Source organism: Hetaerina americana, unplaced genomic scaffold, assembly GCF_022747635.1.
Source record: "Hetaerina americana unplaced genomic scaffold, ioHetAmer1.1.p SCAF_58, whole genome shotgun sequence".
NCBI classification, from domain to species: domain Eukaryota; kingdom Metazoa; phylum Arthropoda; class Insecta; order Odonata; family Calopterygidae; genus Hetaerina; species Hetaerina americana.
Window position 1 is genome coordinate 1108019 of NW_027287183.1, and position 72089 is coordinate 1180107.

At 39.5% G+C, this 72089-nt stretch overlaps 1 long non-coding RNA gene across 1 annotated transcript; it reads left to right on the top strand.

Moving 5' to 3' along the window:
* Positions 1 to 10584: 10584 nt before the first annotated feature.
* Positions 10585 to 40656, top strand: LOC139694858 (uncharacterized). Its single transcript, XR_011702216.1, has 3 exons — positions 10585 to 10824; positions 11275 to 11630; positions 39571 to 40656. It is a non-coding gene; the product is annotated as an uncharacterized lncRNA (long non-coding RNA).
* The last annotated feature ends 31433 nt before the right edge of the window (positions 40657 to 72089 follow it).

A 72089-nucleotide genomic window follows, 5' to 3' on the forward strand; every position in this document is an offset into this window, starting at 1 on the left:
ATCCATGGCAGTCCCTCTCCCTACGAATACGGGGTTTCCGAGTGGCTCCCTCATGACCACGGAGAACTCTTCTACCGTCAAGGGCCACCGATGCGCCTTCTTTGATTCAGCACTAAACCATAAACAACACAGCGGCACCCCAAGAAGTGGGTAATCGAGAAGAACCTGGTCGAGGTCAACGAAAACGGACCCCGAAACGATTAAGCAGTTTTCAATTAATAACGCGGCAGGAAATACACACTTCCTTATGTTTGCTCCTTCGATCATTGAAAAATGGCTAAAAAATGCGCTTAAAGTATCGACTCATCATACTTCAGGTAGAATACGAATTCAAATTCTGCAAGTACGCAAATAATCAGGGCTATGATGATGGTATTCTGCAACTATTGTGAAATTACCAATAAAAATGGCAGCTGCGAATATTACGTGGCTACTACACCATGACACGGGATAGTGCGGTGGCTAACGTGCTTGCTTCTCACCCAGAGGGCCTGGGTTCGAATTCCGGTGGCGGCAGATATTATTCCGTGGTATCCCTATTTGAGGTGCTTTGTGGAGAGGACTTCAAATGAGTACGTCGTCCGTCGGATGGGACGTTAAACTGTGTGACTTCTTGGCACCTTCCGTTATTAGAGTAGACTAATGCTGACGCCGGGTTTCTCTCCACCATTCATCCCCTATGGTGCAAATGACCTCGGCTGTCGGCCGCCTCCCCTAAAAACTACTACTAATCCCAATAAGCATCTAATCCTTTCTTGTCAAGGAAACAAACTAAACCCGATGTGTGCTATAATCAGTAGCTCGTCAATTGAAGTCACCACGTCAAAGCTCAAGTGAAGTTATTTAAGAAGCTGCGAAGTTATTGCAAATCGATTAAAATAGCATCCCGCGACATTTAGAATTTAATCGTCACGAAACAGTCACTTAAGTTCTTGTAAAATAACTTGTAAATTGTTCTTGTAACTAAAATAACTTGTAAATTGACTTGTTGATTTGTCAAAAAATCCTAACTTAGTCAAAATAAAGTGAAATATAATAATCGTATAAAATACTGTTTACATGCGTAGTGCTGCATGGTCGAAACGTTTATATTTTTAATCCTTAACAATATAATTTTGCGCCTGGATTGGAAAACAATTTAATAAACCTGCTCTCTTAAGAGCGATGCAATACCCAACAAATCTTCTAACTTCATTGCACGCTTGTGATGTCCATGCAAGGCGGTCAGCAGTAAATAATATCGATTGCAAGGTAGCTAAACCTTGACGTGCATACCTACCCCAGGTGCGGCTTGACACACGTGTAGTCACTCGAACTCTTCTCCACATGCAATTTGAAAGAAATGACGCAGAAGAAAAAGTGTTCCCGTAATGTATCAGACGAAATCTTGATATCCAGACGCCAACGAACACAGATCAAAACACTTTTCCGCCTATTATTTTTTCCATTCCCCATCCTTCAAAATGCCCCCCACCACACTGCACACAACTTCTACCAACAAAGAACTTTGAATAACATAAAAATAAACTCGATATATTCTTAGGGATATTAATAAAGTTCTAAATGCTAAATCTACTCGAAAAATCATATCATAAATGAAACAAAAACATGAATTCCTACTGCAATATCTTTATTGTAGGATTGGGTCGTTTCAAACTCGAGTTCTTGCTCCTTGCATTATGTAATGTCAAAGGAACATTCATTTAGACTGGGTATAAAATGGAATAGCCAAACTCCTAAAAAGCCTTACTTTCGCTTTGACGTACTTTCAATACTGGATCAAGGAAGTTAGAAACGCTTATTTGAACTAAAATAAATTTTCAGGGACTGAAAAACTTAAACAGAGTGGCGTTAAAAAAGGAGAGCTTCAATCTTGAAATCCTCTCCTCTACATTATTACCAAGTAGAATAATACAATTTTTCATCAAAATCCCCTCAACCACGATCTGCCGTCATCCACTTTTCACCATTATGTCATTTCAATGCAAACATTTCACTGTAAAAATCATTCGCCTTGACCGGGATTCGAACCCGGATCCCTCAATGTCCGGTCGAGTACTTTAGCCAGTTAAGCTATCGAGGTGTCCCCTTAAACTCTTGATTTCAAAATTGACTCAAAGGTTCAGAATTTAAGAGGACGCCTCGATAGCTTAACTGGCTAAAGCATTCGAACGGACATTGAGGGATCCAGGTTCGAATCCCGGTCAAGGCGAATGATTTTTATACTCTGAATTTGTTGCATTGAAATGCACATTTGCGAATGACTCCGTCAAAAGTTACTGTGGCGGCATCTCTCGCAGTTTCTTTGGAATTATGCCATTTGGCTGGAGGAATAAGGGAAACACGTTCCCAGCACATAGCCGGCCAGCTACGAGGTGTCGGAAAAATTACTTACTTCTTCCAAAGAATGGAATCACGGCCCCTCGAACAAACATACAGGTACCTTTGATTTGTATTAGGCCGAAAGGAGAAATACATCACATAGCATGGGTAGCTATTTGGTGTAATCGTAAAACCTTTCGAGGTTTCTAATAACTGACACAAAAATTAGAGACGATAATGATTATCCCTCCCCTAAATACGAGTATAACGCTCGATAATAGAATGGAAGCAGGTGATTCATGTTCTCATGGAGAAATACAAGTCGTCAAACATGGAATCGGACGCCAGGTAAATGAGTTTTCTCCACAGAAAACTGCCACCCTGCGATTCATTACGCTATATTTCGAGCTAAACTACTTTCAGATCAGGTAAATTAAAAACCCAATAGCCTACGCGGTCTTAGCATAGTCACAAAAAGCAATTGTACATCTATCCCAATTACGAGCATTATTAATTATTTCTCATCTAGTTCGCGCAAGGCTAAGAAAGCACATTCTCTGAATAACGGTAGTCAATTAATTTTTACTTGAATTTCAAAGGATATATTACTAAATGTTTATTGTTTAAACCAGTTATGCGTTGAATTAATCATCAAATCACTTGCAAATTGGACAATATATTACATTCTTAGTTAAAAGATTATGCAGGCAAATCATGTGGGTGAATTTTATTTCAGCAACAGGCAAAACTGTCTTCGAGTTAGGCTGAACTCATACATAACAGATGAAATGGCGTGTGAACTGTTTCAAATGGACCACGATACTTCCACGATGTAATAGTCTGTCAATAAGATGCCCGAGAAAATTCTTTCCGCGTGGAGTATTAACTGCGGCAAGCAAAACCACGGAAAAAATCTTCCCAGGTTTGCACACCTAATTATTTCCTCCTACAAATGTTATCCGTTTCAACGAGATTCAATTCTTGACTCGTGCCAACACTACTGCAAGCCAGTATTTGGTTCATTTGATATGCCCTATGAAATTTGCATTTTGAAAACTTTCACAAGTCAAAAAATACATCAAAACAAGTTCATTCGCCAAAATAAGACTCATATCCATATAATTAAAAATATGACGAAATGACAGGAAACATCACTAAAAGAATATTAGCAAACCAAATAACTTCGACAAACACGTGGTAAAAACGCCGGCGGCACCAAAAACATTCTGTAACTATTATATAAAATTACTAATGATAAGTAGAAACCTACCTTAAGAGAATCTCCGCCCGAATCTAGCTGCAATCGGCGTGATATATTCCAGCATACAGATGAGTTCTAATTACGCATGTTCTAGATTTGCCAATGCCTTACCATGTCAGCTGTCGAAACCCACGATGATCACGAACACTAGGACTTACTTGTTTTTAATTTCCGGCCTGGTTACATACACTTCTGAGATTAACTATTAAGATAAACGAGTTTTTAATAGCCATTATTTAATTTATGCATAAGATTATTCCCATATGAAATTAGTAGAAACATGTTCAGACTATTACAGCTTTCAAGCAGTCCGTGCATTATCACCCACTGAAACAGTTTCGACGGTTACGTAGTTTTGATACCATCTCTATAAAAATTCTTTGATGCATGGTATTCTATTTAATGTAAATCCACCGTAACAATCTAACACTACTGAGAGGCTCTAGACATTCTTTGTGGCCTACATAACCACCTCTCGGGATTTAATGGCAACAGTTTGGCCCAAATTTATTTCAACCCTTGGTCTTAAGATTGAAATATATTGATCCAATTGCTTATTTCGTGTTTTTGCATTAAATACATATAGTATCTACACCTAACCCGTTAAATTTTATATTAACCTTAATTTTGCATTAATTATGTGTACGCGGTAGTCCATGGGTAGAGCGTTGGACCACTGACCCTACGGCCCGAGTTCCATTCCCGGGCGAGCCTCTGGGCACTTTCAGCTCCACGCAAACTGTGTGATTATCCGGGGACCAGATCTTCCTGAGAAACCTTTGCCGGCACAGGAAGTTAACACGCCGTCGGGCTAGTGGGTGAACTAACTCGACGGGCCAATCAATAGGTCTGTTTATGCTGTGTTAATCCTCAGAGCAAGGCACTCATAAATTTACTCTTTTATTGAAATGTGAGTTGGTATGTGGAGATACAATTGAGAGTAATCATAAAGTATTTTAATGTGCTTTTACTTTTTCACTACGCACGTTTTCGATGCCACTTTGTGGAAACATTAAACCTCAACATAACTAGAAACAAGCAAGTACCTTAAGAGGAATTACTCAAAGCGGAAACCTTGATGTTATTTTACGTTTTATGACATTTTTCCAAGTCAAATCAAAGGCCAAGAACCAATTTTCAAAGAGTTCAAGAACATGTTGAGCGTGGTGTCATTGCAACCAATATTTTATATTTTCAACAGAGTTGTATCATTAATGTTTCAATCAGTGCCCTATCATTATATTTAAACAATATTAATGTTCCAAGGTTGGTGAAAGGTAATAAACTCTGCAGGCACAAAACAATCAAAATTATAGGACTAAGCAAAATAAAAACTGTGGCCAATATCAATCAAAAAATTGGTATTATAGTTTTGGGGTGAGCATTCACATTACACCAAATCCTATCGCATGGAAAAATTACTCATTTTAAGCAAGAAGGCTTAGTTTCAGTCACTCTGTATCAAAGGTTTCCAAAATTTCACACAACTTGGGAATGCCAACAGGGGGAACTTGTGCATGGGCCCAATCACAGTCAGTTGAGCATCTAAGGGCTATTTGACCTAGTAGTCTGCCAAATTTTTTGACATTATGTTGTCACGTCTGGGTTGGCATTCAAAATTTGTTGTTCTAATGATTTAGTATGTGTTAAAATTTTCACTAAGGGTTTTAGTCAGCTTCTTTTTACTTCCAAAATATTTGTGGAAACCTTCATAATTCTACATTGACCCAACAAATCCTCAACAAATTTCATTCCATTACATTTCAACAGCATTTAAACCTAGCAATTAATGAATAAATTCATTATAATTTATCTTCATCCTTCCTCCTTTTCTCTAGGATGAGGTAGTCCAAGCATGATTTTATGATGGATTAGATCAACACTAATCCAAAATCCTCTGATATGGTCATTAAATGAAGGTGTGGAAATTCTGACATTAATTCTAACTAGAAGTTTTAAGCATATTTTGTGACAACTATGTAGTGCATTTATTTAAATAAAAGCTAATGGTATTAAGCAATTTGTTGGTATTAGGTGTATCTTTGCATATTTCAATGAAAAATTGTTAATTTAAATATATTTGCAAACAAATTCACCAACCGTAGACGGATAAACACATATCATAGAGCAAACAGTACTCTAATAATTGAGGTTAAGAGGATATCATACACTCTGATATCCTTCATTCCATGATAATCTATTTGAAAGGTTACCTACATTCAATGATTGACATTGATAATATCAAAGTCTACCAATAAATCCACATGATTTTCTAGGCCAGTTATTACACACTCTTTTACAGATAACATCCCTTTATGTTTTCATTGCTAATACTAGGTCTTTAGGTTAAGACAAGCTGTAACACCTTCAGCTCAATTATCACATTAGTGTTAGGCTCTGAAAATAATTTCTACTCCTAGGGCTCCACAATTTGACATTGCAAACCTTTTCCAAAATTCTTAAGAAATTTCAAATTGTACGCTTTGGTATTTCAGCATGTGTCGATAAAAACGGCTGGGTTATACATCACTGATTTGCTTTAATGAGAATATTAGCCACATTAAACTTTAATTGTTCCCATCACTATACACTTGTACACTATTTCAGTATACTTACCAAAGTTTCAGTTTCAAAGGGCGATGAGTCAATTATTTCAAAGAAAACGAGGATTGTTTCAACAAAATTTTAGTTTCAGACTTCCTCATTCCTTTCAAACATAAATCACACATTATGCAGAAAGGCGAATGCCATGGGTGGTGCTTTGATAAGGCAGGCCACTGCCAAGGGAACTGTAATTGATGAATGCCTTATGCTCACATTCTAACGTTGTTACCCATTCTTAGCTTCAACATAAAATGAAATTCCCAGATAAGCAGATACAACAACAAATGTTACATAAACAAAATGTTAATTATTGCCATAATCTAGCAATATTCATTAAATTATATTTATGATATAATAAGGTGATATGAAACCATTAAAACTTTCAATCAGGGGCCATCTCATTATTTTCTTATATTTGTAGCATGGTTTTTTTCATAAAACAATTTCAGACATTTATTGATAATAAGTACTATCAATAAATTTGCATTGACTTGATTATTAATAACATTATAAATAAACTAACATTGCCTTGATAATGTACAATTGACAATTCAATGACTTAATTTTCCTGACGCATAAAACAGCATTAAAGCCATATAAAATACAAGTAAACTTAACTTAATCCTTTTCCCTTAGAATGTCAACAATTAAATCAAATAGTTAATAGCAATACATACTCTTAGTATCACAAAACAAATCATCTGACATACATGCTTGGCAGTATACTGCCATCTTCCAAGTACAAGGGCCTTTTATACATGAATGTAGAAATATTAAAATTAGCTGCCAAATATACAATAAAAAACTCATACATTTTGCAGCCTTCTGTATAACTAGGTTTATGACACAATTTTCCCTAGCCTGGCCTAAGACACCTGATTGACCAACCTGACTACCCACACTACAATTAACCGTTACTCTATTCCACACACACTCTACCTCCCTTCATTCTGCTCCAAATATGCCATTACTCCCTTCTCCTGCCTCTTCCTCACTGGCCCCCTCCATCACAGTCCTCAATATTCCAACTGCCAATCATAATGCTCAGCATCCATCATTTCTGCCTCCTTTGAATTACTCCCAACAATGAATGAATGAATTTCTCACACATCTAATCAAACTTTTCTATCCTTCCTTACACTTTAATTCCAAAGGCCTCCAAACCAGACCAATATCTTGCTTCAATAACCATGTAACCCATGCTGAAAAAAACCATACTCTATACCAAAAGTTTTACTACTTTTTGATTAAAATCCTTGAGGTCCCTGTTATCAATTCCTCCCCCTTCTCCTGAACGCTTCATTGCCTCCTTACACTACAACCACTTCTGATACCCCTACTACTATGACCATCTTGGTCCAAGACACTTCCAAGATACTTGCGAGCATTACTCCACCTTACCCTCGTTTTTACCCTCTTATTTTAATGCATTACTTTGGCTTTCTCTTTCCCAAAAACCTCCCAACCTTTCCTTTTTTTTTAGAAAAAATTTGTTTCCGGCATAACTTAAAGAGGACCACCTGATGATGAAATTCAAAATAAAAACCTGGGTTGTGTTTTTAAATAAAGTACGTGGAATTATTAAGTCAATAATTTCATTTCACTCCCAACCTTTGTTTTGCTCACAATGATTCTAATTCCATATCTAACATCCAGATTTCCTTATGTACTCAGGAGTGAGAGTTAACGTCTAAGCTCGCTGGCTAACTAAATCTTGATCATTGACAAACCTGATTTTATGAATCCCCTGCAGACTTTCAATTTCAACCCCAGCCACGTCCTACCCAGCTGCTCTTACCATTGTCGCCAGCATGTCAATTGAAAGGAATGAATAATAATGGACATTCCCTTTCAAACACTGCCTATTTCGTCTCTCTATCCATTGCAAACACCTGAGCAGTTTGATGAACATACAGATTACGGCTAAGCCACTTATTTCATTCCTAGCAACACCTATCTTCTGCAAACCATGCCATTCATTCTACCAAATTTACAATTTCAAGCCCCTTTATTAGTGCCCTCATTACTGCTATGGCATCATTAAAGACCTATTGTCCTATTTTTTTCTAACCTACTTCCTTATGCACACATTTATTTTCATATGAATAACTCCCCCGCTATTTTTTACCATCGTTTAAAGTCACTCCCACTAAACACCCACCGTTTTATTCTTGGTATTTCCCAGACTAACAGAACTTGGTTTCATTGATAACAATGAAATAATAGTCGAATAATTTTGGAATGTACATGAAATATTTTTCTCGGACCTTTTCATCATAATTGCAAAAACAACTGGTTAAACTGCACTTTCATTGAAAGAACTTTACAATAATTGCATTGAACACTAGGACTGCAATTACTTTATAACAAAATATTTGGTGAAATTGTTTCCTGCCTCAAGTTAGACACTTAATATTATCTAATACCAAAACATAGGCACATTGATAATGGCTATCAATTTTGGTTCCTTTGGTTTGAAATTCCTTTGTTTTTCCTTTGGTTGGAAATTTCCTTAATCTTATTGGAAAATATTAATTAACAACCAAATTGAGCCATGTGTTTAAAATCAAAATATATTGGTACTCAAACATAAGGTTAAAATGAGAAGTTATTTAACGGCAAAACTAAAACCACAGCAACTTGTGAACTCATTCTTTTCAGTTTAAATTTTTGATTTAAACTATCAATAAGAGTGATTTTTACTCAGTTGAGTATATTTTGCTGAATAGAATTTTTTATTTTGCAGTGCTGAGTGGGTCAAGGAAAAGTTCTTGAAATGATAGGGCTGAATACATATTAACCAGCAAAAATAGTTGCTCAGAAAGTTCTAGGATGAATGAGAGGCATTTGCATTGTAAGCCAGGGTACTTGGCCACTAAGCATAATCACAGCCAAGTGGGGAAGGAAGGAGGGGGTGGGGCAGCCCCAGCCCCCCCTCAACACATGGAAGGGTAAAAAAAAATAATTCTGCATGTTTGATACAACCAATGGGCCACCCTTGCATTTAATGGCAGTCCTTGAGGAGTATTTATGCTCCCAACACTTCCTGCCTAGACCCATGCTGCTTGCTAACTATTAGAAATAAACTTAATGAAATCCCTAACTTTTCCATAAAATCAAATCAATGTATTTCCCACAATATTCAACCAATTATTAAAATGCAGTGGCAAATACTTTCCAGATCGTACATTTTCTCAACCATAGTGAATATCTGAAAGAAATGAAACTAGGGCACACATTTTGGTGATACATAAAAAGTAAAACAAAATAAATAATTATTTATGTTGAAATTGATTTCGCCTTACAGCAGTTGCCTACATTAAGTTGACATACATTATTAATAACTCAATACAGTATGAATAATAGCTTAATTAAAATAATAACTACTTGAAATGAGTTGCGAAATGTGACTACTTCACATGAGTTTTTTTATGGTGAAGAAGAGTATTTCCCTGGTCACTTCAAAATCAATACTAATAAGAGTTTACAATAAATAATAATTCTGTATGAAATAATACCCTGACGTAGTATAGCTACCCCTGCTATCGATTTCCAGGGATAAATAATTTGCACTTAACAAATCGTCTTCTGCTACGGATTAATCTTTCCGGTTTCTTTGACAAAAGGATATTAAATTTCCCTACTGACAAGTAATAAGCTCACAGTAGTTACAAAATAATCTTAAAATTACAATCTGGAAAGATGATTTCTTTTACCGCGGCCGATAAAATTTGGTAGGGAATTTCGAAGGAAATTGTGGTCTTTTAATTCACTTTCATTGCTGAAAAATACCGAAAAACCCATTGTACGTCAGCCTGGTACTTGAAGTTACAACTGAATGATGCCATTAGTACAAAACAGCCATCTAAAAAAACAACACTTCCCCACAGACACACTAACTTTTTACAATAATATGGTTGTATGTAAATGAATGAACGACCGGCCATCAAATGCCATACAGAAATTACATGCGTAGAATAAACTTAGGCAAGTCAATTATTTACTCTTTTGTTCACAATCAGGCCATAGAGGTGAGTTGTGATTGCGTGACCTATGAATATGGCACATTTCGCCCGAGGCATACATATTAAGTACAACCTTTAAAACATTAAATACATGGTGAAAACGTAACCAAACTTTACCCTAAGACTGGAGAAGTAAATTAATACAACCATATTTACATCTCCAAGCACAGCTCATTTCTATATTTCAGCATATAATACATTTCAACAATAATATTAACGCCAGAGAACATTTCCCATTGCCTCATGCATTCAACGACGCTGATTTACGAAAATTAAACAGACAAAACAAAATACTTACCTAGGCGCGAGTAAAACGCATAAGGGAGCATTCTGCGCATGTTAATTACCTTCTAAGCTTCCCTCCCTTGCCACAAAATTACGGCCTTCACACGAAAAAAACTACCATGAACATAGCAAGACGTTACATTGAGCTCTACATTTAACACACATCCTCACATTTGCAAAGCACTTTCTATATTACAATGTAAAGAAAACAGAGTAAAGCAAGAATGGTGACATGCACGAACTTTGATAGAAATGCGGAATACATTCAAAACCCACGGCTGACTTTAATGAAAGATTCACATTTACAATCATTGGATCAACGCCAACGTAAGTAACGTGAGCAATAGCTGGCTTTATTTGGTAATGAATGTATATGTGTATTCGTTTGAACCAACCTTGCACGGCCACCGACGATATTTGTAATTAACTGCTGCATGAGAAAAGATATTCTGCTTCTTTCAGTTTGACCGAAAAAGCATTCAAAACTGTATTAGGGCATTTAAAAGCTTCATCCCAGACATCTAACGTATTATGAAGCATGAATAAAGACCTAAAAATTGGAAAACTGTAACCATTCCCCTTGCCTTTCCTTTCCACTGCTCGTCTAGCGAATATTGATCAACGGTATCCTATGAACGCAGCCATATTGTTCTCCCATGATCCTTTTCGAGAGGTGTGACATGCGCAACCCGCTCACACTCGAATACATGAATAAGTAATGAGAAACAAAACTTTAAACAACACTAACCAACCTTATCTTTCTACGTCTAACGATAGTGGGGACAAGCGAGATATTCTTCGCCACGATCGAAGCCGTCAGCTCTCCCGAGCAACCGAGGCGAAATGCTCTCGGCCTGAGCACCTCCGAGTCAGCTGAGCGAGGATTCAGGGGGGAAGAGCTCCTTCGGCCGGCGGGCGTGTGGTGGCGGGACCGCGGCGGCGAGGCCGACGATGAAGGGAGGACTGGCACACGGGGAGGATAGGTCTCGCTCGTCGTCAACATGCATGCAGCCATTTTTAATAGTACGTGCCTTGTGTCGTCTAGTGACAGCTAGTGAAGGAAGGAAACTACCAGTGGGGACGCAGCAGGAGGGTCGTCGACGGAGCTGCCCTGCATCCACATTTTACCCAAGGTAAGAATCATTGCCAACTGCGCTCGGAAACCTCTTGCAAAAAAACAGTGCGCATCCCCTTAAGTTAGCCTTTTCCCGCCGAGTCGGAAATGCCACCGGAGTGGAGGCGATGGCTCAACGCTCGGAGAGGGGGAGGGTGGTGAAAAAAATCGATTCGTCCTAGAGGGGAGGGGATGGCATAACAAAGGAACAGATGTGACACAGGAAGAGGGGTGGGGGGTAGTCCTAACACATTGCTAGGGGGGAAGGGCAGACGGACAGCCGCGGACCAAAACCAAACAAACGTAAACACTTAGGGCCTCTCATTGCGCTGCGTTGTATTACTGTGAAGGTTACGTTTTGGACTGGTTACCAACTTAAATGGTGGAACATATCGTGAATGTATGACGAATAATGTAGTATGCCACGGGAAAATTTCAATTACATGGGTTTCCTTACACTAAATCATATTCACGTGATGATCATCATCAACGCCATGAAATAATCATTATGTAGTGCTTGACTCGTGTATCGAAATCCATCCTCATGATCAAGAAAAATTACCGTGCGGAAATTTATATTTTTTGCCTACTTTGCCGGCTCCTCAAATTAACATCCTATTTTTTAAAAAATTAAACAATGATAAAATCAACCGCTAATTCCCGAGAAGAATCCTTGTTTGGAAGTATAGTTCGATTTTGAAATCTTCTCAAAGACTTCACTTTCGTCAAGAAGGAAATAATAGTTTAAAAAGAAATCATGAGTGTCTTCGTACGATGAGATTTGCAGACCTTTTCTTCCCATCGCATCCACTTCGACTCCTGCGCGCGGCAGCCAAGTCCCTGTGATTAATGACAACCCCTCGGACCTCCCCGCCACTGCATCCCCTATCCTCTTCGCCGCCATTGAAAGTTAAAAAGTTTGGGATAACGGCACGCAAGGGTTCTGCTCAGTGAGTAAAGGATTTCGGAGAAATTTCTAAATTTGGCCTCCAGCCACATCTTTCCCTTCTCTTAGTTGAGTGCGGGTGTCTTAACGAAGGGGGTTGGAGGTAGTGGGAGTAAAATTTGGTATGTGACTGGAGAGAGTGTGGTTGGGTTTGTGTATGGACGTATGTGATTTCACATTCTGCCTGTGGTCCGATAAACATTTCTATTTTTTCCCCGCCGTACCAACCGCGTGCCCTAACTATCTTATGGAGAGGGGAAGCAGGTCCGTAAATGTAATCCTGCTGGCATCTCTGAAGGAGTGAACCGTATGCTCGGCACGACAAATTAAATCCGTGAAGTAAACAGGGGAAGGGAAACAAGAAAAGGGAAGGGAAAGGGAAGAAAAAAAATCCAGTGGCGAGTGATGATGTAAATATGAGCGGGAAGTCGGGAGTCCTCTTTCCCGCTTCCTTCTGCCCTCTCTCGCACGCTCACACACACACTCCCTCACGCCGCCCAATTTCGTTCTTCTTTTTTCTCCCCTCTCCCCCCCCCCTCCTTTGATGGCTTATCCTAATAAACACTAGTGGGGGTGGTGTGTGGTGTGGGCTAGAAGGGTGGATGTGAGACGGTTGAAGAGGGTCTAAAAGTCCAATCTGTGGTCTGGAAACTCGTTTTTACTCCGTCGTAGGTATATTCGCTGTGGTTTTAAAAGTTAGACTTTGTTCCAGGAGAAAATTTGTCCTCCACGTGCCCCTGTAATAATAAAAAGATCTTAATGTGAGCGTGATAGTGAGTTCTGCACGTAGTGAATACGGAAAATCCTCTCCATGTGTGGGTGCTCTTGTGGCTAAAAATTTCTTCCTTTCTGTTTACTCTGTGATTCGGGTGTCTGATAGTGTGCTCCCTTCAAACAGGCTGCTTTCTTAAACTATCGATAATCCCACGACCGTATTTCATGAACTCCCTTAGGCCGCAGTTTACCACTTGATTCAATTAAACCCAGCGGGTATTAATTGTGATGCTGTAGTTACGAAAGGTACAGATTTTGTTCTTGTTAAATAGTGAACAACCATTCATTAAACAGTCGTTGAACTTAGAAAAAACTCAAAAACGATTGCCCATTTTTCCTCAAGCATCAATAATTGGCTTGTGCAAAATGAATTTTCCTAATGCCATTCGAATGCGGCGCTAACTTTTATTATGCCTGTGTAACTTCTAAATTTTTATTCCACTCCATCTTATGCAGAATATTTTAACATTAGAAAATAATTCCGGTGTTTTATGGTTATTAAGAGTATGATGTTAGTTTACGCATTATATATTCTTTTGGGGTTCGAAACTAAACATTTGCTCTAGAAAACTATTTACTGGCACTATGGGGTGAAACTCACTCACGCTGGCTGTGGACTGGCAAATAATATTCATGTACCTCAGATTAGTGGGTCTTTCAATTAGTCCTTTGGAAAATATAGATAAACAAATTATTTTGGGTAGATTTGTTTTAACTGTCGACATAATCTCATTTTAGCTCGATACACCTTTCCCACCGTTTTTCTAACTTTTTTGAGCTGCCCAAATAGCCTTAGGATTTCGGAAGGTCTTCAAAATAGACTTCTTTGTCGACAATGACCTCGTCGTTCGACGTGAATCGTTTTCCACCGAGCCATTTTTTCAAATCTAGAAATAAACTAAAGTCACTGGGAGCGTAATCTGGTGAATACGGTGGATTTTGTAACGATGCAAACTTTAATTCCATAATTTTCGCCAACGAAACTCTGTAGGTTTGCATCCATGCATTATCTTGACGAAGATAATATTTTTCTTTGGCGAGTGAGGACGCAATGAATTGTTTCAAAATAAAATTTTGTAATTCCACGTATAAGTTTATTTAAAAAAGTTTTATTTTGACATTATTCATCAATTGAACAATTCCAGGAAAGTCACGCATGAAACTTTTAGTTATATCAAGTGAGGAAATTTTTCTTAATTTCTTCGTTCAGCCAGTCCAATGGCGACACACAATATTCTCCATGTATCGTTTGTTTTTTTTTGTAAGTAATCAATGTAGATGATGGCTCCGTATACTTCCCAAAATAACATGGTCATCACCTTGCGAGTCGATTACACAGTCTTCGCCTTCTTCGGTGCCAGATCGCCTTTAGAAACCCACTGGTACGACTGTTCCTTTGTCTCTGGAGTGAAGTAGTGTATCCATGTTTCGTCGACGCTCTATTCATCGCTGCACAAACTCGTCATCGCCAAACTAGCCTCCGAATCGACCTCAAGATTGCGTTTAATCTCCACTGAGCGCTTACTTGCAAACTATCTTGCTCAGATTTTTTTACAATCATTTCTTCGTGAAAAATGAAATTACTGTACGTTCTTTGTGATTGTACCCTATGGCTTCAACTATTTCACAAAATTTGATTTGTCGATCACTCAAAAGCATATCGTGAATTTCGTCAATCATTTCTTAGGAAGTCACTTTCGCTGGACGTCCAGAACGATGTTCATCATTTGTAGATGTACGGCTACGTTCAAACTCATTTACCTAATTGTAAACAGTTGCAAACACAGGAGGTGGTGTGCCATGAACTCCATCCAACTGGGCTTTGCTCTCTTTCGGTGTTTAGCCTTTTAAATTGATGTCTTTAAATACCGCACGAAACTCATTTTTTCCATATTTCTAAATAAACATAAGCTTGTTACTTCAATGGACTATGAAAATGAAACCACGTGATGGATATAGCTGAAACTTTAAGAGGAGTCTAGTGAGAGATGAGGCTCACTAAGAGCAAATCTTTTCCGATACTACCCGCGCCAGCTCTTGGATTTTCCAACTTCCATTATTGAACTACCCACGTACGTATATTTTGTGTACAATGAAGGTTTAAATATACTCGTATATAGTCATTCTGAATGCTACAAAATATTAGTGGTATTTTAAAAATGTGGTATTTTTGTATAATTTTGATAGCTTTACAAATGTAGTTGGCACTCTCGAAATGTTATTTCATAGCTGCTTAATTCTGTTTTTTTTTTGTAGACGATTCCCAGAAAATTCATCATAATTGCCCTAAAACTATCGACTGTTAGAGACCATAATCAATGAACCTATTGTAGAAACCATTGATTGAACGATATATATAATAGTTGTGTCCAGTCATAATCCCACCTTAACCGGTAGATTACCTTATAATAATAATAATTATAATGACAGCATATTTTTTTCTTTTTTGAACATATTTTCAAAATAAATAAAGAATTAAATTACATCCTTCGTCAAGGAAGGTTGCTAGTTTTGTAAGTTTGAATGTCATCATGATAGTGTATTTTGCACTGGTTAAGAGTATTGTAAGATATAGTATAACCGTCTGGGGATCCACTGGTTCTCTAAAAATTAATATACTGAAAAATAAACAGAAAAACATCCTAGAGAAAACGTCTGAGGCTAGATCAAAAAATACAAATATTCTAGACGGAATAAATATATTTTTAAAATCAGAAATTCTGCCTGTAGACGGGCTGTAGAGATATGCCATCATCATAGCGAACTATGATTATGTCAAATATAAAATACCTGATTTAAATAAAAAGGAATTACCATTAAGGAACAATATTAAGTGCATAATAAAAAAATTCAAGGTAGAAGATAATTGGAGGTTACTGTACCTCTAATTTTTAATGGAATACCTAAATATTTAAGAACATTACAGTCAGTAAATGCAATACAATGGAGAATAAATGACTGACTGTTATACAGAATAGATTATAGGGTATGGAACAAAACGTGACACACTATATGTATGCAGCTTTATAAATGCATACACTTTTAAGCTCACATTTTTGTTTACGTGGCACCTGCTGTCAAGCCAGAACTGACTGGATTAGCAGGACCAGAGAGAGAGAGAGAGAGTATTCCACGTATTAATTTTTAATTCATACTACCAATGTGTATTATGAAGATCATATCATTATGTCATACGATAAAGATTGTCTGTAATTGTACGTTGTATTGATTGTCTTAATTCTTTGTCAATCGTATATGATGAAGATTATACTACAATTGTAAATTATACATAAATAAATAAATAATATTTGGAAAAAAGAGAGACAAGCATAACCTGTGCTCGCAATTTTTAATTCAGTACAAAGGCACATGGAACAAACATTTGATAAGCATCGACGTCGGTGTAGGGGGTGGGGAGGCGGATAGTTCGCATCGTTTTTGTCGAAATGGAAATAATTTTCCAGAAAGGATTTTTAAGTCATGGAATTTTTTATTTAACAAAATAAGGTATGACTGTTTTGTTTTATTATTTTAACCGATAAGGTTTAAGCTCGTAAATTGTTTTTAAATTGAGGCAGTGGGAACAAGCAATTGAATTCAAAAACCAACCTTAATTTCCCTAGGCATCCATCGTTAGTTGCTCTCCGGATCACCTTAGAGCTAGCTCTCTGTCATGGCGCCTAATTGTGCGGTGCACCCCTTATCTGCACCCGTTTCACCCCACACACGGGGATAGTCCAAAAGCTTGTGTGGTACTCTTGTTGTATTATTTTCCGTCTTCCCTCATACGCCATGCATTCCCCCTGCCCGTCTTTTGTTCTTCTCCCACACAACGTGTTTTCCTCTCTGACACCTCGTTTATTCCATCTGCTGATTGTTTTCCTCCATTCCAGTGACGGAGGAAGCGCTCATAAAACGGGATTGACTGCTGTTTTGATTGTAAATCGCGTTTAAATATAGGCCATGGCTCTGACGCGTATTTTAAGAAATTGGCCTATATTTGTAGTTTGATGGTTCGGGCTTATTTATTTACCTTCGATGTATGACAGCTCCGGACGAAGGAATATTCCGATTTTATATTTTGTCAAAGTGCCATCTCCCGTGCAATTGTAATATTTTTACCATCGCGGCAAAGGCAATTTTCTACTGGAAATAAATTAAATAGTATCAGTTTACTTTGTGTTTTCTTATGAAATATGAAATCATCGTCTCATTGTTCGAAGATATACTTGTAATTCATGAAAGATGATATGGCATCATTTAAAGAAGGATAAGTTGTTTTTTTATTAAAATACATTGCATTTAAAATGATCGTCAGCGATGGGCGCATGCGTGGAGGAGAAACGGGAAATATGATCGAGGATGTATATTTTGAATTTTCAAAGGAAAAACACAATGGTACTGAAGCAACGAAAATACATAGTTTTCTTAATCCATTTGGCAAAAATATTTTCACCTTTTCAACTTCGTCATTACCTGCGTTAATTTCGGGGAAATTTGCTAAGTTATACATACCTATTTGCCGCGATCAGCAAGTTCACTCTTTTCAGAGTGTTAACCGTGTGGATTGTTCCACTTCATACTCCATAAAGATAATACATACTCTTCGCATTAGTCGCGGGTGGAATTGAAAAAGAAACATGGAATTTCAATTAAAAACATGGATACAGATTCTTTTTTCTATTTTCGGCGCAGATGAGCACTGTGGTTTGAATCGAGCGAGTAATTGAAGTGATGGGTGTGGGAAAGAATGGTGGTAGGCGGAAGAAACGAGCTGAGGTCACGGGTCGGATGGGTGTTTTGGGGAGAGTGGTTCAATGTGTGGAATGGTTCAGAGGAAATAGCGGCGGTTGGAGGGGTTAGGCCCAAGGTTCTTTATTCTGGGGGAAATGCTTCCGTGAGGGACGGGTTATTGAATGTTATTATAGGTTTGATTGCTGCGTCCAGTTGTAAACTACCAGTAGGCATACTGGTGAAATATTGGAGAAGTAGTGGGGACTGTGGGGGACCGATGTCAAGAGAAAGGGGTGGAGAAAATAATAGAGATGATAACAATGTCCTACGCACGGAGATCTCCATCGAAAGATGGCGACAAAAGTTACGCGGATTTTATGGGTAATCATCCCCGTTGGAGTCGTTTATCGCTCGGTGGTTAAATTTGAGGAGAGTTGGCATTGAATGGCATATTTTTGTTGCTGTTTGATCCAGGTTGTGTGCGTAATTTGTCATAAGGTAACGGATAGGCGTTGGCATAAAATTTCCCTGAATGGTAGAGGAATCTATTGAACACTCGGTAAATACTGTTTCGTGATAGCTATTCGAACTCATTGGAGCTGGAGGAATATATACTTCAGCGCTTGTGGCATTTCGATTCATTATGGTGGAAAACACTCGATAATTTAGAAGAGCCGTAAGAGCGTTCCTTTCCATAAAATATTAATTGAAGTGATGTCGAGGAGGTGAAAACGATGGAATATGAATAATAATGTTCATTTAGCATGTGTGGTTAGGATTGAAGTGAGATGCTGAGGGAATAAGGCGGTATTTCGCAAAAGAATTTCATTTTCATTAGTTTTTCGTGAAGTATTTTCTGATGTTTTGTTCCAGAATTTTCAGTAATTATTACCTGCTGTATGTCACGATTCTAGGGCAATGATAGTTCATAATCAAAAGTAAGTTATTACTCTTTTAGGTATTGAAATTAATCATGTGATATGAATGCAATTGGTTGTGCTGACATTGGTTTGATCTATTTGAATCTAATTCTTGATTCATGAAATTAAATTCCACACATGTGGCATAATTGAAAGGAGAGATTCGTTTGCTGACGTCGGTCAACCAATCTCTGGTGGATGTGAAATATTTTTGTATTAAAGAATCTAAAAAAGGTTAGGTACTATGGGACACTCATTTCACATTTTTCTTGTTATTGTTCCATTAATTTAAACCTCTAAATAAGACAAAGTTGTGTTATTTCCGTGACAAAGCGAAGTTGGAAACCACGTGTGTCTTTGACCGTTTAATCGTGATTTCGTGAAGAGACCTGTAGTGCTCAAGATATTGGTACAATTTCGGTAAAGTTCTTTTGAGGGAAATTCACACGCCGGAGTTTATTTATTGCATATTATTTGCTAAGAGTATATTAGTACGATATCATTTATTTGAAACGCCTATGCGAATTTGATATTTGAAGCCTTTTGAAAATCACCTCTTGAAATCGACCACATCGTCGTCACTAATTTTTTATAATGAATTACTGATTGTATGAATTCTCATGCAGTGTTAGAAGACTCGCTTTAGGTAAGATGATAATTGATGAGATCTGAACTTCATGATGATTGAGTGAAAATATCACACTGTTAATCGTCCCGATTCCTAGACTCTCTTGGTTAGAGGGCATAAAGGCTCGAGCGAAACACTTCGGCGTCACGCCAAGAACAGACCTAACCCTTGGACAATCGTCTGCGCAGCTGAATGGAAGAGCCTTGGTTTCATTGGAAAAAAAGAGGAAGGGAGTACACGTATGTAAAATTCAATAATACTATATTTTCAACCTAGAAATAATCTTAGATGTGCTTTCAGAATTTTGGACTGTGGACGGAAACATTTAATATACGAAGTGAACGCTATCCAACGGGAAGCGGTTTATTAGTTCAGATTGTTTTGGCGGAACGGGAACCATCACAGGATCGTTTGAAAGCGTCGGTTAGAAGCCCCTCTGGAATGAATCTTTGAAGATTGATTGCATGAAAAACAGGGCAATTAGTTTCGTGATTTGGAAATTCTAATTACACTTTGCTTTGGTATTTGATTGGATTGTGGCACGTTAAGAGAAAAACAATTAAAACCAGGATTAAACATTTTTTCGATGAATTCGTGTTTTAGATGCTCTGCTACCTTTGGGTGGACGGAGAAATTTCTGCTAGATTGGTTTTTTTAGCGAGTTAATGGAATGGGTAGTATTGATGAGGTAGATTAAAATCTTCCACGATTAATGTCTGACCTTAAATGCATGCGGGCAGCATTTGGGATAAGACGGATTATTATAATTTTACATTTCCGGGTTTGTAGTAATTCCAGGCACTCCGTTTGCTTGGCTACCGTATACTTATTGACTATTGAGTAATAACAAAAGCGCCTGTCTCTCTTCTCCCTTGTTTTGGGCGTAATGCTGAAGACATTATATCCGTAAAACACCGATGCCTTCGCATTCATTCTCCGTTCATTGTCCCGCGAGTGCTGGGGCGTGGAAATAAGAGGAAATGTTCCACTTTTTATGTCCCGCCGCCCAGACATAATGACGACGTTCTTTATTCTTACGGAACCATGGCTTCCCTAATGTGTCCAAAAACTTTAGGGCGGCTGTTATTGGCTAAAAAGGATAGCTTCCGGAAATGGTGATGGCTTTGCAAGTGCTTATTCCTTCCCTTTTTTATCTGACACTGAGTATATCATTATTCACGTATCATGTCCCCGGAAAGATCCTCGAAGATGATCCCTTTCCCTGAAATTACGTTTTCAGCATGGATATACGTCCTATGATATAGTTATCCAATTCGGTGACATCTCTGTAGACGGTCCAAATATGCCCTAAGCTCCCCAAAACCTTAATCGAAATGTCTTCTTCTATTTTCCAAGGGAAGAGGATATTGTCAGTGCCTTACTTGATTTAATCACGCGAAAGTGGTCAACAGCATTATTCTTTATTCCTTCGTTCCTTATTAAACTTTTATTAATTCAATTCAATCAAATTAATCGGGTAAATCCTTTGATACTAGGTCGCTATTAGTTATAGTTTTTTGTCCCTCTGCAGTTAAAGAGGTGCTGGGGAGGTATCATGCTATTTTATTTATTAATGTTTAAAAAATTATCATAACTTACAGTTACGAGGGTAGGCTGAAAACTAATGCACACACGCTTGTAGACCACAAACAAAATGACCTTCAGAAGCACTCACTCCTGTTGACAGGTGGAAGTAGCATTCCCCCTCAACAGGTATGCGCAGGTTTGAGGTCGTTACATTCATCCAGTGTATTTTGAGAAGCGAAAGTATGGAGACGTGTTCTAGTGCTATGTCAACGCGAGTTAAACAGCGTGCTGTTATCGAATATTTTGTTTTGCTATGTCAACGCGAGTTGTCCAGCGAGTCCAACTCAAACCTACGCATCCCTGTTGAGGGGGAATGTTACTTCCACATGCCACCGGGAGGGCTTCTGAAGGTCATTTTATTTGTGGCCTATAAGCATGTGTGCATTAGTTTTCAACTTACCCTCGTCTATCAATCATAAAAGACGGAACATCATTAAAATAAGGAAAAGACGGACATCACGGACGGTGATGGTTTTGGCCGCGTTCAGAGGATGGAGGGTTGGGGTGATCCGTCCATGCCAATGGGATGGTTTAGAGGAACGTTTGCACAACTAAGCGATGGAGTGGAATTAGACGAAGTACAGGCCAAGGGGAGGCTAAGGTAGAAGTGAATGGAAGGTGTGACTGAACCGATGGCAATAAGGTGTATCAATGTTGAATACCGCCAAAATAGGCTTAAATTGAAACTGGGACCGGAGTGGAAGCGAGAGTTGTAGAAACCCTTAAAAAGAAAATAATGAGAGCTGCTGAAAACATTGGTGTCAATCGAAGCGTATAGAGTATGCATTTTACTTCTGATTTTAAGAAAAATCTCGTATTTATTTTTTTCCGACACATCTTCCAAGCCCCAAGGGAATCCATTCCATCAAACTACAGCTCTTTTTTGTGATCTCAGGAATCCTCGTATTTTAGGATTCTATCTCTCCTCGGTGTGTTCTAGATTGTATTTGCGCATGTCCCTCGAATTCGTTCCTTCTATCGTTCCCAAATAATTGTGTCGCGCACTGCCTTGGCTTCAGCATTACCAGTCTTCACTTTATTCATTACATCGGGGAGATCTGTTATTTTTAGTTTAAGCTCTCCTTTTTCTCTCACGAAAATGAAAACTACACGGAAATACAGTCAAGTTAGCGTTCAATGCTCTTTCTTAGATGGAATATTGCATTGTAAATGCCGACAGATGAGATTAAGTGGGTAATGCCGACCTGCACTTCTGCAGTTCGTAAGATTCCGAGTTGTCCAGTGTCTTTTTTAGATTGAAAAGTAAAATGTACCCGATCCTGAAGACTTTCTCTTTCTTTTGACGGTGATTTCTAAGTAACTTTGTAATATGAGAGTACATACGTATATTCCCATGCTCTCCGCGTGCTCCGACTCCCGTTCCTCCTCTCTCTCCACTTTATCGTCTTTGAAATTCCGTCGAAACGAAGGACTTGCTTGGTACCCACCAGTTTAGTTGCTGACCAGTTGACCCCGCCATCAATGACAGAAGGAAGAGCATTGGCAGATTTAACGATCGTCCAGTTTCAATCGCCGAAATGTGGCTACTGTTAACGATCGTGGGGTGTGAGGGAGGGGACTTTCGACAGGAGCCCCGGGCACCACCTATTCATCCATTGTGCTACTACCCCTGCTTGCCAAATGCAGTCAGGGGGGAGAGTAAAACGGTTAAGGCATGGAGGTCCATATCCCTGTCCGGGCCTGACATTGCTTAACTTCGGTGATCGCACGGGAACCGATTAGTCAATGTGTACCCCTTGCACGTTTTCATTCTGAAATCACAAGGGATATCATGATGGGAACGTTATCTGATGCTAATTACATTGACGTTATATTAAATCTCCATATTTTTTTATGAAGTTGTGTTGAAATTATTAATGCCTTCAATGACTTGAGAGATTGTAACCCTCTATTTGCTGATCCCATTGGCGTAAGTTCTCTGGTAATATGATGGCGATATCTGACTTCATTCGGCTCTGTCATAACCTTTGCGAATGTATAGTTTCCATTGGGACAGAGCTAGATAGTTTCTAGTTCACGGTGCGATTCAACAGCATTTGTCGAAGGTCATGTATGAAGAAAGATGCATGTTGTAGCGGAAAAGCAGTTAGTGAAAAGCTCTGTACCAATCACATTTTTTGGTTTCCGCGGATGAAATAATCCCAGTGATTAATGAATCATCAAGTAGGCTGAAATGCATCCCAGAACACAATAAATCATTCATCTACATCTACACAATACCTCGCAAGCCGCCGCAAGGGCGCGTGGCGGGGGCACCACATAGTAAAATTGAATGCAACCATATGCAAAACAAACATGCCAATTCACACCCACACAGACATATTCATGCAAAACCAAAGTTAACTTGCACACATGTAAATGACACCCACACAGACATATTCATGCAAAACCAAAGTTAACTTGCACACAAGCACATGCAATCACGAGTGTACCAAATGTATACGCAGCATTTAATCTTTTCCTCGCCTCTATTTCGAATGTCTTTACTATTTCTAAGATGACTTTCATTTCTTACTCTTACGAGTATGATTCCTGATTGCCCGAGGAAAGAACAAATGTTTGGTTTCTATCTGTACCGGTGTCTATCTCTCTTATCTTATCTTTGTGGTCTAACCTACCCAAATAGTGTGGGTGCATAATAATTCCCTTTATGCCGTTGTGAAGCTCGTTTGTTCTGAATCTTGCTAAAAGTGTAAGCCTTGCTTTTTTTTCTCTTCACGTCTCAAGCCAATCATTCAGTTGATATTACTAAAAATGTTTATATTTAGTCTTTTGAGGCGATCAATAATACAAAGATTAAGGGAATGTGCTCTTGTGCGACCTCTCCTTTCAATCCGAGCTTATTTAATATAGCAGTGGGTTTACATAAAAGTGATGCAGGACTCTTATAATTCAAGCTCGGTGGATTTGGCGAAGTTCATCCCGCGGACCTATGCTCGATCATCATGTCACAATGCCGAACACATGAACGCACATACGAAATAATTTCTGTTGACGAGCGCGTTGTTGAAGCGAAGAGCAAAGAAATTAAAAAGAAAATAATTCTCCGTTTGCAGTCTTGGTATTTTTTTCGCGTCAGTAGAAAAGCCTGTTGCTTCTCCTGGAGTTTATTTATTTAACACTTCCTGATTCATAAGCAGTCTCGTTACGCAGGCTGCCTGGAAACGATGTTGTTTTTTGGTCACACCGGAAGTATTTAAGTTGATTCTCCATACCGCTGAGGAAGCGGGGAGACGGAGATTGAGAGAGAGGAAGAGGCGGGAATGGATGGTTAGTCCTGTCGTCCTCTGTGCTCACAGACACGCCCCCACGCACTCGGTTGCATCTCTGAAGGTATCACGATTGTTCGAGGAAGGAATTACTGAGAGGTGTGAAATGGAGAGCTCGACATCCAATTCCGCGCAGTGATAAAAATCTGATATGTAATCCAAAAAAAAGGTCATTATCGTCCAGGCTTGAAAACGTGTATTATCTGATAAAGCTGATACATTTCTTCCTGCGTAATTGTTTCCATCTTCTGTTCGGGCTGTGCAATACCTCGGGTGAAACTTCGGGGACTACGGCTCCTCTTGTATTAGAGCTGGTTATTTTCATTAGGGTTTTAAGGCTCTTTGAGACGGAAATATGTCCATGGTGTGCGGATGATACGTGTAATCTAAAATGAACTATCGGTTCTCAATGATGAAAGAAGATAATTTTCTTTTCCACGTTGAATTTTTTTATTATGACCTAGGTTTCGTTACGGCGTAACATCTTCAGGTAAAAGACCTGCCTTCAGGTAACGAAACCTAGGTCGTAATAAAAATAATTCTCCGTGGAAAACCAAAATGTCATCTTTCATCATGAAAGAATTCCACCTTGTTACGCCTGAAACTGTGTAATTTATTGATTCTCCACTTTGATACCGATTCAATTTTAGCGGTAGTCTATGGTGTCCTATTCGAGAATATACCGGATGAAATAAAACCGAAAGTTAATCGTTGAGAGATCTCTGTGAGTAATTAATTAAGGTATTAACATCTTTTAAATTCACGAAAGTTAAATCACCATCTGACTCTCGAGAGACATTGTTCTCCATCTCTCTGGAAATCACTTCAACATGGAGTTTAAGTTTACGTGCATGTATCTGTGAGTGAGAGGCAGTAAATCCACTTACTGTGATGGTGATCGGAAATATACAGGAGGTTCTTGCAGTGCCTACGTTAGATGTATAGAGAGCGGCACGAGTGTTACTTGAGATGTAATGCTCTTCAAGGCATTACGCAGTTGTGGAGAATGAAATAATTTTCTTTCGCCCTGGAGTGAAATGTACTGCGTTTCGTATTTCCCTCGCGAGGAAAGAAACGCGTTTGAGAGCTCGGTTTCGACTTTGAGCCAAACTTTGCACTCAGAGAGGGAACGGAACATTTCGCAATCTCAATGAAATCCCTTGAAATTCCCTGGTCGTCTGCGGTTGGAGTTGTGAGCTCTTGGCTGTATGTTTGTCGGTAATATACCCAAAGTCAATATATATATATATATATATATATATATATATGTATATATATATATATATATATATATATATATATATATATATATATATATATATATATATATATATATATGATAAGAAATTATTCCAATTTAATTTATTTTTATAATTATATTTACTTTGTATATCTTTCGAACAACTGGCAAACGTTTAGCCTAGGTGGGTTGTGAATAAGAATCAGTAGCTTCGACTTGCTCATTGAGTTGAAAAACTTTGTGTTTGTTACATGTTCATACTTCCAAGCATCGCGAGTTATTTTTAAGTCTAAAACGAATTGTACGAGCAGTGCGAATAAACAAACTAAAATTTTGCCTTAAAACAAGCGACGAGTGGCTCGGTAGAACACCATATTCACGAGGTGCTACTGATTTGTAACTCAAAGTTTAGAGCTAAGCTTAATTACATTTGATATCTTTCTAATCAGGTTAACTCTCCTTTCCTTTCATATCTGAGTTTTTTGTTACTTTTTCTGGCGTTAATTTGACTCTTCTTTAGATATCCAACCTGACATTCTGTTATAAATCTCACATTTATGATATCGTTTTTTCAACGTTTGCTATATCTCTATACCTCATCTCATCCATCAGGTCTCTTCAGATCGTCTGCGGCGCATTATCGCTGGTTTAACTAATTTTTTAGCTTGTAATAGCAGCATATGATCCCTTTAATTTTTTCTAGGTCTCAGTGATTTGGAGAATATTTTCATTTCAGTTGTAGGTAGTATAAATACATAGGCTTGAACCTGAGATGCCTGAAAAATCTCTGCTTTATGGGTGAATAATGACTCATAGATTCGTGAATAATAAAAGTTAATAAACTTTAAGTGCGTAAGAGCGTCTTACTAGGCTTTTGTTATACATTGAAACCTTTTTTAGATTGCAAATTTCGGGTTTTAATTTCCGAGCGCTACAGGGCCGCAATCCAGGCCGTGCGATTACGTGTATGCTGGGCAACAGGCAGCTTGGAGATATTTGTAGAGCGTTCGAATCCGAAACGCGCTTTTTAGAGTTTTATATGAGATAAAACACTTTTCTTTTTTTTACAAAGCAATTTCTGTTTTTTTTTGAACTTTTGAATTAAAATGGTTTAGATATAAAAAAAGTATATTGAGCTAGTCGTGAGCAAACTACAGCTGAATGAACTGCTTCGTATAATATTTTTACTTTATTTAATTATGATTAACGTTATTACCAGGTAAAAAGTAGTTCAATTTGTTTATGTTCGGCATTTCTTTACCGAATACTGCGTGAAAAATCACCTGCCCGCCTCCGACTTCAACATTTCTCATTTTTTTCCCAAGAGTTACCAAAGCGGGAATTACACGCCGAACACTGTGGAAATAATTGAGAAAGTCCTAATTATAGTCTCCATTTCACAGCAAGAAAGTCGATTACTTCCTTCAAATTTATCGCCAGATAACACTTTCCTTTTGTTTAATATTGCTCTTCCATTGTAATAGAAAGATTTAATTTTTTCCCCGTCGATTCGACACGCCCAAACCCAATTCAGTTCGTCGCTTCGGTGACTGCGCGAGGGTGCTTTTTTCGACCCACTCCTTTGTTTCCAGTCGCATCATTTCGTGCTTTTTTGTTTCCCCTTTTCGTTTCGGCTCCGCATACACATTGAGGAAAAAAACGGATGTCTGGATGGTCAACTGAGGGTGGAATTAGCCGTGCACGGGCGTGAGGGATTGGAGAATGGTTTGTTAGGCCTGCAGCATAAGGGGATGGGGTTAAGGGAAGGGTTGACAGGAAACTTCCCATTCATAGTAGCAATTGTGAGCGTATGCATTCATTTCCAGCTGGTTTACCTTCTACACGCGATGATATTTATATGGTGTGGTTCGTGACGAGGAAAGGCCAAGTGTCTTTTTTTTTCTCTTCTTTGAACACTTCCTCCATTCGTCGTTTACGTAGTGCTCTTTTAATTTGGGGCCTTCCGAGGACATTCACATTTCTTGAATTTTATGCTCTAATGAGAAACACGCCATTCTATTTCTTATTTTCTTTTGGATTTTGGGGTCATGCCTTTAAGGTTCACGTACCTGAAGGGGTTTTCGGCAGCTTCTCATCGTAAAAATATGTACAGACCTGTTATTTCAGGATAAATCCCAGAGCACACAGCGGTATGTTAATCATTTGAATATTTTGCCAGTGCATTTCAATGGCGTATTAAAACATTCGAGGAGACCCTCTCGGTTTACAAATTACTCCTGGGAGATCAAGGTCGTTTCCCCACCCAATGTGGCGTGTATTATTCTTCCATTTCTTCAGGATCCGCTGCAAGAGATTTGTGTAGAAACTAGGACCATCCGAAAAATCAAAACCCGGTACTCGCTGCTGGGATCCTGCGGTAGTGGCCATTTCGTCTCCCTAAACCTATTGATTCAGTCACTTTGACAGGGCATAAGGAACCGATTTCCAATTCATCTATCTAATTGATTAGTTGATTTCGAATGACTCTAATGTTTTATTTCTAACCAATAGAGACATATTTTGTCACATTTCAAAGATATTTGGTGGTATTTTTGTTTTTTACTGTGATGCGAAATCGGGTATGTATTTGATAAAGTTAAAGTAATTGAAGGTGGATAATTTGTAAGGTTGAATATGCACGTGCCCGTGTATTGCCTTAGCGTGGTTCCGTCAATACTGAATGTGCTGTCAGGATTAAAATACTCTGTCAAACTAATTATTCAGTTGTTTGTGTGTACTCCCTGTACCAGTAGGAAAGGAATTAATTTACTGAAGCGAATTCTATGTGCATTTCATATAAAAAAAGGAAGTCTAAAGTGTGCTCAGACGGGAAATTTTTTTTAAGTCTGGATTTTGGTGATTCCACGAGTATTTCAGTAGTCAAATGAGATTAGTAGGAGGTACCAACGGCAAAGTCAGATGAAACCGGAGAGTTATCGGGGCACGAATAATTATTCATGCAAGTTTGAACAATTCCTGCGGTGGCCAACTCATAAAGGTCAACTGGTAGTCCGGGAGACGCGGTCACCTCCTCCGAACCCTTCCGTCGCCCTCTTCCTCCCCCTCCACTGTGATAACGAATAAATATCTTGGTTAGGCATGACCATGGAAACCCATCGCCTCCAAACCAAGAAAAATAAACAAAAAGTTCACCCTTAACACCGGAATCCCATTAAGATCGTATTAGAAAGGCTTCTCTCCCCTATATTCTCTTCCTCTCTCCTGTCTGACCCCTCACCCACTGCCTTCCACTCTCTCTCCCGCACTGATTGTCATCCCTTATTTTTCATATCCTTCGTGGGGTCCCTTACGTTTTTTTCATTCCTCCGCCGCTGCTAATGTGTCCCTCAACTACCTTAATACACGTATTTCCTCCCACTCATTAACTTCCCCCTTTCCTCCCCGCTCCCTCTTCACCCGCTCGTAATCCCTTGCCTCCCCTCTTCCCATCTCCATTTATCATCATTGCTTCCTTCGTATTCTTTTTGCGTTTCATCTCTCTCCGTCCTTATTAACCCTTCCCCTCTTATTTCGTCCTTTTCTTTCAGTGTCATTATATTCTCTTTGTGTCATAAATAATCGGAAATTTCTGGCTCCTGCCCTCTTTTGTTCCCCTCAAACGTTACCACATTTACTAGTTTGAACTTTGAAATTTCTTCGCCCAAATGTTTATAGCCGCCTCTTAAAAAAATATAGCTGGGCTTATGGATGGAATTTGTCCAAGCCTCGTCTTTCTGGCTATGATCAGATTGCGTACCGGTTCTTCATACCGGTACCGGAACCAGTTTCGGTTCTTATTCGAAATATAGTGGCGCTTGTAAATAGGTAAGGACTTTGCATTTCGACCGGATGTTACATTTAAAGCCTTTCAACTCTTAAATGTAGTTGATGTATATTTTTTTAAACCATTGCGAACCATGAGCAATACATTCTGTGAAATAATTCACATCGACTATTTTTGATTTGAATGGATCTTCTGAGCCGGGTTAAAGTTTGTTTTTTTTTATTCGGCTCCTCAGTACTTAACTCCCTTTCAAAGCCATTCTTTTCAGCTTAATTTCTATTTTAGATGGGGAAGTTTGATTTTTGTGTGATTATTTTATGTAGGGTGTATATTAAATGTGGGTGTGGAGAAGAATGGAGAAGGTGAAATGGACAGAGAAGAAAACAAATGAGGAAGTACTTGGTATGGTGGGCGAAGAGAAGGGTTTGTTGGGAGAAATCCTTAGGAGGCAGGAATAGTGGATGAAGGGGGTATTGACCGGCAGCGGGATGTTGAAGATGGTAATAGAGGGGAGAATGTTAGGCAAACGAGGAAAGGGAAGGAACAGGATAGGGATGTTGGACGGGATGAAGGGAGGAAGAAAGTACTCAGAGACGAAGAGGATTCAGTATCCTACTCTACCTGATGTAGAGTAGGATACTGAATTGTGTTTTGTTCGGAGTCACAAAATATTTATTTGGTAGTTGTGTCCATCCAAAAACTTACCTTAACCGGTAGATTACCTTATTATAATAAAAATAATAATTTTATGTAGCTGTTTACTACCATTTTTTGTTTTGATAATACACATTTCCATTACTGAAATAAGTTTTCAGATAAGGCTGTCACTTCTTTCCCTCCATTCCACTTAATGGCCGAATCGTCCATTAACTTTCGTTCTTGGCCCCCAGAACTTCTTCGCGTTATCATTAGATTACTTCACCATGCTAATAATAATTCGTTTTTTTTTCGTGGCCGAGAAAGTACATTTCCGGTTCCACCCTTAGGGCTGTCCATGAACTCCCATTTGCACGAGTCAGCGCATGCCCTCCAATGACCAGGAAGGACTGGATTAATGATGGGAGGGGGGTGAGGAGGGGAGGGACGGGGGGGGTGGGGTGAGGGTATATACAGTCGCAGATAGAAACCTGTTGTGCGTGTGTATTACCACTGCTCGCGTTTGAAATGGTCTGGTGAAGGCATTGAAATATCTCTCGAATGAATTTCATCCGAATTTATTCTAGCCTTCCGTAGTAATCAGCTGATCAAGGGATTCGCTTTCAGAGAGAGTTCGGCGAGAGTTAGGCAAAGGTTCATAAGTTAGTATTTGTTACGGAAAGCATTTAAATACACATGATCGGTAAAACGCTTCGTTAGATCCATAAAATAAGTTTTGGTTTTGTAGTCGTTTGACGATTATTTGAGGAATTCATAATATGCCTCATATACGCTCGAATATACATTATGGTAATGCCACCGATTACATTTGACTTGCCAACTTCTTAGACACGCAATTCAGTTGGGGGTTTTCTTGTGAGGATATCGGATAACTTTTTAATTTCCTTTAAAATACAGGAAATGAGCGGAAAACTGTACTATTCCTTTGACGTAAGAGGCAAAAAAAATACCAAATTATTAAGCCAATTAAATGCCTCAGTTTTCAGCTGCCTCAAATATATTGGCTTTAATTTTTTTTTTAATTTTGTAATCGATTTTCTCAAAGTTGCCTTGTAAGGATCCGCTGTAAACCCAATGTCCTAGTGTTTTCGGATTTTTATCTTATTTTTTCTTATTCCGATCAATAATTTTCCACGTCTTACAGGGCCCACTATAAAAGTAATGCGATTTCTCCGGGTAAAATAGATTCATTACTCGTACTTGTACAAATACTTAAAATTCTTCAAAACACTCTCCCCTTCATCAATGTACACGTGTCGTCACGCCTGGAAGGCAAACTGAAACTCCTCTCCACGGGAATGTCTCTCTCAGGAACGTTGTAACATGCTTTTGGATGTTTTTCGCGATCTCCCAATGCTTTCCTTTCAGCGCTCTCTTCAGTCGGGGAGACGAAATAAGTCGCACGGAGCCAAGTCGGGACTGTAAGGGGGCTGGGGGAACATCGGGGTGGTGCTTCGCGCCAGGAGGTTGGTAACGATGAAGTACGTGTGGCCGGGGGCTTTCGGCGTGTGGCTCCATCGGAACGTGTTACAAAGTCGAAAAACATACTTCACGCGGAGGTACGTCTTTCCGCTCAGACTGCTCGGAGCTAACTGGCGACCGGCTGCGTTGGTAAGGTAGACCTCCCTCCACATTTCCCGACCAGTTTTACCGCGCTGCCATGGATAGTCGCGTCACAATAAAATCATGCGCATTACCTTCATAATGGATCGTGTATAATTTGAATCAAATTTGCTAAAATTCCAATTCCACGACCGAAAGTATCTGAAATAAAATAGATTTTTAGAAATTCCGAAAAATTCAGGGCAACTAAGTTAAATAATAGCCATCGATTAACTTGGGTCTGAAGAGGCCTGATGTACGGCTGGAAAACTGCTACCAAGTGATTAATCCAGGGAATTGCTTCCTTAGCTTTCAATTGGCGTTTTTTGCTCCTTCTTTCAGATAATGCATTATCCTTTTATACGTTTGAACGAAAAATGTTCACAAAAATTGAATATAAATATAGTCAGAAAGGCTGTTGGACTAAACTAACGTGCAGATCTATTTCAACGTTGTTTGTGGGGAGGTTCATTGCTGCCTTCGCGAGAGCACGGAGGAGAAGCCACATTTCCTACGGGAGCAGTGCCTCGTCAGGGGTCAAGCGGAGGGAATTGGCAGGTGAGGCCGAGATTTATTTGTTCCACAACTGATGAATAAAAATTTCCCAGCTTCCCTTTTACAAGGGAATAGATGATCCGTTTCCTTTAGAATACTCGGCTCGCTTACGCAACTCATGCGTAAACCTCCCGATATTTGGGGAACGAAACATTTTGCGGTGGTTGATTTCGAAAATTATAGGTTTTTGAAATGTGGGGACAAATGGAAAAGGAGGAGTGGACAGGGAGGGAAACACGCAGGGTGGAGGAGGAGGGAGGGTTGTTGGGACGAATCCAAAAGTGTCAGGGGGAAGGTGGATGCCGACAGAGCATGTTGATTGGCTATGAAATGTTTAACACTGATAGGGAGAACATTGGGCAAGGGGTAGGAAAAGGACAGGAGTGTTGAACGGAGTGAAGGGAGGAAGTATGCGGAACTGATGTTTGTTTCGTTTGGAGGCATGAAGAAGTGCGTAGCTACCATGTCCACGAGTGTGTTCAGAAATGTTTTTTAACAAACGAAAATGGCCGAGGTCATAAAAAGACGTCTAACCTTAGCGGCGGCTGCCACAGACAAAGTAAACCATGAATAGAGCTGAAAATTTTATCATACGATACCTAAGGGGCATGTATACCAACATAATAAACAATGTTGACTATCGGACTCTCCAAACCCGCGAAATTTAAAAATTCCCATCATTTTCTGAACACACGTCGTATGTCCATCTGAAACCTAACTTAAAAAGGTAGACTGTCAAAAAATGTCGAAAATACACTTAAGGACCAGAAAATATAAAAATTTCACATTTTTCTGATTTTATATATATATATATATATATATATATATATATATATATATGTATATATATATATATATATGTATATATATATATATATATATATATGTATATATATATATATATGTATATATATATATATGTATGTATATATATATATGTATATATATGTATATATGTATATATATATGTATATATATATATGTATGTATATATATATATATATATATGTATATATATATGTATATATATATGTATATATATATATATATATATATATATATATATATATATATATATATATATATATATATATATATATATATATATATATATATATATATATATATATATATAGCTTGACATTTCTCGCGTGTTAATACTTGCACAAAATCTTTACCTAAATAAATAGTTTAAAATGCATGCGGATATTGCCTTTTTTGACTAGATGGAGGAAAATTATTTGATTTGCTTGAATTTAGTGATTTGCGTGAAACGAGCGCCTGATTAAAAATCGAATGCACCCACTGCTATTGTTAAGCTCAGAGTAAAATAAAATTTGAAAATAGTGAACATATCCATCCGTGTCAATTGGATTGGTGGAGAGGGTTCGCATTTCACCGAGTATTCCTGCTGATACGCACTGGAATGGCCGAGTGGACGCCGGCCGGCCCTGGGGATAAGGGGTCGCTCCCCCCTCCCCACCTCACGACCTTCTCTTTGTGTTCCACGGTGTTGGCTGAACACTTTGAGGTTGAATTTCTTTCCAGTGCGTTGGATCAGAGCGCTTTTGAATTAGTTTAGTTCGTATTGTGATGGAATGTCCCGACTGAGTAGAGCAGTCCTACCATTGATTCAAATTCGCTCTCTTTTAAGCTTTAGAAGAGGAGTCAAATCGCGTGAGAATGGAATTTATTTTGAGAACATGTTGTTTTCAAATACAACATTTTATGTCAAAGACAGTTTTAGCAAGGGAATGAACGGCATGTGCATAGGGACATTAAAGCCCTCTTTCAGTAAGACTTGGGTGTTTCTACTCACGACGCCGATTGAGCTTGTCTTAGCCACTTGTCATTAAATTACGTCTTGACATGGTATTGGTGAATTCAATGATATTTTCATATCTGCAGGTTCAAACATCCGATGATAAAGTTCGCGGAAATGGGCTCGAATTGAAATCTTGCGCGAGCTCTCATTCTGTCTTCCCCGTTGCGCCCTGTCCACGGACGGCTATTGATCAAGGATTTTATGGTTCTCTATTTAACGCCCTGTCATTCGAGTGGGCATCAATTAAATTATATAAATGAAAACTTACTCTTAGTGAATATCAGTGGGTCTTTATTGATAAATCAAAACTTTTTCTCTGATGAACCACGCGCCATTTTCATTTCCTCCGCCATAGCACTGAGAAATTTCCTTCATTTCGCCGAAGTTGAAATCACTATTCGCGTAAATTCACTCATATGTGATTTATTTATATTTTTGTTAAATTAGCAATAATACATTTTTAGGCAAGCATTATTCATATCTCTGCAGTAATTTGCTCATCCAACTCGTATTTCCTTTTGGGACAACTTCAACTTTTCCTTCCTCTTGAGCATTCGCGAGGAAATATGAGTTTGGGTTTTACTTTCTTTCCATGCACTCGGCCGTAGTACGTTCTTTATCTATTTATTTTATGAGTTTGATCTTCTGAAAAATTCACAACAATTGAAGGGAGATGGGACTGATCCGGGAGATGGTGCTTCGTAATCTCACTATGCGGTGTAATTGCGATTTTTTAACGCGCCGTTTGCTCTCGAAGCCAATAAAATATGAATATTCATCGCCCCTGAAGTCTCTCTGGGCGAAGTGCTCTCCTGACAGATAGTTCAGGATAAAAAATAAACCCATTTATTGTTTAGTTTCAACTCCTGGCCTCCCCACTGGGCCCTTGTCCTCGCTAGCGTGTCCTTTGCCCTCCTGTCAATCCCTCCTTCCCGCCACTCCCCACCCTTACCGCCAACCCCCTTGCCCCTTTTACCCGCAGACATAAAAGAAACACCATCCTTCTTTTGTTGGAGATTACCAATGCGTGGAGAAATGGCCGGCAGGACTTTTGACCCATCGGCGGCAGTCCGCGTGGTCGGGGCTTCGGTGGAAGGCATAACCCAAAGGGGCACTAATTTTCCGAGGCCACCCGCGGGACTGAGAAGTTTCACCTTTTGGGCACTCCGCGTCTAATTTTACCCCAACCTTTCCGTCAAGCCTATTTCTTGAAATCTTCTCCCCCGCTTCTTCCCCGCCCATTTCCCAACCACCTCTTGCCTCTTCTGTCATTTTTACGATTTTTATGTGAATGCTAAAAGGGGGTTTTATCTGGGCCCTGCATCGTGTCTATATTCTTTTCCCATAATTCAATTTTCCCCTCGGGCATTATCTTTTACAGCAATCCATTTTTCGTTTAATTTTCAGATCTTATCTTTCATTATCTTTTATGTATAGATATTTATATTTCTTACATCTCCCATTTTATTACCTAAACATCGGTATCCAAAAAACGGTTAATGAACTTCACTTTGATATAAATCTCCGGCATAATAAACCAGAGATCAACATGTCGATTAATGAGGTATAGAGTTTTCTTAATAAGGCTCTTTTTATCTCCCTGTCAACGATAACAATCAGCGGTGTTGGACGGTGATATTTCACTTCTGGCGAATAATTATTTTATTTTTACATTTTTTTTCCTGTCGTATTTTCATTAGGCACCTCAATCTGGTAGATATGTTTCCCACCGGGGATCACGATGCAATTCTTTTATTTTATCTTTTCTTTTAAGGTACCTATGACAATTTTATTTTGTGAGATTTTAATTATCAGATTTTTTTTTGTCTTGTTTTTTCTAAAAAAAATCGACACATTAGCATGCAAACACTACTCATATTGCGTGCTCATAATAATACAATTACTGAGCTTCAATCTTGGGAAGGGCTTAGGCTTAATTCTCAGAGTTAAAAGTCGGAAATAATTATGGTGACGTTTATTTATTATTATTAATAACATTTGATTATTTATTCTTTCATTCAGTAACGTCCATTTTAACGGAGGCACAATTCACTCCATGCAAAGGGCACTTCACGCCATAAAACGCTTTGCATTCCCCGTTACTCGTAAGGTTTATCTGGTCCTACTTTCATTCATGTTTAAAATCTGTTTCCCTTATTTCATTTACTTTGGGTTCCCGTGTCTCAGCGCTTTAAGTGTGTATTTTCCTTGTAACTCGACGCGGTCTGTTTCTTTCCTTTGAGAGGGATTCCGACTTTATGCTTAAAGTTTCTGAAGATGTCTCACATTTAAAACAGGAACTTAACTATCGAAACCCTTACCATTCTATTTACCTGTCTCATTCACTCTTCGAGACCCAAGAACATCGCTTTGCTCTGTCCTCTTAGTTTGAGTTGAGAAACTGTTCTTCCTCGCTTTATTCTAGACTGCAACTACTTCAGTTGTACTACACTCATTCCCTCCTCCTGTAGCATTCATCTCCTCTGTTTTGGCCAAACTTTGCTAGTTGTTCTGAGGGATTCCTTTAAAAAACTGAATGATTTTTTTTGTCTTTTGACCCATTAACTAACTCTAATTGTCCCCTCATTCATCATCAATCATCTTTGTGTTTTTTATGAAATGTGGAAGCACGAAGATTAGCTTAGGGATTGGATGTTATGGGGTTGAAAGCCTTTCGAAAATGCTCCCGTTTTTGAGTTTCTTCTGATTAGATTAAATTCTTGTGGTTCCAGGCTCTGTAAAGCCGTACTATTTAGTTCAAATGGGATCATTTGTGCAAAAATATCTATTTGAAACACCCGATCTATTCCCTAATAATTGTCGTAGTGTAAGCATTATGATGGGACCCTTTGAGTTTACGTCATTTGCACATAGGTATAGCTAAAATGTCTAGAATCTGTGCGTAGCAAGCATGCTATATTATCTTTTTGGATGCAAATAACACTTGGTAAAATATACGGAGAAGTTAAAGAATGTATGGATGAATTATTTCCGTTGTCACACATCCTTTCCATTCAGAAATGATGATCCTTGCCGGGCGTTTTCCTTGGTTCACGTACTAGGAAAAAAATTATTTTGCTGATTCTCAGTGGCTTGGATATTGTGATTATGTTATCAAGATTCCATTTATTTATTCTTCTTACTTAGGAGAGAGTTACTGGCAGCTCGCATGCGTAGAAAAGTATTTCACACTTAGATGCCCTAGCGCATGTATCTGTAATTATCATTAGCTCCGTTAATTGAGATATTTTACGTGTGCGTAGGTAACGAACATCCAAACAAAACTTAATTTTTGTGCTGCATTCATGGCGTTGAATCACCCTAGCGGTGTCTTGCAGGGTACCATGCAGAAGGACGGTGTGAGTGTCGTATGCTGGTTGTCATATCGGAAGGAAACCGAACAAAACACGCGCTTACCCCTTGTCCCTGAGAAATGAAATACCATTACGGTGGAAGAGCTAAGGGAATCGTTTTGGAACCATCTGCTTAGTGGAATGATATGGTAGCGAGATAAGAGTGTCATATATTTTGCAATGCCGCGTATCTACATGGTGTCCATAAAAAGTATCGGGAAAAGTTTCGGAATTAAAAAATGTATGTTTCAGAAATAGCAATAACGCCTCTAAATTCTTCAAAGTACATCCCTTGAGCGTCGACACACTTTTGCTTTCGGCTTTTGCGCGACTCGAAGGCTCCTTGGTAGGCGTATTCCGGAAGGTCCTTAAGGGTGCGCTTGCAACCTTCTTTGACGGCACTTAGGATCCCATGGTGGTGTCCTTTGATGGATGAAGGATTCACTTTTGGAAATAGGATATAGCCTGCTTGTGTCAAGTCGGGACTGTAAGGGGGTTGGGGAGTCGTCGCGATGTCGTCGCAGAAGGTCTTCGCAAGCAGACACTCGACTCTGTGCTTTTGGTCGTCCGTCCAAAGACCTTCGGGAGGACGAGTTTGGCGCAGATCTTTCGTATCGCGAAATATTCAGTGATGATGATGTCCGCACTGTCATCTTATCAATGCCAATATTCGATCTACGATCTTGTACACACTTAACAGATTATCTGAATTCAGCACTTCGCGCACGCGCCAGAGAAAACTTCTCATTGATACTTTTTATACAAACCCTTATACTTTTGGGAGACGAAAGACATTTGTGGCACAATAGATAAGCGGCCGTTGCTGGGGCTTCACATGTACCTCAGGCCAGTTGGGTGCACTGAAGATTGGTTCGAGGAATCTATGGTTAAGTTTGCGAGTGCGAAGGAAAGTGTTGCGGAATTTCGGAGAGAGGCTGCAAAGTGATGTGAAGAGGAGGTGGGCTTGAAGGAGAAGGAATTGACTCCGCACTGCAGCCCCAAAGCAACTGCATTACCTTCTCAACTCTGTCCCTTGTGGCAGTAATTGCCTTTTAAGGTGATCATCCCCTTGTGTGCGAGTGGTTCCCTCCAAGCTTCTAATTCACAAAACGCTATCGTTGCTAGGAGGTCATTGTACAAGTTGCTATAGTATTCCATATTTTAAATTTTTTTATTCCAAGTTAGGTCTGTCATTCCGGTCGCGATTGAAGTAGGGATTCTCCACATAATGTTCGTATCTTAATTTCTCATTCGTATTTAAACGTAAGTATTCAACCCATTTGCTTTTATTATTTTACTTCCGCGTGTTCCCACAATCAACGGATTGTGCTGTAGGCTATATCTTTACAGTTTGCTCAATGCTAGCTTTTTCAGTAATTTCCTGTACGTATTGCATACACAAGATAAGCACACTGTCTTAGGCATTGGTATTTGATGGCCATCAAAAACATTGGAATCACTTTTATTCATGTCAGTCCGTGGGTCATTTGAGATGAATTTAATTTGTAGATGGTCCATTCATTTAAATCTATCTAATTGTACCAAGTCCACTGTTTCTTAGAGAAGTCATTTTCCACGTCAAGTATCAGTGCCCCATTTGAACTAATCTATCGTGCATTTCTTTGCGTACTCCCACAGAAATCACCATTTTTCGCCTGTTTTGAACTCTTTCAATACACGTGCATTTCACGATTTATTGCAGTGCAAACTATGTTTTTATTGCTGCACAGTACGAGGTATAATATGAGATACTTAAAGATTTATCATCGCATGTGACTGATGTTCCATATATGTCACATTAAAAACATCCTCTTTCTATTTACTTATATTTCTCGCTTCTGAATTAGTTGAATGGCAAAGTTCCAGTCTCTCAGATGGAGCATGACAGATTTTATTTTGTTTTATGATTTTCATTTCTTTTTCAAGTTATGATTTTTTCTTGTTTCTTTGATTTTTAAAAACTGTTTTCTTTTATTCATATCAAGTTGCATGATGGATATGAATTAATTTCTTTATTGGATTTATTTTTTCTCACATTATTTTATTTATTTTTTTCTATTTTAGCCGCTCCTGACGAGTTGCCGAAGGGAGGAATTATTTAGCGGAAGGAAGACTATTTGTTTGGCATCTACCCATTCAGCAGTGCAAACTTAAAACAAAAGCATGCCTCAAAATATTATCTAAGAGCATGTAATTCCTCATATGCTGTTTATTTCCTTCAGTTCATCAAATTCCTTTCGTGTATTCATGAAATCCCTGGCAAATTATCCGGAGTAACTCGTTGAAGAGATCTGCCAAATTATTCGGCTCTATGTTTTATTTTCTTGAGTAAATTTGAAATCTAATAATTGAACTTTTGCTCACAGTTATTCTGTAAACGTTTGTTTCATCGCCCAAGATACTTTCAGGCACAAAATTCTGCTGGACACAGTAGCAGTGGCAGTATCATCTGCTGTTATATCGATTACAAAAGTTGCGTGAATATTTCTTATCTTTCTTCCTCTGGGAAAAATATCAATAGCTAAATCTTACGATCTCGCATCGTTAAGATGACCACTCAAGTGACATGAAAACTATTAGCGTAGAATATCAAGTTGGATTTTAGTCATTTTTAATCCCCGTGTTTTCAATCGTATTTTCAATATTAGTTTTCGAAGTCGTAGCCATTAAATGAACCATTATACAAGTATTTTATTTTATACGATGGGTTTAATCCTATATTGAAAAAAAATACTGGTGAATCAACGTTAAAAAATCCTTTTCCCACTTTAAAAATGGTTATTTAAATATATCAAATAACGTATTAAATACAGGCAAACTAATTTTACCGTTGCATCACCAGTAGGATGTTGGGTTGTGTTTTGACAGGAGAGACAAGAGAATTATTCGGTACTTTGTGTCCTTCCAAAACCTACCCAAACCGGTAGATTACCTAAAATAATTTACATATGTTATAATAATTTCGTTTTTTTTTTCGAATTAATTTAGTAGGTCATTGAATACTACAAATTGACCGTGAAATTACTTCATGATCAATAGAATTAATAAGTGTGAATTGACCATTGTGCTCCCATATTGCGGTAAATACCAAATTGACGGGTGTATTGGCTTAAATTATGAATTAACGATAACATTGGCATACTACATAAATAAAAGATTCTCTTCCAAAATTGAGATCTTCATTGTCTGACTCCTGTTCACGCCGGTGGAGGCGATTGCCGTTGCCTCCACTGTACCCCCCCCCTCACTCTCCGCCTTCCCCCCCCGCTTTCACATCGCAAATTCACGACCGCCAAGAGACGCTTGTTGGGGCCGTGTCACGCGGAGGACTGGCTCTCGTTGGAACGACGCGTTTTCCGCGGTCAAAATCGCTCCACCGCCGTCAGACCCACTGGCGAAGTCCTTCTCTCTGGGAAGGGACAAATCCTAGGTCGTGCGAAGCCTCGTTCGCTATCATCCGGGGAGAAGGCATTTGCGGTCCATAAGCGTAAGTGGAGAGCATTTCGAAACGCGATAAAAATCTGGGAATACTACGGAGTCGTAATATCCTGCATTTTATGAGTTCTTGTCGGGTCGAACCGCCATTCTGAAGTTTAGACAGATTCCATAAACAGTATTCACCTGCTTGGATAGGCAAGGATATTTCGCTGTGATGCCACTTTTTTTAAATCTAAGGTCCGAGTGTTCTTTCATTGCGGCTATCATCTTGTCTTTTCCTTGATGGTTACTCGCGTGTCTTTCCCACCCACTCTCTCCCTTATTATTGACTGCAGTCCACCGTTTCTTGGATGGAACCACGAACCGACCACTGACGCAATTCCTAAGCCCCTCCTACACAATACGAAATACTCTTAACATTTCAATGCAACAATTTCAGAGTGTAAAAATCATTCGCCTTGACTGGGATTCGAACCCAGATCCCTCAATATCCGGTCGAGTGCTTTAGCCACTTAAGCTACCGAGGCGTCCTCTTAAACTCTGAAATTTTGGGACGAAATTTGAAATGCACACTAGCGGATGACTCCGTTAAAAGTTACTGTTGCGGCATCTCCCGCAGTTTCTTTGGAATTTGTCAAAGTAAAAACAACATAAGTGTTTAAAGTTGGCTTTAACCTCGTGGACTGTGGCGCTTTGCGCACGACTACGAATGCCCGTGACATTGTATGTACGGTATTTCGTCACAACATCTTGTTCCTTTAAAAGCCCCAAAATTTCAGAGTTTAAGAGGACGCCTCGGTAGCTTAAGTGGCTAAATCACTCGACCGGATATTGAGGGATCTGGGTTCGAATCCCAGTCAAGGACTCCGTTAAAAGTTACTGTTGCGACATCTCCTGCAGTTTCTTTGGAATTTACTCTTAACATTACTCAATCGGTCCGCCATTTTTTTTAAAATCCTTACACTCTCTTCTTTTTCTCCATACTTTAATAAATTTCGCAGATGTGAGTACCATTTCAAATGATCTAACGCGAACTTTTTTAAGCGAAGATGGTATTATAATCTGAGTGTATTTTAGTCGGCGTAGTGCACAAGTATTCTTGGTATCAACCTCTGCATCATGCATAATAAGCAGCAGCGCGTGGCAGGGAGTGTCAAGTGTGAAATTATTTAATAAACATCTTCATTTGAATGCCTCTCCAGACTCGAGTTTGCTTGTGTGTGTTGCTAAAAGGAAAAAGCACGCGAGATAAATATCTGATTGCCTATATTTTTGATAAATGCCTAATTAATATTAGAATATTTTCAGTAGATTTTCTTGTTCATCTACATCTACATAATACCCCGCAAGCCGCCGCAAGGGCGTGTGGCGGGGGGTGTTAGGTCACCAACCGTAAAAAAGAAAAATACCACATGCAAAAAAACAACACGGAAAATTACACCCACAGCAGCGCACACACTCATGCAAAAATCCCTTCATCCAATACTCATGCAAACACATATACCGCAAAACAACTAAAAAACTGCACCCCATGATGCAGCACGAAAGACATTCTTGTTCTCGAGTATTTCAAGATAAATTAATGTTTTGAATTTATTGGTGGGATAGTTTTACTATCCCTGTTTTATCTGAATGCCTTAATTTGTCGGAAGAACTCCGAGTAACCGTTGAAGGCAGAGGGAAGTACTTACGAGGATTCCATATCTTTCTTAAGTGCAAACTGACTTGCTTTCTACTTGATTTTCGTCTGCCTTTCTAGTCTATTACTTGACACTATACTTGAAATTTCCTGCTAAATAAAGTCGTCACTGGTCGACAACCGTCCATGCACGCCTTAGACATGGTATTTTATGGCATGTATGTTGGCAGAATGTCTAATGCTTGATCCAATTTCAAGGTAATTAATGTAGACATAGTTGCTGCATTGCTTCGGTCGTATTTGCTTCTCTACGCTTCAAGTGAATGTGCTCAAGAGTGCCTGTTACATTTACCTAGGGCTAAAATGAGCTTGTTCAAATTGTCTTCACCCCTGTTAATATTTTTATAAAACAATAGTTTGAGTATTGCATTTTTTGTTTGGAATAATGCCTTTGCGTTTATCGCAAGTTAAATAGGTAAGGAATTGGGTTTCTTCCACGATACATTTTTACTTTAACGAAGCCTCCGGTTTCCTTTTTTTCCCGTTATATAATATTAGTTCTACCAACTTTAGGTACCTTTGCAATGTTGGAAAAATACGAATCGGTTCATCAGATTGTCTCTTTGGATGAAGACATAAAAATTTGCGACATCATATTTGGCGGTGAAAAAATGAACCTTCTCTAAGATTTTCGATCCCACATGCTATTCTCGACTTATTTTCGCAAAATCGCTCTACTGAAACGTTCAATCATGAGCTATTCAACGTCTATGTCACCGTTCTCCCAGTTTCACCGGTGCTTATTCGCTTGAACTTTTTCAAGATACGTTATCCATTCGTTTAACTCAAGGAATGAACCCGTTTGAACCACTCCTTCAGTCTCTTAGCGAGGCTTAAGAGAGTCCTTTAAAAGGGAACGACGCAGATTTAATATTCCTTCGTTTTAAACGACGCCTTCTCGCTTTTCGAACTGCATTTTTTATATTATTATACTCTCTTTTTTATGAATCTTCATAAAACGAGGAATCCTTGCTTGGACTGGTGCCACAGGCCAAGTTGGGTGAATTCTTCTGTCTTAATTAAAATAATTTATGCTGAGAACCGGAATCCTGAATTTAAATAGCTATGTAATCGGATCACCATTAATCGCCACGCTTGGGTTGAGGAAATACTTAGGATTCCATGTATTAGTTTTGGTGTAAATGCCCTATTCCGAATCTATTTTTGAGTCCAAGCCTCGAGAATTAGAAGTCCGTGCAACTTGTTCTCCGATTGTGGGCCGCGTGCGGCTGGAGTTAATTAACCCCCCAGCCATGTGAGTGCCTCACAAATAAATATTGAGATTTCCATCCGCGCCAATATAATGGAATAATAGGTTCCAACGAAGAGCGTGCACACGTCACTGGCGGCCGGCGCATAAACTTTAAAGAGTGAAATCCTTTTCTCCGGAGCGTCTATTACAATTTGAATCCCACCAATTTACTTTCCGTCCTCGGAAGAAGGGTTTAAATGAAGGAGGGTCGGATCCAGGACCTCATTCATAAAAATTCCAGCCATCTTCGAAGAGAATCGCTGCGCCGTTTCTGCACTGGGCCCGCAAACCGTTGCGTAGCAACAAACAACTCCTCTATAGAAATGCCTTTCTCCCATAACCCATTCAACGCACCCATAAACGGGGTCCCCTGGATGTATTATGCCATTCCGTTCCCCCGACAACACTCTCGTCCCACTGGTCCGCGGCCCCTCCTCCTCCCTCCCCCCTTTCCGCCACTCGGTCATTCAAATCCCCCTCGATCCCCTTCCCCCCCACACTTAACCGACCCCCTTGGGCATTTCTTTTTTCGCGCATCTCCGAAGCGGAGGAGCCGAGGGGAGGGTTGCAGAAATTTATACGCTGTACATGACGTCTGATAAAAAGGCAATCCTCCGAATTGGATAATCCGAGTGTTGTCTAGGGTTCGGGTCGAACCGAGTGACCGACTATTGTGTGCACGGCCACGTGAAAAGAGCGGGCGCAGTGGTCGCCACGTCTGCACTCACCACGGCCACCCCATTCCGCCCCCCCCCTTCCCCGGGGCACCAGGGCTCTCTGCTCAACACTCGGAAGCGGGCACGATTCGGAATTTGAACAGATGTGCGAGGAGGTTTCGAAGCCGGTTCGTGTGAGACGGAGGAAGTGTTCTCACGCGAAGGCGATTTTGGAAGGGTTTCGTTTTTGCATCGATCACACTTTACCGCAAGTGTATGCAGGATCGAACCTTTCCCCGATACCCTGACCGCCTATTTTCTTGCTTATTACTTTCTGCGAACATCCCAAGATGTTTACGTTCTTCGTCTTATTTGTCTACGTTTTGGCTATCTATCTATATATTCCATCAAGTCCTTATGAAAGAAATTAAAGCACTTTTTGAAATGCTTCTTGTTTCAAAGAATCTGTTTCAAATTTGTTTCAAATATTCTATTTACTAAAATCAGTGTGGTTATAAATGGGGTGCCAAGCGATATTGATATTTGCAATTTTTTTGCGCCGTCCCTATTTTATTCTGCTGAGTTTATCAGTTAAATGTACGTAATATAATTGTGTGGCAGTCTCCATATTTCTCCAGTACGGCATACATATCCCCAGTTGACACAGCGGAAATTCTCAGATTGACGTTTGGTCAAAATTCAAAATGGTTTTCCTCAAATTTGAACGATGCGTGTATTTTGAAATGCCATTCAATCGCATGAGCAGACAATAGTATGTTTACCTTCATATTTAATATCTCTTGCGTTCTTTGGTCTGATTGGTTTCTGGTCTTATTACTGTTGACCTCCTTATTCGACATCTTTGAAAAGGTTAACTTGATCCAATTGAAATGAGTGTAAAAATAAGGCGGCCGACTTCCCGTAGTTCCATTCCTAATTTTGGCGCCTCACCTTACTGATACACAAACCCTGCCAACCCTAATGAATTCAATTCCTTCATCTCCTATAGTTATTTACGCCAGTGTGTAGAATGGTAGATATTCGTGAAACACGATTCTCACAGTGCGTTTATAGGTATAATCCAAAATATGTTGTCAAAGCCCAGGTTTCTTATTGGTGATGTGTTTAAGAGTTATTTCACTAATTTCAAGAAAGCATTAGGTGGGTATAATATTGGTAAAGAAATTCATTCCTCTTAAAGGCCTGCGGCAACACGCTATCTTTATTATGTGGACATTTATTAACGCATTATTACTTTGATTAATTAAATCTCTAATAAAATGTTGGTTCTAGTTAAGTGACAAATTTATGAGTGAATCTCCGCGTAAAACACGTCAAAAATAGATTGTGGGCTTGTTCAGTTAAATGCAATTAGTGTAAAGTATGAATAGTGATTAAGTCATTGGTATCCCTTATTTGTGTCAAATATACTGTAGTAACGATATTTGTTTCCTTATCTATGAAACCTATGTCAAGCCGTGTATCAATCTATTGGTTTTGGTGAAATCGTCAGAATTAGTGACATTCGTTGTGCTTCAACTAATTGAGTTAATAAATTCTTCAACGCGTTTTAATCAGTCGAGTTCACTCCTGAAAATTCAGAGTGAAAGAGATGTTTGTTGCCACGAGCTCATTCAGAAATATTAAAATATCCGAACGATTGGTAGAGATGAATTTTGCTTGAATCATGTTTCTAGGAATGAGATAATGGATTAAATTGTTATTGGGCCGGCGACATTTCCAGCATCGTTCTCAAAACCTGACTTCATTCCCGCAGTTACAAGACTCATTGTCTAACACTCAAAATATTATAATTCCTTATGCTACGCTCCAGTTTTGCGGCCCATTCCACCGAAAGTGATGCCACCCTTGATCAGTGGGTCTTCACCCCTTTTTAGGTAGGTTTGCGTGGGTGACAGCCTGTGACGAATGTGCTCGGGCAGAGGGTATCCGCCGACTGCTCCAAGAATTCCCATTGACCGACCGATCTTTTCCTCATTCCCCAAAAAATCTGCTCCCGGACGGAGGGAAAAAAAAGGCCGCTTCGACTCTTAAAGGAGGAAATAGTTTTAACATTTCGGGTCATTCCGACACAGGCCTGGAAATTCTCCTCAATCGCCGGCCTCTCTGTAGTATTTCTTCCTTTTTTCCTCATGCTACACGACCTCCCTTCCTCCTTCCCCCCTTGTCTCTCCTTTCCTCCAGTGAGATTCTTCGACTCCCCCACATCATGGGATCCGCCACACCTACCCTCTTATAAATTGTCCCCATGTGCTCGCGGGAACCTGTATTCTATTAACTCCATCCCCCACAGATGTCAAGATGTCGAGGAATTACGGCGGAAAGGTTTCTACGGTTGGTAAAACAAGAAACTGGCGTGGAATAGTTAAAAAAATCTTTTTAGTTTTCCTTTTGGAGAGGCAGCAAGCTTTATTGGAGATAAGAGACAGATCGATAGAACTCCATCTGCGTCCCTTTTAGCTTCCACTCTCCATTTATTCCCTGTGCTGGACAAAGACGAGTGTTTTACTCATTAGGTCAATAAGTAACTCTGAACTAATTGAACTTGACGCGTTTTGATGGCCTATTGCAGGCTCTTCAACAATCCATTTAGTTCGTACGAGGTTTATATTTGTTAGAATTTTTATTTGTGGACTGCTAACGGTATAGAACATTTCACAGATAGTCATAACTGAAAATGTTGAATTTTTGAGTGACCTCTCAAAACCTTGGCTCGAATATAATTAGCGGTCGTGGCTTGTGGAATAACACGGGAAGCAAATATCCCTGATTAAATGTGATATAAGTATGTCATTTGATTAATTATTTTGTTTTGCGATATTGTTTGCGAAACCAGTCTTGTCAAATCGTGAGCAGAATGTCATACCATAGATCTGAGGTAGCCCTAACCCTAACTAATTAACCGTAAAGTTATATGCTTGACTTTGTGGAAACTTTCCATGTTGCATAGAAATGATAATTAACTATTGTGATTTGCACTATTGTGCATTATAATATGGTGGAAATCACAATTGTTAAATATCATTTCTCTCCTAAATAATTAGTTCGTGATGTGAATTTTTGATCGTAAGGTAATTACTGTGACTATAGCATCAGTAATAGGTTTATTATGTTGAGGATATCAATGATAGAAGGGGTTTGGAATAGGTGCGTACTGGAGGTCCAGTCTTCAAATCCTGCTTTTAAAAATAATTGTTTAAAATTCACAATCTAAAATATCTCTCGTGTAAGTATATTTCATTTTATTTTGTGTAATGAACTTAGGAACTTTCCGGGCATTATGGAAAAGACATAATTTGACAGAGTGTATTAAAGTATATTCATATGCTACCATTAGTTGTTAGACATTAAGATTTCATGGCTTCATCTGTTGATAAAATTCTCCTACCGGTTCATTTTATTTTTCAATATATAGTTAATTTTAACAGAGACTTGCCAAATCTAACGCGAAACACGTGATGTCAAATTTAAAGGACCAGCATCCATGAAATTGAAATTTTGTTCGTAAGGTCATGCCAATTACTGTCAGATTTATCCATTAGAAATGTTGGTATTAATGTCTGGGATGTATTAAATAGTATACTGCTGGTAGGAAATAATAGCAGTAATAAGAAACAATATAGTCATTGATTTTTCTGAAATGAAAATTGTTTAAATATTATATGAATTTGAGTAATGCAAGAAAACGTATTGAATAGCTTATCTCATAGATTAATCACCAAAATATTTAACCTTTCTTTAACTAGAATGCGTCAAACAATTGTTGATACTTAGTTGCTCTTTTTTTATGTTTTCTCATTGTCAGGTGCCAGGTTTTCCGTTTTTTCTCTCAATTTGTGTGCTCATTTACAATGCCATCGGTTCATTTACAGTTTTTTTATCAATATGGATATCGTTAAAAATTTGTTTTAAGAATTGGTCGTGCAAAATCTGTGAGTCACTAGGAAAATTTTTCCATAGACGAGATTAAATTTATGAATTCCCCCTCCAAGAGTGAGTGCTCATTGTAAATCGGGAGTCAGTATCTTCTTTCTATATTTATGGGCACTTTTACGCATTTAAATGCACATTGAGAAAATGTCTTTTGGCTAATGGACACATTATATTCATTTATGGTATTAAAGCTGCTAAAGGTATGTTTTAAGACGTTCCCTAGCGTCTACGTGCGACGAGAACCCCTCTTACTTTGGCCTTACATTATTTCTCTCTTTATTTTTGCGTAACTTCCGCGTGGCTTCATGCTGTCTGGAAAGCCTGCCCTCTGTCCCTTCCTTTATCCTATTCACTTAATCTCACCCCCCCCCTATCACGGAGTTAAATAACCAAATGCCTTGCATTATTTTCTCCGTCCACTTTCTCTGCTTTTATCGCATTTCTCCCAGCAGCTTTCTCTCCCCGCCCACCCTGTTTAAACTTTCAACGCTTGTCTTCCTCCCGATCCAACTCATTTTCTCCATTCCCTGCCACACCCGCATCTCAAAGCCTCCAAATCTACGCCTCTATCCTCTTTCCTCTTGAACCAGATTTCACATCAATTAAGTCTTTACTAATATTTTCTTCGCAGTTTAAGTTAGTGAAATAGTCAACAAATTATCATATTCTTGCCAATTTCTCATTTTCTAATGCAATTTCTCCTCTACTATTCCCGACTTCTATGTCCATTTTCATCTAAAATGCAGCCCAAACACACGAACTGATTAAAGTCTACTTTAATATTAAATTTAACCTTCGTTCTTTTCGAGTATCCCATTACTTTTTTCTTGGGGTGAATCTTCACACCATACAATTCGGATTGTTCCTGTAAAACAGTGAGAAATTACGACAACCCTTGGACTCTCCGTCTCATTTTTGCTCATCTGAAAATTTGACTTAATCATCTCGCCACCCACTTGTATTCCCGGCTGATGCCCTTCCCATGCTGCCCTTAACATTTTCTTAGCATGTAGCCAGGAAGAAATCGATAGGGTGCACGATCAGGTAGAGGACATAATCACGTGTGTTCCCGTATCATCACTTGAAAACATTTGATATTGATGGAGGATTGGAATACGACGGTAGGCGAAGGAAGAGATGGTGATGACGTAGGGACTACCGTTTAGAAACAAGAAATAAACGTGGGAGGGAAGGAATTGAGTTCTGCAGGAGCCAGGGTACAGTTCTGTCGGAGACATCAGCAACACTTGGTTTAGACACCACAAAAGGCATAGGTATGCATGGAAAATGCCAGGTGACTCAGAAAGGTATCAGTTAAGACTGTATTATGTTTAAGCACATATTTAGGGACAGCGCGATCCATTCATACAACTTCCCGGAAGTTGGTGCGGACTTGGATCAAAATTTACTAATAATGATATATAGCGTCCTTTAAAATAGGGAAAACGGTATGAAACGTAGAAAAACTAACCGGATTTACAAGGAAGTAGTATCAGCAGGCTATTGAGAAAATTATAAATGAGGAAAGGAAGCTGGGCACTGTGAAGGAAAAACTGGGAAAAAGGCAATCAAATATGGAATATTGAAAGCCGCAAAAGACACTAGGAATGGTAAAAGAACAAGGGAACCATGGATTACGGACGAAACGATTGACGAAAGAAGGAAATGGAAGAATATATACACATAGTTAGGTAGACGGAGGTATTCAATATGAAACTGAGGCGCAAAATAATTAGGGCAAAATAAGAGCGGTTGAAGACGCAGTGCGAGTGTATGGAATGTCTACGGAGAAGTGGTGGAATTGGTGCGCTTTGCTGCAAGCTTAAAACCCTTACAGGAAGTAAGAAGGTGAAATCATAGCAAACAATCAAAGATAAGACAGGAAAAATATTCATTGAACCGGCAAAGATCAAAGAAAGGAGGAAGGAATATATAGAGGATCTGTATAGTAAAGAACTTAGACCAACAAAGTTAGACATTGAGAGAATGTGACGTAAATGCCAATAGTTTTGGTCCAAGGTTCCCGGATGTGGATATAGAAAGAACATTGAGGGAATGGAAGGAAATAAGGCCGTGGGCAGCATTCCCAATAAATTACTTTAAAGTTCAGCAAAGTGCGGGAGGAAGTGATTTTATGGACTAATTCGTAGCACATATGAGGGAGGCATTAGGTCAGAAACTTCGTTAGATAAAGTGTTAGTTCCTATTCCAAAAAAGGGAAAGACCGCAATATGTGAGGACTGGTGAACAATAGGTCTAATTTCTTACGCAGCTGAAGTAGTTCATAAAATCATCAACAATCGTATTGAGATCAAGGCCAATGATAACTTAGGGGATGACCGGTTTTGGTTCAGGAAGGGGAAAGCCACGCGTTATGCCAACTGCAGTAATGAAGTCACTGATAAATAAAGAGGAATATAGAACACAACCAGGAGGTATTTGCCTGTTTCGTAGATTTCGAAAAAGCGTTTGATAGAGCGAATTGGGAGAAACTAATGAGTACATTGCAGAAAATATGAATAGATTGGAGGGAAAGGAGGCTAATCCGCAAACTGTACATGTCTCAGACTGCTCAGGTGCGAGTGAGGAACGGGCAGTCCGGATGGGCAGTGTTAGGAAGAGGTGCAAGGCAGGGTTGCCCATTATCACCGTTGCTGTTCAACCTGTATGCAGAGGAAATGATCAAAGAGGCATGGGAAGAACTGAAGGTAGGAATGAAAGTGGGCGGGGAATTCGTAAAATCAGCTAGGTTTGCTGATGACCAAGCTTTAGTTTGTCAGTCAGCCAAGGGGTTGCAAGCATTAATTCAGTGTGAAGTGAGTAATTCAGTGTGATAGATATGGGATGAGAATAAATATAAATAAAACAAAGGTGATGCGGTTTCAGATAAATAAAAAGGCTAACTTAAACGTTAAAATACTGAGAAGAGGGAAAAAACTAGAGGAGGTGGAACAGTTTACGTATCTCGGAAGTGTTTTAGGCCAAAATGGTCGACGTAGTAGGGCGTAAGGTTAAGAATTGCGTCAGTGAAAGAAGCTTTCATAAGGAGGATTCAATTGATGACAGGGACGATGGGTTAGAATGTTAATAAAAGGCTCTTTGAAAATTCGAAATGGAGCGTGGTTTCGTTATGCGCTGAAACAGGGTCACTGAAGGAGGATGATAGGCGTAGATTGGAGGCCTTTTGGAATGTGGATGCGGAGAAGGAAGGAGAAGGTGAAGTGGGCAGGAATGAAATGAAAACGAGAGAGGAACTGCTGTGCATGGTGGCGGAGGAGAGGGAATCGTTGCGAGAAATCAAAAAGATGCAGGAAAGATGGATTCAGAGAGTTTTGATTTGGGTTAGGATGCTTGAAGACCGTGATAGAGGAGAGAACGCTGGGTAAATGAAGGAGTGAAAGGAATAGAATAGTTAAGGTGAATGGAATGAGGGAAGTAAAGTTTGCGCAATTGAAGAGGGACTGTAGTGTTCGATTTCAGGTTATGTTTTTGGTTAGGAGAGTTAAGTAAATGTATTTTTTTGCAATTTTTTTAGGTTGTGTCCATCAAAAACCTGTAGAAAAACCCTAACCGGTAGAACATAACTACTAATAATATGTTAATAAAATTAAAATATAACACATTGACTGGTGTGTGCATAGATATGCAAAATATTTGTATCAAATTTCCTTTCGTATTTTGAGCTTTTTGATTTCCTATAAATATTTCGACTTTACCTGAGTTTCCCACGACTGAACAACGTACCTAATTTCAAGCTTAAATACATTATTTTTTTGCGTATGGATGTTATCGTAAATAATGATTTCAATGCTCATCAGTCAAAATTATTTTCATACCATTTATAAAAGTTTTTAGAACCTACGAATTTGAGAACGTAACAAGTCCGGAATGGCTGACGTCCAAACATTCTCACCTCTGTCGCAGCATCTCGGGCACTTATCTAATGCTCGTCAGCTGGTATCCGCTTCGAATACTTCATAAAATGTGCGTCGCCAACTGATTTATCAAAAAACATAAATGGTAGTTGAATTATTATAGTTCACCAAATTAGTGGCCAAAAATGTGGCATGACGAATGCGCGAAATCTAAAGCGTTGTATACCACGTTGGCTCCGCAGTAGTTTTCCTGACATGAGGCCATAGCCGGATCTTTTAAAAGACATGTCCCGTGGACTTGGACGTGGTGTACGCGTTTCCTGGAAGGAGAAGAGGAAATTGTCTGTGGCCTCTTTCCGAGGCTCCCCGAGGAGGAAAACGCCAAAATTCGTCGATGGATGACGGCGACAGTGGATGCCCCTTCTCGAATACCACTTCACTCGCCGGCGTTCCTTCTTTGTACGGGGTCATTTTTATGGTGCTTACGGAAATGCACCTTTCTCAATCTTTGAGAGACTTAAAAAATGTGGATGAAATGATTTTTGATCACTTGTGCTCAAATCTATAGTACCTCCAAGCCTTCGAATTCCGGTACATACAAATATTCATCGCTAATCTATGGCATTTCACAAAGTCATTGCTCAAGTACATAGCATAGCCTAGTATAATGAAATTATATGTATTTATTTACCATCTATTCTGAATGCATAATCATAAATGAATTAGGGTTAAAGGTTACATTTATTTTTTATCGTGATAAGTATTTTGTCATTTATTATACTCATGTTCTCCCCTTCATCACAGTGTGATCAAGATAGACAGATAAACGTCTTTATTCGGGCGGAATTGAGACCGTAAGGTTTCTTCTTCCATTTAGCCCCATCGTCAAATACATAATAATAATAAAAAGAAATATGGGGAGATATAAGTGAAAAATGAAATGGTAAAGTGTATATATGTAATAAAAGAAATAAGTACCAGATGTGTATTGTGGGAAACACTTTAGGATTTCAGACATAGTAAAAACCCACGCAGGAAAACATCCACTAAGAACGGGGGTGTGAAAAACCTAAAACCCTGCGAGATGGTAAAAAAAAAGAAATAAATATAATAAATACATACATATATAACAGTGTACAGTACAGTTCAATAGAATATGGTAATATATATACAATACGATATACAATGGAGTGCAGTACATTAAATACATATGTATATACATCAAGGCTGGAGAATTATTCAGTAAGTATGTACGAACAGAGGATTACGGCTTATTATTTCAGTCGTAACTCAATCATTTTGTTGGATTTCCCTTGTAAATAAAACCCTCAAACCCCACCCGAAGAGAACGCAAAAACTAGGGTTCCTAACTAGGAGGGCCCTCGAAGTGACAAAGATTTTTTCTCGTTCCCCATCAATGTTTCGGCCCCCGATCCTGATGAAACGTGGCAGCATGATGCAATGGGATAGTATCTTACATCGGAACGGGCCAGTGGTGGACGAAGGAAGTTGTTTAGGATTGGAGATCCCGATTTAGTAAACGTGTGCAAATCGTGCATTTGGCGAGTCCAACGAGGAGCGAGTTAGGGACAGCGGAGAGAATTCTTAGCACCCTGTGTTTTCTCCTCACTTGTTTGAATCTCATCTTTTTATCAATATGATATTCGCTGCTATTTAAGTGATCCACATCTGAGGCTACAGGGACGTCTTGCTTATTTTAATTTTATTTGGACAAAGTAGGAGAATCGAGTAACATTTCGGAAAGGAGTGTTTTCACGAGCGATCTTGTTTGCATGATTTCTCTACTTTTCCCAATCTCCATGATTTAGTTCTCTCTCTCTTTCTCTAATAGATTCGTGCCATAAATTGAAACATCCAAATTGGATAATTTACGCTTTGACGCGTCCGCCCGAGAGTGGTGACATCTAATTCAGTGCCGGTACTACATACATGCCTCGTACAGTTCGCGCAACATGCAGATTAATATCCGGACTCGGCTCATTACTCTGGAATCCGTGCAAATCATGTTCGTTTGAAACGAGAATTCTGCCGTATCGCTCAATCTGTTGTCCCCCCACCCACCAACCCCTCCCATCCTCCCGCCGCGTCCCGCCCTACCCCCCCCCCCCCTCAAACTTTCTCCTGCCGCACTCACCCCGCCCCCCGCCCGTGTCCCATTCGCCGACGCTCCCGCCGCAACCCCCCCCCACCCGCGCACGTACCTATTCCTTGCCGTCTGCTCCTCGCCTATCTATCTCCTTCACTATTCGTCCCTCCCCCGCCCCCTCTTATTTCAATCCCCTCAACTCCCTCCCCCTCAATACCTCCCTTCCCCACTCCCGCGCGTACTACCTCCTTTCTTCCCGCTCCGCACCTCACCCCCCCCCTGCCCCCCCCCGACCATCCTCACACACACGCACGCACGCACATGCTCCTCCGGCTCCCTCCACACATAATTCCCTTCGGCTTCTGTCGTCAGCGTTATCATCATTATTCTGGGCATGTCTGCTGTTCCCACGATATCCGGCAGAAAAAAACGGGGATGCATAAAAGACTGGTGGGGGTGGGATCACGGCGCGGGGGGGGAGGGGATTGGGGGGGGTAGAGGGGGGAGCGGATGAGAGGGGGGGGGGTGAGACGAGATATACGGGACGGAGGGGTAGAAGGAAGAAACAATCCGGGCAAGTCCTCTTGAGAGGAAGAAATCTTACAAATACTTGGATTATACCTACGACCAAAAATAAAATATAGCCCAGCCCGGATGGAAAGGAAGCGGCGCCCCGTGAAACGCGTGACGAAGTTTATTTCCATAAATATTAATAATCGAAAAGTGAGGTGAAATGTTTAAGGAGTACAGATTTAACGGAACCTAGGGGAGCTCTAAAGCCGGGTTCATAGAACGCGGCGGGTGGCCTTGAACTTTCTCGGTAGCTTCGGTGAAGGATGGACTAATAGAGGGAAAGGAATTGAATATGCACCTCAGAAACGATACTAGAGAATGGTATTCTGTACGAACTATGAAGCCTATGGACATTTCCTTTACCTACCGGATATTTTGTACTTTTAAAGCCCTAAGGCATTTTAGAGGGTAATTATAAACTTGAAGTGAGCGTACATTTCATGCTTACAATATTACATTTTATTAAATGCTTTTTTTCTATTTTGCAATCGAAATTTCTGGTCCTAAGCTATCCTTGTCGACGTCATTTAAACTTTTCACATCCAAACTCCCTGGCCTACAATTTTATTGTACATTTCCTCTCTATCTTTATTCCATCTTGTCCAAATTTCTTCTTCTGCAATTAATATTTTACCCGCCGTATCTCCAGTAGGGTGTGTGGATGGAAGTTCCTCTATTCCACTCTGGATGTTTCTTTCTGTGTAGCGAACACGCATAGCCTTTTCTCTCTAAGCTATACATATCCTCGCTCTCATCTCTCCATTCTATTTCTTTTTCCCTTTTTTTTCTCGTTTCAGTTTATTATTCACCTCTTTGCACTTTCTTCTCCCTAATTCTGTTTTCATGCTATCCTTCCATTTCTTTCTTGCATCCATCTTTCGTATCATATCTTCTATAATTCATGGATCCTTATTTCTTTTTCCGTTGACCATTCCTATTGTTTCGTAACTTTGTAAAGCCCCTTTCCATATTCCTTTTGTGATATACTATATTCCCATCTTTCTTCTCCTCTACCACTCCCCTTACCCTCGCTCGGAATTGTATCGACTACCCTCCGGTACACCTTCCTGTACGCCACGGTTAACTCTTGTACATTCCATTTTCTAATACTCCTTCCCTTCCCCATTATCTTAAATTTAAATGTATTTCAAAAGCAGTGAATTGTAATTCGAATCAGCAACTGATCCTGGGAACATGCGAATTGATCAGGCTATTTCGAAGTCTGTTTCCACCCATGATATAGGGTTGCTCTTTACCGCGCAACCCGTCGTGTAGTGTGCAGTTTGAACCATGTGTTAGTTATAATTATTATATTTGAATCAAAACTATAGCGCTCTCCTCGCAGTTATTCCTTGATCGTAAACCGCAACTCATTTCCGCCCCCTTCTTCACAAATCATCGAATTCCATTTCCCCATCACTAATAAGGGTTTTCTTCCACCTGCATTCGCATATTCTCGTCTTAACTAATGTAAACACTCGTTACTTCGTAATCCCTATGAAAACATTTGGGTAACTGAATTTCCACTATTACTATGATCGGGTCAGCTTGAGCCTTCTTCTTGTATCTACCGCTTTTAAATAATGAGCGATTTATTCCGCTTCTTCCTTCAGCATTCTAGTTTGAATTTCTTCGAGACCCGGGCCTTAGTTTGTTTTTATATTTCCGATCTGGTGTCTTACATCTTCATAGGAAAATAATATGTCGTTCATGAGCTCTTCAGGTGTGCGGGGAACTTTGTTTTGTCCATTAATTTAAAGTTAAATTCAATGTAACTATATCATCTGTAATGATGTTGTTACATTGAAACCGGTCGCATTAAATTTTATTTTGCGGAAAATAATCAACTTTTAATTAATCATGATATTCCACCATATCACGCCTGAAACGTCTCTTTTAATTTGTTTTGTTCGCCAATATTTCTAGCCCGTTACGCTCCGATAGAAATCATTTAGGATATTCGCTTGGTTACGCTGCCTTTAACAATGTCCACACTTTTTGCCCTTAAAGAATCCTCATCCGGACGAGTCCCTTTTATTTCCCTGGCGTAAGATCAAAATTATCTTGGGTTATTCTCCAAATATTCGGATGACATTTTACTTTTGAAGAAGCGCTAGGCTTTGCACGTTATCGCTCGATATATGCCTCGAATCAACCTTTTGACTTCTTCATTAGATCTTCGTGATTGCTTTTTGAGCTTATTTCAAAATTAAGTGAATTTTTCTTTGTCTCTTAAATTCCGCCTTTGCTGCTCTGTTGTACCGCCATGGCTCCTTATTGCCGCGATGGAATATGGTTGGGATAAAATTCTCAATTCCATCACGCATAATGTTCGAGAAAAATCTCTTCTCGGTGTATTCTGTATCACTATTATTTGAGTTTCCAACGATGTCTTTCACGAACTAGAACCTTAGGGGAAACCAGAATATATTTGGTGGTTTCGTAGGTTTAGAAAAAGTGTTCGATGGAGAAAATTGTTAGAATTAATGATTATATCACAAAGGATTGGAATACATTGGAGTGATAGGAGACTTTTTCGCTACATGTGCTCAGGGGCGTGTGGCGGTCTGTGGGTGGACAGTGGTGGAAGGGTGGCAGACTAGATCTGTCGATTGCTACCCGTTCCCTTCGACGTTTACGCGGAGGGAACGGTAATAGTAAGAAGACCGCATGACGGGACTTCATAAAATAAAAAAGGTATGTGGGTGATTAAGGGCGTTTAGTTAGCTAGTCATGGGTTACAGTCATTGGATTTGAAAATGAATGTGATAGGTAGGGAACGAGAATCAATTTAAGCAAAAGAAAGTTTATTCTTTTTGTCCCGATGAAGGAAAGCTAAGTTAAGGGTTTAAAATTCGAGGGCTTGAGCTAGAGCAGGTGGAAGTTAATCAATCTTGGAATTGTTTCCGAATAAAATGCACCAGTTGTACGCGAAAGGATCAAAGTAGCAGTGTATGGAAAAGATTTCTTCAAATCAAAGAATCATTTCCATGTAAGTGACAGCTCTTGACATGAAGAGTTAAGTGAGACTTATAATACTGAGCCAGTAGAAACTTTGATTGGAAGCGTCGCTTTGCACGGATCGGAAACTCGGTCGTTGAAGTGAGACGAGAGGCGTTGATTGGAGGCCTTTGAGACATGGGCGAGGAGAAGGATGGAAAGGGTAAAATGGAAGGAAAGGACGAACGAACGAAGACGTACTAGGCGTGGTGGGGGAGGCGAGGTGGATTTCCATAAGTTCACTATGGTCGTACTTTTGAGCATTCATTATGTATGACCCCATCTAGGAACATTTTCTATTTTCCCTCCATACTTGACCACATATATTTTTCCGTCCATCCCATTAAGTTTATCAATTCCTCCACCTCCCTTCTTCCTCTTTTTCAATCTTCACCTGTGCCTTATTCTTTCCCTCAAGAAATCCAGAAGTTCCCAGCATGCACCATTTTTCCCCTTTCACACACTTTCACACACTTTCACACTTACTTCTGTGCGACACCACTCGGGGGCTTATTGAATTACTTCTTCCCTCTCATGGGGCTTCGGATTCCAACGAAGGGGGGGGGCGGGGCAAGGGGCGGCGCGGGGAAGGGGCGGCGGAGGTGAAAAGGAGGCAAAGGGGTGAGTGAGTGAGGCTGCTTCCGTAGATGGGTGAAGAAGGGTTTTGGGAATAGATGGGGAGACGTGAGGGACGGAGCGGTGCGGGGATGCGCTAGCCGTGCACCCGATTAAGCTGGCCAGCGCGAAATAGCACCAGGGGGAGGATTAATTCACGCTTGTGCATGCCCACAATAAGTTCACCATTTCGCCCCTGGCTTGAGGGTATATCACGATCTCAACTGCTAAAATATTGCTAAAAAGGAGGAATATCGTGGGAAAAATACACCGACAATATGATTCATAGCTTAATATGAATGCATTGAGTATTCTCCATCTTTAACACCTCATGAGGAGGAGAGAAGGAGATGATGCGTTGGCTTTTACGAATGTAAAACGTTTTCACGCGCCCAACACAGTTGCTCAGTGAGATAGATCATCCCTCTTCTATGTGATTCTTCACTTAACAATCGCTGCCCTACGCACTCCACCAGGTACGACTCACCGAAAGTGAGTCGAGGCGGTTTTTGCACCCTCAATAAATCTTTGCCAATATATTTAGTCCTCGGATTAAACAAAATTCAATGAAGGCAACACGGGCATAAGATTACCCGCTACAATTATACGCTGAAACTTAATGCAACAATTTCAGAGTGTAAAAGTCATTCGCCTTGACCGGGATTCGAACCCGGATCCCTTGATGCCCGGCCGAGTGCTTTAGCCAGTTAAGCTATCAAGGTGTCCTCTTAAACTCAATTCAATTAACTCGTATCCTTCTCAAACTAAACGATTTTTTAATGAGAACACCTTGATGGCTTAACTGGCTAAAGCACTCGGCCGGACATCGAGGGATCCGGGTTCGAATCCCGGTCAAGGCGAATGATTTTTTACACTCTGAAATTGTTACATTGAAATGCGTACTAGCGGACGACTCCGTTAAAAGTTACTGTTGCGGTACCTCCCGCAGTTTTTTGGAATACACTGAAAATGTTAAATAATAGCTCGTAGCATGAAACTACATGAATTCGATAAGTGGAAAAGCAGTATTTTAAAACATCAAGGAATGCGTTCAGGTTTTTCTTGGAATAGGAGGAGGCTAGGAGCGTCAATTTTAAGTTCTGAAATATTGACACCGCAGTTTTGGAAGGCAAGAGATGGTCTCCGGTTTGTGTTTGTATACGAGTGGCTTTCGTGAGAATGAAAGGCGCGGCCCCTTCCACGCCCGTTCCTTAACGTGCCCAGAAACTCCGCGGCTTGCTTCAAAGGAGCGTTTTGTTTGTGAATATGGCTGACGAAGGAAGCCATCAAGATGTTTGGCTTTTCTAAATAGGGATAACAGTTGCTTTGCTCGTTTCAGCCTTGGGACCTATTAATACCTATCCCAGGATTCCTTACGTACACTCGTTCTGGAGGAACGGGAAGAGAGCTACGGGAAAATTCTCTTCCCATTCATTCTGTATAAAATCAATTGAAGAATGTTTCCACGACTTGTCGGTCTTTGGTAACGCTATAGTCTTCTGAAGGACGTGTGAGTGAATGTTTAAGTCAGATTTTTGACTGAGGGAAACTATCGTTATGATTTTTTACAGGTGCTTTAATGATTACAATGGGAAGATGTGGACGTACATATATTGCTTATATTCAAAACATCTGACGGTTCTATGGTTATGAGATTACAAAAAACCTATGGCAATGAGAGTCAACTAACACTCTGTCACCTGGAACTATAGTCATTAAAAACCAACAATAGGCTCAACTGATAAACATATGAAGAAACATTATTATGTATAGGTTTTGACCTTTCGTGTCTCTTCTATTGTTCAGTTTGATGCACCAAAGAGATAATGTAAAAAAGGAATGGAGCACACATTGAGAGGGTGGTCTCAAAAGTTTCCGACCTCAAAAATTTCAGAAATAATATCTTGTATCTTTGTTAGGTTAGGATATTAACTGTAAAGTAAACCGTTGTTTTTTTAAAACGATAAGATATTGCTGAAGTAGATTGAAATCAATTTACTACTGAATCATTGTTTACAATTGTCGCTGAACTTAAAAGAGGCAGGAATAGATTTTTCCGTTAATTGCTCCAAGGCAGTCAACTTCTGTATTTAGGAATAATATGATGTTTCTGTGTTTGCCAAATACATGTAAACTTTGAAGTACTGTGTAAATACCTAATTAATTCTAATACATCCGTTATTTAATGGTCATATTTTGTTTGTTACGTGACAAACGGTATACCATTAAGGACAAATCAATCTTTTATCCAAAGTTATATTCATTTCAGGTTTGAAGTTAAAATAATAAACAGTTTTCATTCGCAGGGATTGTTTTTCTTTGCTGACCGAATGAAATCATACTGTCTCTAGGAGAAATGAAGAAACTATACTTAAAAAAGAATATAGAAAAACAAAGAATGAATTAAATCCATACTGCACTCGCACGAAATATTTAATCTAGTTGCCATCGTCGTGGTCCTTCGCATTCCTCTAAATTTCCTTCGATTCACTTTCTTTCCGATTCTATAAACTTCAGAGGACTTTTTTATTAGAAAACTAATTACAGCTTCCTTCTGTTTTCGAATTATGCATCAAGTCTCTGGTTCATTTTTCTTTATTATGACGTGGGATTGTTCCCTATTCTTTTCGTTTTTCCCCAGTTGCTCGTTCTCTCCTCCTACCCCTCGTTTCGTCCTCCATTCTCTCCTTTTCTCATTCCCGGCTCCTTCAATTTCCTTCCTCCTTTTCTCTTCCCACCGCCCTCCTTCCCCGCCTCCTACAACCACCGCCAGAGACAAATGAGAACAAATTAAGTAAACAGAGGGAAGCTTTGCGGGCGGGGAATGAGGGGGTGGCCGGAGGCCGTTGCAGTGCCTTGAAGTCTTCGGGTCTGAAGAAAACTTGCGCTCCTGAAACGTTATCAGGGCTGTGTCGGGATGTTGTCCGAGGGTAAGGGGATGGGGTGGGAGCGCGGTGCTTGGGGAGGTGCGTGGATTCAGGTCGATCACTCGTGACCCGAAAATTCGAAATTTGGCAAAAAATCCGCCAGCATGTCTGCCTTCATAATGTGTCTATTATTAAATAATACATGTGGAATTACGAGATTTCGCAAAGAGCAATTTTCAATTTTTCCTCTTCCTCGTTTCGCTCTCCTCTCCACTATCACTTTCCCCAAACATCCGTTCGCCAAAGCTTTACCCAAATTGCAAACTTCATGTTTACATTTTTTTCGACCATTTGACCTATTTGAGTGATAGGAAAGTGAATTTTGTTTATCCAGTCAAGACATTTCGATACAATTATCATGATAGTGGAAAACTGCGTATTGAATTCAAAGCAAGAATGGAAATTGCAATTGGGTAAATTAAGGAACATTGAATGGAGGTGTTCATTAGGGATAAAAATTGGATTCAGGGTGGTCCATCCGCATCTACATCGTACCCTAGAAGCTACCGCTAGTGGGCGTGGCTGGGGTGATTCCAAATCAGGTCCACCTCACTTATCAAATCGAAGGCTGGTTTGATAGGTGATGATGAAACTCACTCAATGCTATGCCCTTCGGCGAGTGAACCTTACGCATCATTAAGAGGATACCGAGGGAGTTTCCTTATTCCCTGTACCGCCTATGGTTCCTCAGGAAAATATGAAACCCGAAAAATCACATAGCTTAGGTGAAACTGAGGATGCCGAGGGGTGTCACCTGGGAATCGAACCCGGGCCTTCCGGTCGGTAGTTCAACGCTCTACCCTCTGGACTACCACGTACTCCACACTTACAATTCAGCATCAAAATGTTGTTTAGTAATAGATAAAAACCATAAACACAGTAATCAACCCGAAGGTCGGTTTGGTAGGTGATGGAACAGTTCACCCAGTACTAATCCTGACGGCGTGTGAAATTCACACATCTGAGTAGGGGGGCCAGTTCCTTTTTCTGTGCCGGTTATGGTTTCCCAGGAAGATCTGGTACCCGAAAAGTCACAAAGCTTGGGTGGAGCTGCAGGCGCCCAGAGAGGCTTCCCCGGGAATCGAACCCTTGCCCTCCGGTCAGTAGTGCAACGCTCTGCCCCCTGGACTACCGCGACCCATAATAATAGATACTAATATAAATTTCAAACATTCAGTTTATTTCATTATTAATATTAACAAAAGCGTACGTGAATAATGGTATTCAAATTTTAAAAAAGCTCTTCAACTATCATTTTCCTATCTGTTCTATTTTAACCGCTTGTTAATGAGCTTTTTAACGTGATTATCAATCAGGGTCTTAATACGTGTACTATTTACTAATTATTCGCAAGTTTCAATGAAAATTTTACGTTGCTTTGTTTTCTGCACATCGTTTACAAATTACGGGGCCAGTATGCTTGGATGATTCCATTAGCGAGGCATACGAGGAAGTACCTACATAGATAAAGTAGTTGCCGGCCCCGGTGGCGGCGGGGTAACGTCCTCTACTGCCATTCCAAGGGTCGCGGGTTCGATTCCCGCCTGGGTGAGTTTCCCTCCATCTAGGGCTTGGGTGTTTGTAAATGTGACATTGTTATCGTTGTTAATAGTTCGATGTAAAGGCCTAAATGTGCTGTTTTCGGACTTATACTGAATAAATAAATAAAAATAAAAAAAGGTTTTGATGAAAGTACGGAAGGGTGAAAAAAGTCCCATACTGAACTGTGCGCTCTAAATTTCACGCTGATATCATCTCCCGGAAATTTTGAAATATTATAATAATAATTACTAGAACTCCAAACGATGATATGAGCGTTTGAAAATGACTGATTTAAATGTTGCTACCATCCTGTGATAGGCATTCTCTGCGTGTGATATATTTCATTCGGCGATTCAAAAGGGCAACCGATCCCTCGTCCAGAGCCTCTAGATGCATGCATGAATGCAATTTTGGTCATTCCAAGTCGCCACAAGAAAATCATATCAATGGAAAATAGTCGATTGCATATTACATTTACATACTTATATATGAATATACTAACTTCCTTTTCTCCTCGTCAACGAAAAATATCCCACTTAAATTAACCTTGGGGAAGGGTGGTGGGGATAGTTTTGATATATGAAGGAAAATATGCAATTTTTTAACACGAGCAGTAAATTGCAATAGCAAATGTGCAATTATACGGGTGAGTTAGATACTTAATATTCAAGAATATTTCTCGAGAAAAACTCGTGCGTGCGTATGACCCACAAAGGGCCTTCAAGCGACTCTCCGTGTGCGTGGGGGGATGAAAGGGAAGCAGGGGAAAGGGCGGAGGAATGCAGAATGGCAGCGCGCTCACCATGCGACGGGGGGAATGAACGGAGGCGGAGGTAATGAGAGGAGGAGTGAGGGAAGAAGAGAGAAGGAGGAGGAGATGGAAAGCAAAGAGGCCGGGCGTGAAGAGGCAACAGCGTACAAAAGAGGAGACGATCGCATGACAAAGGCCAAGAAAGGAAAGGAAGAAATCAACCAGGTCGGTCTTATATTGAGCGCGGATTGTCCGAAAAGGAAGTCGATATCCCAGAAGAAATTCAAGTCCTCATTCGTTTCTTACGGCTTTAATTGTCCCGCGACGCGAGGATGGTTTGGGTTTCCATGGCAACGTCTCCTCCGTTCACCACCGTGCTCCGCCGTCTCTCCTTCCCCCTTCTTATTCTCTTCTTTCCCTTAGTTTTCGACGTGGCTACGTTGTCTTGGGGTCCGGCGTAGATTAGAGAAGGTTAGGCGGAAAGGGGTGGAGATGGGGGAAATGTTCCGGCTGGAAAAGAGGTGGGGCCGAGGGAGGGAGAGAGACGCAGGGAGTCTTTGGGATATAAGGAGAATGGCGGGGTGGAAGACAACGTGTGGACTTCTTTAATTACTCCCGTGACAAGGGCCAGGCCTGTGCTCCGGGAAGAGAATGGCTTGGGTGGGTCGGGGCGGGCGGGCGGGTGGGGATGGGGGGGGGGGCGGGTTGGAGATTCGGGAAGAGGGATGAGTTGTGCGCCTGTTTGGAGGCGTTGGTCAGAGTTCGGGGCGGGGAGCCAAAACAAAGGATGAGCGAGAGAAAAATGAGAAATTGTGAGATGGGGAAGAGAATAAAAGGCTCGATTCCGCTCCCTCCCCCGGAGAACATTATTATTTTTTTCCAGGGGGATTATTTTCACTTAGCGAAAAAAATACGTTTGTACTCACCGGGTAGAAGGAGGAATTGAACGCCTCTCGCAGAAGTAGATGACTGCTGTTCAAATTTCAGCTCTATTTGCTTTGCAAAAAATTTAATTTTGATTGTGTTCAAATCAGTAGCTATCATTCCACGGCTCTCTCCTGTTCTTAGAGCTTTCACGGTCGTATTTACCCAAAGTGATAATGGAAGTGGAGATTTTTGGGGTGCCGAATATTTCCCAGAATTGAAATTGTGCTTATTTTTTAAATATAATTATCTTTATTATCTTTATTAAATAATAAAAGAATATAATCGACCTTTATGATTTTTACGTATTACTGTATGGTTTTATAAAGAAGATTTTTATTAATATACTGATTTATATAGTTCTTAGATTTTTTGTGATTAAGTGATTGCGTATTGCTTTATCAGATAGCACGCCGCACTTCAAGAATAAATGTTCATTTTGATGGCTTTTGAAATTTAATGGTATTTTTTTGTCGTATTTTTTATTTAACCTATCTTATTATCAACAGGTATTAAATATTTCATGTACATTGACCTGTACCCACACTCGTTTTTTTAGGAGCAAAACTTTCCCGCGAGACCCATATTCAGCAACTTGTTTGCATGGCTAAGGATGACGAATTCTTGCCATATTTCTCATTTTGATTTTCTGAAAATCGTACGGTTTGAGTTACTAATTGTATGCTTTTGGGGCATAGCTTAACTTAGCTAAAACACGCGTTGTAACAATAATGATGTTATTTATTTGCACGAACATTGTACACTATCATGATACAATATAATACAAAGTTACATAAAAATATGTGAATCACTCAATTAGTATCTAGCGAATGTATTCCAATTTAAAATCGAAAACGAAATCCGGACACAAAATAAATACAAATCAGGAATAAGCAAAATTCTACCTTAGTTCTTAAATTCGTTATTAAAAAAAAACAATCTAATCCTAATTTAAAAAATGAAATTTGTAAGAGAAGAATTCGGTATATTTGCTTTTTTACAACACAGTTTCGGGATTGGAGCGTGACGGCGGGCGAAGTGAGAGTTGGGAGTGAGGAGGGGTGGCTACGTTTTGCGATAAAAGAATGATCGAAGGGAGAAGACACCAAGGTTCAGCTGGAGACAGGATTTTTAAAAATGGAACCCTTGGTTTAACCCATAATAGGCGTAGTTTTTCGCAGAAATTGCCCGAGGATTCACAGAAAGGTATCAGTGAGTCTATGAGACTACATATATTATAGTAAGACACAGAATTAGGAAAAGCGTGATTAATGAATGTAATTTCCCGGAAGTGGATGCGGATTAGGTTCATAATTTTATGCTAATCAAGTCTAGTGTCCGATTCAAGAGAATAAAAATAGGAAGACGGATGAGAGATAGGAATGCAGAAGCAATAGCGGGAATGAATAAAAAGGAACACCGTGAGGAGCATTGGAAAAATTTATGAGTGACGACGGGAAGGGTCGAGGAAATATGGGAGCATATCAAAAAAGGGTCGTCAAAAGTGGCGAACGTAACTATAGGAAGGCTAAATAGGAAAAGGACGAGGAAACAACGGTTTGCAAGCGTGATGATAACGGAGATGGACGAGAGAGAGAGTAAATGGGAGAATTTAAACTCAGAATGAAATAGAATAGGCCACAAAGAGATGAATAATAAGCTCAAGCGAGAAACAATAAAGGCGAAAGAAACGTGGTGGAAAACGCAGTGAAAGGAAAGTATGAAGAAAGGGCGAAGTGTGTTCGATCTTCAGAAAGATGAAAGCTCTATCAGAAAGCAAGAAGGGAAAATCTGCCTGAGCCATGAAAGATAAGGTTCGAGGAGACATTCCAGATAGATGAAAATATCCATAGACGACCTATATGGCAATGAAATAAGTCAGCAAGCTTAGACATAGAGATGCAGGATGTGACATAAATGGGAATGGAATTGGTCCAGGCATACTTGATGGCCAATTAGAAAGGGTAACAAGGAAATTGAAATCAAATAAGGCCGTGTTGTCAACGATATTCCCGCGAAACTACTTAGAAGTTAAGGAAAAATTAGTTTGAATGTTATCGAAATAATATTTTTTACACTGGTTGAGAGTATTTTATAACCGCCTGGGGATCTACTGGTTCTACGAAAATTAATATACTAAAAAAAACAGCAAAAATCCTAGAGAAAATGTCTGAGTCTAGATAAAAAATACAAATATTCTACATGAAAGAAATATATTTCAAAATTAGGAGTTTTACGTGTCGACAGGCTGTGCTATAAAGGCTGCACGCATAGATATGCCATCGTAATAGGAAAATACCTTTATGACGAATATAAAATGCCTGATTTAAATAAAAAGGAATTGCCATTGAGGGACAATGTTAAGTATATTCCAAAAACATTCATACAATTCATGGTAGAAGATAATGGGAGGTTACCGTACCTCTAATTTTTAATGGAATACCTAAATATTTAAGAACATTACTGTCAGTAAATGCAGTGAAATGGATAGTAAATAACTGGCTATTATGCAGAATAGATTATAGGGCATGGAACAAAACTTGACACACTATATGTATGAAGCTTTATAATTGCATACACTTTTAAGCTCACATTTTTGTTTACGTAGCACCTGCTGTCAAACCAGAACTGACTGGATTAGCAGGACCAGAGAGAGAGAGAGAGAGAGTATTCCACGTATTAATTTTTAATTCATACTACTATTGTATATTATAAAGATCATATCACTATAGAATATGATAAAGATTGTCTGTAATTGTACTTTGTATCGATTGTCTTAATTCTTTGTATATCATATATGATGAAGATTATGCTACAATTGTAAATGATACATAAATAGCAATAAAGAGAATAGATTCTTGAAAAAACATGGAAGCATTTATGAGAGGAGAAATTGGTCGAAAGATTTTGTTGTATCGGTGTTGGTACCTATTCCCCAAAAAAGGGAAATGCGGCCGTATGTGAGGATTATAGAACGAACGATACGTTTGATTTCGCCCGCAGCTAAATTGATGGGTTCTCAGAATGAACAAAACAAGGTGGGTAGGAGGACAAATGATTACGTAGAGAATGACCAGTTTGGGTTCGAGTAGGGGAGAGGCATGCGTGATGCCGTAGCAGTAATGAGGTAACTAATGAGGGAGTTGATGAAAAGGGTGATGGGTAAGGATGTTAAGGAAAGACAAGTGAAAAGATAAGCAGGGTGTTTTTATGCTGGGCGTAAAATTGATCGTTGAAGCAAAATGATACGCGTCAACTGGAGTGTTTTGAAACGGCGTGGAGATGGATGGAAATGGTTAAATGAGTGGAAGAGAAAACAAGCAGAGCATTGTGATTGGCTGTGGTAGGCAGGAGACTGTGATAGAGGGGAGATGAAGACGATGCAGGGTTTCGGAAAGGGTTGCAATGTTGGATGAAATGATGGGAGAAGGGAAAGTCTTCGGTATTGAAGAATGGTTTATTGTGGAGTCGGGTTTCAGTTTAGGAGGGCCAAAGAAATTTACAGTCCTTTTGCATTTAACACCTAACTAAAACGGTAGATTATTTTCAACTATCGGTTATCTACCGGTGAAGGTAGGTTTTGAATGGACACCATCTACCACACGGTACGGTGAAAATTGCCTTTTCCCTCCTAACAGCCTACTCTACAACAATCCCCTCTTCATCTCTGAGTACTTCCTTCCTCCCTTCATCCCGTCCAACATCCCTATCCCCTATTCCTGCCCATTCTTCGTTTGCCTGACATTCTCCCCTCAATCACGGTCTTCAACATCCCACTGCCAATCTAAATTCTCTGGATCCATTTCTCCAGCCTCCTTTGGATTTCTCCCAACCATCCCCTCTCTTCGCCCACCATACCAAGTACTTCCTCGTTTGTTTTCCTTTCTGTCCACTTCACATTTAAAGGTTGCTAGCTATGTATTATTTATAATATTAATATGCATTTATTGAGAATTTGATTAATGAGACAACAAGTTCTTTCACAGCATTTTATGAGAACAGGATGCTATTCCTTAGTGTTGCAGTTACTTGTATAAAAATGACCTGTTAAACATAGGGTTTTATTAAATTATGGGGAAAAAAACAGGATTGCTGGATGGTAGAGCATTGTCTGTAAGGCCCCTTATTTCACGTCTGCTACGAATTGAGTCAATATTGAGTAAGGAACATGAGTCTTTATTCACATTTCATCGGAATGTCAGCATACTACAATATTCTTAAGACTTATGTTAAGTGTTATAGTAGGTGTCTGAACGTAAGTAGTACAATTTATATGAGTTTTTAATAAACTTAATGCATTTTCTTAGAATTTTAACCTCATGACGAGGCTAACTATACTCACTAATTATTTAATGTAATGCCTTAAATATCTAGAAATGTCCGCATTTTTTGTAAGAAATTTATGAATTTGGAGTAAATCTTTGCAAAGATGTTGGTGAAAATAAAAAAATGATGTTAATGATAGTAATCATGGGATAATGATATACTTGTATGCGTTATTGCGTTCCAAGCGTGGAACGTTTGAACTACCCCTTCTCCCCACTCTTTTCAAAAGAGCTGCAATGAAATAATCGGACATTCAAATTAGCTTACTTGAATTGAAGAAGTAAATTGGATTTCAAATCAGTATCAATTTTTCATGGAAATATATTTAATGAATTTTGATTGAATGGGAGTCGGTCGGGTATCTACCCGACCGACTCCCATTTTTGACTATTTAGCTTCAAATTGAATCAAGTATGTAAAGGTTCTTCGTTAGAAATAAGTCGTATCGATCACGAGATGACAGTCTATTTAAGCATTCCAATAAAGGAGAAACGATGGTGGTGGGAAACAATCTGATAATTCAGATATTATGCCAAAAAGAACGGAAAGGCGCTGCAGAAGATTAAATTAGGAGAGAGATTGTCGAGGGGGAAGAGATTGAGGGGCGAAAGCAAGAATATTAATATCAAATGACTTACGAGCCAATGATTAATTAATAAATGTATCAGTCTTCACCCAAAGACGAAATATTTCCGAGATTTTGAAAATTAGTTCTTTGAAAGTGTCCAAAATAAAACAAACAACCAAGGACGGCGAATGGAGACGAAAGAGGTCAAGAAATTGCGAGGCGAAATGGAAACCCAGGAAGATTGAAGGGAAGAATGATAGATGAGTGCCTCGCCCCGTCTGGAAGGATTTCTTTCAATCGGTTCATAGAAAATATCTCATTATAATCAAGTAATAGTGATAAATATAAAACAATGAAAAAAATGTCTTCAAATCAAGTGGCTACTACAGCGGTCGACCAATTGAAAAGTAATCCCTTTTTCGATTCAGGTGAATTGAAAGAATAAAAGTCAAAAGCCATTAATGAAAGGAGGAAAAGAAAAGAAAAAGAAATTGAAATGGTAAAAGAAGCGATGGGAAAAATCTCATCCGGGAAGTGAGGAGCTGTGTGAAAAGGAAGAGTGTTAGGAAGACGAGGGAATTATGGGAAGGAAAGAAAGGAAGCGAGAGCCGCGAAAATTAATTATGAAGTGGAGGGATGAGATGGTTTGGGGGAGCGAGGGCTTCGGTAGTGTGGGAGGAGGTGGAGGAGGGAAAGGGAGAAGGGAGGGGTTAAAGGAAAGGATAATAAGGGCATTCGGAAGAAGGGGGAAGGAAACTCCGTGGCGCTCGTGTTGCCAACTGAGAGGCGTTTGACGGAAAATTACTCCGAGGTGTTGTTGCTGTTAATGAAAGAGCATTGTGTGTTGAGGTGATCAGGAAAGAAATTGGGAAAGTTGTCTCCTTCGCTCTCCTCCTCTCTACGTTACTCATCTGTTTTTCCGTGTTTCACAGTCGATCAGTCCCCACTTTATGAAGTTTAATCACCTTTTCGTAGTTTCGCAGCGCAAGAGAATATACAATATACTTGCATGTGTTTTGGAATTCATTTTGAATAGTTTATAACAGGCTAATACCATTTATTTGTATTAATCATTTGTTATTTTAAACTACCTTGATCAAAAAGTTCCCGGAATAACCACCGTGTGGCGCTCCCATCGTTCCGATTTGAGTTCTGTTTTTTTGTTAAATTGGTCCATCTGTTGTTGATATTCCCTTTAAATCTTAGTGTCATAACTTGACATTTGCAAAAGTTACGTAGCCAAGAGTACATCTATCTCTGTGTGTGTTGGCGATTTTTTACAATTTCAGAAATGGATTTAAATTTGCAACAACGAACTTGTATTAAATTTTGCGTAAAAAACGGATTTAGAGGCGCACGGACGTTGGAAATGTTGGAAAAGTGTTTCGGCAACGATTCTCTAAAAAAAACGGTCGTTTACCAGTGGCACGAGCGGTTCAGAAGTGGTCGTGAGTCAATCGAAGATGATGAACGCAGTGGCAGACCATCGACATCGAAAGTCGGTGAAAAAATTGATAAAGTAAAAGAAATGTTGGTCAATAACCGCAAATTAACCATCAGAGAAATAGCGGAGGACTTGAACATTGCCTATGGATCCGCCCAAGACATTGTGGTTAATGATTTGGGTTTCCGTCGTGTGGCAGCAAAGTTGGTGCCAAAAGACCTCAATTTCATGCAAAAAAGAGACCGTGTTGACGTCGCAAAAGACATGATTTGCGAGGCTGAATCCGATCCCACATTCATCAAAAGGATCATTACTGGAGACGAGACGTGGGTTTATGAGTACGACACGCAAACCAGACATCAGGCAAGTGAATGGCGTTCACCAAATGAGCCGAGACCAAAAAAACCACGTCGTTTTCAGTCAAAAAAGAAGGCAATGCTGACGGTTTTCATGGATTACAACGGTGTAGTGCATCATGAATTTTTGCCAGAAGGCCAGACAGTAAACAAAGAGTATTATTCGGGCGTTATGAGACGTTTGCGTGAAGCAATTCGCCGAAAGAGACCAGAAATGTGGGCAGAAAACTCGTGGATTTTGCACCATGATAACGCACCGTCGCACAGTGCTATCATTATTCGTAATTTTTTGACGAAAAATGCAACAAATACCATCCAACAGCCACCGAATTCACCTGATTTGGCTCCCTGTGACTTCTTTCTGTTCAATCGAGTTAAAAAACCATTACGGGGAACGCGTTTTAGCAGCCGAGAGGAAGTAATGGAAAAATCGCAGGAAGCACTGATGGACATACCGAAAACCGAATATAAAAAATGTTTCGAAGATTGGATCAAGCGCTGGCATAAGTGTGTTGCAGTCGATGGGGATTACTTTGAAGGGGACAATATAGATTTAGATGAATAAACTTGTATTTT